The sequence below is a fragment of the Porites lutea genome, chromosome 9 (genome assembly GCF_958299795.1).
Source record: "Porites lutea chromosome 9, jaPorLute2.1, whole genome shotgun sequence".
Lineage (NCBI taxonomy): Eukaryota > Metazoa > Cnidaria > Anthozoa > Scleractinia > Poritidae > Porites > Porites lutea.
Window position 1 is genome coordinate 32368666 of NC_133209.1, and position 50614 is coordinate 32419279.

Consider the following 50614-nt stretch of genomic DNA (forward strand, 5'->3'; position numbering starts at 1 on the left):
ACGACGATTTCTGTTAGTTACGAGAACCAGCCATTAGAGCGGTTTTTGATAAGAAACAAGTTATGTATCCAAACCGAAAATTGTCCGTAGGAATAAACATTAAAACATGTGTCTATATTTATGTTGACTACTTGTATTTAAGTGATATTAAGGGGAAATAATAGCTGACATGTGTAAAACTAAAATCCAATTCTTCTTTAATTTACAGAATGCAACAGTGATACCAGTCCGCCGTTATCGCCTTACCCAGACTGCGCAAGTCCGCGTCCCAGCCACAAGGCAACCAGTCCACCGTTAACTCCTTACTCCGACATCTCAAGTTCCAGCAGCGACTGTGACAGTGAGCCCGATCCAGCTTCGACTCCAACTGAATATTCAACGAAGGAGAAGCGACAGCGCACGACCTTCTCACCTATCGAACTTGGAGAGCTGGAATTAGCATTCAGACGGTGGCCATATTTGCTAAAGGAAGACGAGGAGGAACTGGTAGAAAGACTCGGAATCACGGCTAAAAGTCTGAAGGTGAGTTTCTATTTTTCATGTTTCCTATCGTGTACGTAAATTTCAGGAGACAATGAGCATTTGTAACCTAAAAGGAATGAAATTTCAGTTTGGTTTGGTTCTGATCATTTTCGGTGTTACCGGGAAATACTAAGATGTAAATGTTGATCAATTCAAAGCTCGGCAATTGCGATGTGATTTTTCACTCCAGTCAGAAAACGTTTTGAATACCAGTAGGCATTTTTCGGACAGAAAGTTTTACTTCATCTTAATCATCGTTATTTTCCACGTTATTTATTTTTTATCAATCTTGTATAATTCTTAAGTAGTTGAACTTACAACTCATATTGCGATTTAAACGTTATTTTGATGTCAGAAAATGTTTTGGAATTCATACAAATTATTAAGGGTTCTGTGTGTTGTGTGAAATATTTTTGTTGTGATTGCCTTAACTGAACTAATAACTCCGCTTTTTTTCTCTTTCTTGTAGTATTGGTTTCAAAACCGACGAGCCAAATCAAGGAAACTGGAGAGAAAGATGTCTTTCGTCTGTCAGACCAGCCCGTCAAACCAGTTTGTTAGCCGACCCTATCCAGATCACTGGAAACAAGGCGAACGAGTGTCCTGTGCAGCGATGGAAAGCTACTTTAGAGATATAAACCAGAGAACAGTTGTCAGTCGTCAATTCTCAGTCAAGTCAGACCGTGTACCCAAGTTCCACCCTGACCAGTTCACAATCAGACCTGCTGAGCCCGCAAGACTACCTTACAGCCGTGGTCTCTACAGATATCAACCCTACTAAGTTCGCATAAGACTTTTGAATAGTGTTAGAATATATTGAATTTGATGAGTGGCGTGAAAGAACTTTAAAGAGTTTATAGGTTTTATAAGTAAGATGAGTACAAAAGATAGCATTCACAATTATGTCATACAGTTGTGTAGTTATAGGAGAAAAAAAATATTTGAGTTCATTGCTGTGTAAATAGTAAGTTCTAGTAGTGTTGTAAATAAAAGTTTGTACTAGTGACAGCATGAAGTTTACTAGTCATTTCATCTAATCGTTTTGGAGAACGGGATAGAAAAGATGGGAAGAAGGGCCGTGAGTGTTTGGGGAGGTGGTGGGGAGAGCAAAAGCCGGTGGGAACTTCCAATGGCTTTCAGAGTAAAGGATGCTTCTTTTTTATTTAACAAAGGAGCCGGCAGAACTGAACGGGAATTAAATTTACGATAAGCAGCCTTTACTGGGATTGATAAATGCATAGCGGTATTTTAGGGTCGACAATAATGAATGACATTTTTGTACTGTATAAATGGTAAAAAAACCGCGAAAAAAATCCTTCATGTTAGTTGACTTGCTTTACAAAAATGGCAGCAGGTTAAGCTGCCTCTGACATCCTTAGAGTCAACGAATGCGCAAGTAAGACAAGAAACGTAAAGTTCGGCATAGTATTTTCAACCAATGCTACTTTATTGCAGGTCAAAAAGAGCACCTTTAGTCGGTGAGAGACGAGTGTTGTTAATAAGTTAAAGGTTAGGGAAAAATTGGGAGGGATGTATCATTGTTGTTGCGGGACTATCACAGCTATCAGATGTGTTTTGATCTTTTGTTTTGCCTGTTTATTAGATCGGGTAATTACTAGGTTACAAAATTGTCAAAGAGAAAAGACAGTATATAGCAAGAAATCTTTTGTCCAATTCTCACTTGGGCTTGGACCTTATTGACGTTTATTGAGCGATTCATCTCATTTAAAGTAATTAATAATCGTTTGATCAATGAGGTTTGTTTAAAAAACTTCGCGCGCCATATTTAAAAAATCCTTCATTCGGATATTATTACCGCGGCCGACGTCTCATTATTTCACGCAAAGATTGAAAGATTTGACGGCGAGCGTAGTAACAGTAGTAATATTAAGTGTTCATGTAAGTTAACAAACGATTTGTTTCTCAGCGTTGATTGACAGATGTAAGGGTACCGACAACGTATGGTTTCGGTTCAACTAGACTCTTCACTCAGTTTGTTAGTATTAGATCCTGATGATCAAATCTGTTGAAATGGATTGTCATCAAATGAAATCTGTTATTTCACTTGTGGATTCTCTTGTGCGTTCTGCGCATGCGCCTGTGCAAAGTAGCGGCCCGCTTCTCGTCTTGAGGTGTGAGAAAGTGTTTATACGGTTCGCTCACTGTTATCGCTTTTTCGGGCACCGGCGAAAGGCGGCTGTATTCCGCTGCAGGGAATTAATTTTTCTCAGCCTACGAAACATATAGCGGCCTGTTACAGGTTTTCGTTGTGGGGATGGTTCAAAAAACAGCAAAATCTCCCTCCTTAATTATTTTTCTTTGTCAGTGGAACTTGGATTCCGGATTCCTTGAGCTGTTTTCCCGATTCCAAAGTCCAGAATTTCGGATTCCACATGCAATAGTAAACTACGGACAATCCAAGCGAAAAACACTCAATTTGTTTTTACTTTTGTATTAACTGTGTATCTCCAATATGCTAGTTGATTATCTATAAGAATGTCGTGTTGATAATAGTAGCTGTAAAAAGTGTCAAATTTTTCAAATCTAAGCCTATTCAACCGGACCTATGAATAAATCGGAATAAACAAAAGCACCCAGACTTATAACATATCACTTATTTTATTGCAGACAGTACACTAACACCAAGGTGCGTAAAATTAACCGACAAAGTAAACAAGGCACCATCATTGAACCATTACTCCTGCTGTTTTAGTTTCTATCGGCCTTTAGGGCGTCTTTCCTGCAATAAAGGAGAAAATGTCCTATTAATCTGTTCTGTCCAAACTAAGCAGGGTAAAAGTATTAATATTTTGTGATGTTTCGTTCGAAAAGATATTTTGCTCTAGTCAAAGTATCCCAGACGCTTCCTTCCCTCTAACATTGATCAGCATTTAATTTCTCCTAAAACATTCACTGCTCAACCAAACCAGTATAACTGTCTTTTAAAAGAATAAAAGAATTAATCATGCACCAAGAAATTAAAAGGAGGTGGAGGACAAGATCTCCCGTGGTTATCATCAGGAAAAAGTGCGATGTACAGTGTGACGACTTTAATATACCGTATGCTGACTCGGGTTGAAAGAAAATCAGATGGAAGAGGAATGACAGTACCGCGCCCCCCCCCTCCGGGGGGATAAAGTACGGCTCACCAAATTCATGTGGCAGAAGCCGAGTACGGTAGTTAGAGTTTTTCTTCTTAGCTTTGCAGTGTTTGCCTTTTTTATCAGAAACAAGGTAGGCCTGCGGCCTTCTACTTAAATTTCGTGTAGATACTGTCCAATGTAAGGCGATGCACTAAAAATGCCTTTCACAATCTCGGAGAAAAAGCGAAACATCATTTGTATCTATTTCAGTTATTTAAATTCAAAACGGAATCCGATATCAAACGATCAGCAGTAGATCTAATTTCTGCCAAAAACAAAATTGAATCTCAGGGGGTAATATTTAGGGAGTTTGAGAAGTTTGAATTGGCTCCAGTGCCTGTAATGGAACGTTTCAGTAATGTTTTTCTTCCTTTTCTTTCGCATTCTTTTCAAAAGTGAACAGGAACTGTGATCATGATATATAAAAGGACAAAAAAGGTACATTGAACACATGCCTACATTAATGCGTCGTTATTGATGGATTACATCGTACCACAAAAAGGAGCATTCGAGGTTGTTTGCAAGTAGAAGCTTCCTTCCTTTTTAGTAAGATCAGCATCGAAACCCAAGCTTGGACATTCACCATTACAGCTTGTGCAACTCCCTTTCAGAAATCTATTGTAATTAGCACACGGATAGGCTTTCCAGGAGCATGATTCTTCAACAGACGCGAGGAAGTACTTTGGTGCCCTTCGGTGGTCGCAATCTTAAAAAAGATAACCAGTGAATTTATACAAAAAGCAAATGAGGAAATTTTTGTTTGGGTGATGCGAATAATGCATGTCATAGTTAAATGGTGATTTTCTTGCCATCTCTGCTCGTTGGAAGGTTGTTAAGGGAGTAAAAGTTTTCTCCGGACCGAGTCGGTGTTTTCACTTTTCGACGCTGACTCTCTTTCCAGGTCTGTTCACTGTGCCCCTGACGAGAATGACAGACCTTCTGAGCAGACTAAAAATTTTAAATTAACATCAGTCTATGTTCCTGTCTATATTAGTGAGCTCACTAGAACTTAATAACAGTGTAACATAGCGCTATCTATCTATTTAGTTCTCGTACCATAGCTAAATGAGTATTTACCACTTACTTAATGCTATACATTCTTATTAAAAATAACTAACGTATTTGTGGCTATTTTTCCCGCAGCTACATGTAGTTTACGCTCAATGAACTAATGTGTGGTCATTGAACTACTGGTGTGGTTATTGATCTGTTGTGTACTTATTGAACTGCTGTGTGGTTATTGAACTAACAAAAAGAAAAACTGAGCATTATCATTTTCATTTTAATACTTACTTGTTGGTTATATGTCACCTTCATCACATTTATTTATTTATTTATATTTTTATTTTTTAATGTGTGGTCATTGAACTACTGGTGTGGTTATTGATCTGTTGTGTACTTATTGAACTGCTGTGTGGTTATTGAACTAACAAAAAGAAAATACGAAATGACGACCAACCGACGATGGCAACGAAAAAATCACGGAAAGCAATTACGTTTGCCTGTAGGTCAGGTGACCTCCTCAGACTAGTAGATTGGTGAGTGCGTTCGAGTTTTATTCTTAGCGTTACCTCAACTGTCAAGCATTATATTATTTCAATACCAGAGAAAAGTTATAAAAAACATTTATTCTCTTCTCGTAGACTGCTTAAAATGTGTGTATTTACCCAAGAATTTGTTCGATAAAAATCAGAACTACCTCCCAAATTCCGTAAAAAGATAAGAAATATTTCGGGCGAATAATTATGGATGTCTCCATTTTGTGAATGCTTACTTTTTGTCAGACCACTGACAGGACAGCCTGGCTGGATGCCTCCACCATTTGGCCAAAAGTCGGTGTGACCGCTCACACGGATAGTTCCCTGGATCCCAGCGTTGGTATGAATGACATCAACATATTGAGCGTCACTTTTATCAAGCCGAAAGCTGGTCCAGACTGTTATGAAAAACAGACTAGCAGGATCTAAGCCTCAGAGCCAATAAAAATGGTTAGCGTGACCAGTGTGTGTAAGGGACGTATCTTTCTTCATTTATATAACGTATTTGATTATTTACCTGTTATGCGGCCCAAGCTCAATCCATACTTATCCTGCAAATAACTCCCAGTGTAACCTGCGACTTGTGCACCGAGGCTGTGGCCCACAATGTAGAATCGATTTACAGCGGAACTATGCGAGTGAGAAGTTCTGGCCATGAGGAACCTTATGAGCTCTCCTATCTGAGCCCCAACAAGCCGAGCATTCCCAGTGGCTTGGCCATATGGGGATGCAGCTCCTTTGGACCAGTCTACCATTATCACGTTGCAGTCCTCACGATTTAACAGTGCGCCTTTGATTTCATAATAAATATCCTTAAGATTGCCTAGTAAGACGTAAAATACACAAACTTTGGTTTTCGTTTGACACAATGGAGTGAATTTAAGTTACTTTTAGAGAGCACTTCTGTAAGATTTCGAATTCCGAACCCTTAGTATAGTTACACTGGAACCTAGATATAACGCCGGAAGGCCATAAATGCAAGGGAATGGCAAAATCTGTTCGCTGTTAGGAGCTTTCCTTATATCGAGGTTCTTTTTCATATATTTTACTATTACTTGGTTAAAGAAAATAGTTCGTTATGCCGAGGTCGTTATATCACGGTTCGTTATATCGGGTTCCACTAAAAAAAGTACTAAATGTCATGTAGCTGGGTTTTTTTTGGTTATTTATAAGTATTAGTTTGGTAGCGCTCTCTCCAGTGGCAGGTCCTGACCTTCAGATAAGGAGGGGGTGGGGGGGGGGGGCGGTCTTCTAGACCCTGAGATAAGGGGGGGGGGGGGGCGGTCTTAAAAAAAATTGTTTCGGCCCCTTCAGGACTCAGTTTGGTCCAGAAAATAAGGGGGGCCCCGGGGCACCTCCCCTGGATCCGCCACTGCTTACTCCGCCTAGTAATAACTAATAAATGTTTAATTTGATCAACTTCATAATTAATAAAAGCTGGATCTTACCTGTAAATCCATGAATAAGAAAAATCGTTCGTCTGGAAATCTCGAAAAATGAATCTCTGAGCTTGTTTACATCGCTGTCATCAATGATTTTCGCAGTCTGACTGTTTTTCCTGGTAAAAAGGAGAAAAGATGTTCCAAGTTTGGATGGTTCTTGTGGAAACTGCACCAGAGGATTCGGATGACGGTCAAAGCAGCCATATTTGTCATAACAGACCTTGGATTTAAAAAGCCAACCTATAGAGAAAAAGTTACAATGTCTTTGGATTGTAATTGATTTTTTTCCGACTTGGATATCTATGCACAAATAGATATAAGGTGCTATATTCAGGGGCAACGGAAATGATACCAAATTATGCACTGAAGCGCACGTACCAACTACGCGGTATGGCCAATACCTTACGCATGCGCACATTCATATTACTCCGGCCATAGACAGCTGTTTTGTCTTTATTGGGGCTCATCGGCATGGCATAGCCGTTGGGTCAATGAGCGAGGGAAAGTGGCCATACCGCGGAGTTGGTACGTGTGCTTTAGTCCATAATTTAGTATTGGAAAGGAAATGACTTGAATGAATGAAGGAACGAAGGAAGAAAGGAAAAAGGGAAGAAAGGAGAAAAGGGAATGAATGGCCAGTAACTGAATGAATGAACGAAAGACCGAAAAATGAAGGAAGGAAATATGATTTGGTAAAATCACAATCATCTCATAGCTAGTCACTAGTTGAACGCTTAGTAATCAATCTAGCAAACAATACGCAACGTAACGATTTAAGATGATTCTTTTGGGGAAACGTAAAATCGATAATATTCGCCTTCACTTAGCTTATTAAGGACCCTGTTTTGAGTTCTTTTGTCTTTTTAAAGCAATCTAGGCTTTTAGCACAAGTAAGTTAAGAATAATTTTCACGAATTTTACGTTCCCATACGAGCTCTATAGATCGTCACGTTACGCAATATTACTCAATATGTTAAGCACCCTTCCATTGCATTGAACAAGTTACTTTTTTTTAAACAAATGGAAAAGCAGATCCGTAAAGTAAAAAACACCAAACTGAACCGTTTATTTCAAAACAATGGATAAAGGTGCACTAAATGAGATAATGCCTTCACTCCTCGGCCACTTAAAAATTTTAACCTCGCACTAAGCGCTCAGTCATTATTTTCATTATAAAGAAGGCCTCGTAACAAAATTGTCCCAAAGGTCTTCGTATCGCAAGGGGAGTGAAAAGCTTTTAAATTGCAAGTCACCACCAATAATATCATCGGTCATCTAAGCACGAAGTATAGCAAATAAAAAACTATTGCTAATTTTTCCACTGAAAGTAACCGGTTTAAGACTTTTTTTTGTTCCAGTTTGTTGTGATGGTGATCAACATGCATTGTCTTGCACATCCATGTAGTCGCGGACAAAATTTTCCGTCCTTTATTATAAGTCAGCTAAGGTAGCTTTAGGAAGGCGTGCCGTCTTGCAAGCCTGGTGTTATGGTCAAATTTGATACAAACGTGCTAGTTAACAATCCTGTGAAAATTGCCCAACAGTAGATCAAGAGCAGGAAAAATGGTGTGATCAAGAGAACCATGCATGTGGCAACGCTCCTAATTGTAGGTTACCAACGTGGCTTAATACAACTTGATAACTGACAACTCCCCACACCTGAATTTTTGTACTAAAAATGGCACATGCGACTGATGACGAAAGGGGTTTTCCGCCTCATCTGTAGCCGAGACTATTCCACAACCTTAGAAACATAATTCTAAACTCTAAAACTCACCACTTGACAAATGGAACAGAATCAAACAAGCCAGAGAAAACAGCATCGTTATCTGTATTGCACCAAACACTTTGATAAATAAATAAAGAAATCTTCACGTATAAACAGTGCTCTAATAACTTGATCCGTATTCAAAATAAGCAGCCGTTTTAATTTAACAGTGGGATTTACCTTAACCCTATAAAGCTATACAGACCAGGGGAGGAAGGGTTTGAGGCCCCCTTAGTTAAAAAGTTGAATAACTTTAAAACTGTTCAAGCTATGACCGCTCGAAAGGAACGGTATGAAGTTACGCCCATTTAATTAGCAAAAGAATAGATGAAATACAAACATGCGTGATCTGTGAATGGAACCTCCTATTCTGGAGACTAGACTTTGCCTAGTTTAGAGAAAAAAAGATTTAAGTTTTGATGACCTTGCCGGTCCCGTGAAATAGATGGCGATCCCGCAACACGGCCCGCAAAACAAATTAACAAAATTATACAATCACGGTCACAAAACTGATATCAAAACCGGGTTTACACAAGCAGATTATAGCAACACCAAAACTCACACACATTCGATCAAATAAGCGATGTAGAGCGATATTTGCTAGCTTCTTAGCTTTCCCTCGACCTTGCTCGTCCAAATAACTGTCGTATCGCTTGCTAATTTACACATCTTGCCCGTTACCAGGTGACGTCATACTGGCAGGCAGAGTGGCTCAAGAAACTTAGGTGGAAAACAATAGAGTTACCTAGCCCCCCCTGCTGTTAACAAACATAGTATCAAGTTCTGATAAGTTAAGAATTCTAGCTTCCGATACTCGAGGTCGTTTTCGAGGCCATTATTTGGCATTTTTGATTACTGCAATGATCATTAGAAATTGGTTTTTATCTCCTTGCCTCACTACTATAATATTTTAATCAATCTTTTTTTAGCTTGGAAACAGAAAAAGAGAAATACTCAGCTTTAGGCAGGAGATTTCTGTTGTTAAAACTAACCATTAGAGCGGTATTATGAAACAACTTACCTATCCAAAATTGTCCGTAGGAATAAACATTAAAGCATGTGTCTATAGTGATGTTGACTACTTGTATTTAAAGTGAAATTAAGAGGAAATATTACGTGACATTTGAAAAACTAAAATTTAATTCATCTTTAATTTACAGAATGCAACAGTGATATCGCCTTACTCCGCCGGGACTGCGCAAGTCCGTGTCCCAACCACAGGGAAACCAGTCCACCGTTAACTCCTTTACCTTGACATCCCAAGTTCCAGCAGCGATTGTGACGGTAAGCCCGATCAGGCTTAGTCTCCTTGGCAGCCGTTATTAGGGTCGTCACGCAACGCTCCTCCCCACTTAGTGAGGAGGAGCGTTGCGTGACGACCCTAAAAACGGCTGCGAAGGAGACTAGATCAAGCTTCGACTCCAACCAAACATTCAACGAAAAAGAGGCGACAGCGCGCGACCTTCTTACTGATCGAAGTTTGGGAGCTGGAATTAGCATTCAGACGGCGGCCATATTTGCTAAAGAAAGACGAGAAGGAACTTGTACAAAGACTCGGAATCACGGCTAAAAGTTTAAAGGTGAGTTTCTATCATTCATGTTTCCTATCATGAACATAAATTACAAGAAACAATGTGTATTTGTACCCTAAGAGGAACGGAATTACCATTCGTAGCTAGGCAACTGTAACGCGATATTTCAGTCCGAAATATTTTGAACAGCGGTATGATTTGTTCCGACGTATACCTGCCGGTAATTACATGTGATCTTGCAAATAAAAGTAAAACTTATTGTTTGTCATCGTAATTTCCTAAATTTCTTCGAAATAAAGTCATAGTGTTTTCTTTAAGTGATGTGACCTATAATGTTACATTTCAGAAGGCAATTTCAACGCTATTTTTCAGTCAGAAAACGGTTTAGCAAATATATACAAATAAACTCGACAATGCCATCAAAATGGAGATTCGAGTTCGCGACCCTCCAAGCTCTAGATAGTTGTATTCAATTAATCCTAAAGGCTTAAATGCTGTCTTTACAATTGTTTGCCAGCATTATTGCAAATACTGAGTCACTATATACAGTCAGTCTTTTCGGGAGAAGTTGTTACTAAAGGTTTTGATTTCTCATAAGAAATTACTGATAATTTTCGTGGAATCTTTCGTTTCATTACATTGTTTCGCGGCTTATTTCGCAAAAAAAGATCATTAAATTATGCATTTTTACTGAAAATAAGGATTCGTCTCCGTCAATAAACAATAAAAGCCACTTTTGAAAACTTTGTTATCCAAGATTATGCTAGTTAGTCAGATTAAACCGCGATCGCCGGCTCTTTATCGGTTTCAGGTCTTTTAAAAGAACCGCCGCCGGTACGCGCATGCGGGTCGATAAATAATTTTTTTGTCGGGCCGATAGCTTTGTTGCTCGGTAAATGCAGAGTATAAATAAGGTTTCAGCTCCAAACGACTCTTCACTCAGTTTGTTGCTCAACTGTACTGTGAAAAGTTATCAGCTCAGTCAAATGGATTGTGCTCAGTTCACATCTATCGTTTCCCTTGTGGATTCTCTTGTACGTAATACGCATGTCAGAAAGTCACGTGTAATGTCATCAAATCAAGTTCCTGTTGGTGAAGCATCCTTGGCTCCAGTCTCCAGCAAGTCTCTAACGGACTTCTCCATCTGCAGTATCCTGAGTCTAGAACGTGACATCACTCAATCTCCCCCAATTTCCGGTAAGTTTAAAGTTTCATCTTTAGATACTCTAGCTCTTAGTCGAAGGTATTATTTGGCATTCTTGATTATCGCAATGACCATTTCAAAATCAATTTTTATCTACAAGTCGCCCTTCTACCATTTGGATCCATCTTGGAAAAAGAAAAAGAGAAATACTCAGCTTTTCACAGGATATTTCTGTTGTTAAAACTGACCAATAGAGCGGTATTGTGAAACAAAAATTGTCCGTAGGAATAACCATTAAAACATATGTGTCTAATTGTATTTAAGTGAGATGAAGAGGAAATTGTAGGTGACATTTAAAAAACTAAAATTCAATTCATTTTTAATTTACAGAATGCAACAGTGATACCAGTCCGCCGTTATCTCCTTACTCCGACTGCGCAAGTCCGCGTTCCAGCGACAGAGCAACCAGTCCACCGTTAACTCCTTACTTTGACATCACAAGTTCCAGCAGCGATTGTGACAGTGAGCCCGATCCAGCTTCGACTCCAACTGAACATTCAACGAAGAAGAAGCGACAGCGCACGACCTTCTCACCGATCGAACTTTTCGAGATGGAATTAGCATTCATACAGCGGCCATATTTGCTAAAGGAAGACGAGGAGGAACTTGTACAAAGACTGGGAATCACGGCTAAAAGTCTGAAGGTGAGTTTCTATCTTTCATGTTTCCTATCATGAACCGTAAATTTCAGGAAACAATGAGCATTTGTAACCTAAAAGGAATGAAATTTCAGTTTGGTTTTGTTCTAATCATTTTCAGTGTTGCCGGAAAGTATTAAGACGTAAATGTTGATCGGTTCAAAGCTCGAATTGCGATGTGATTTTTTCGGATAGTATAATTGCATGTAATCCTGCAAAGTTTCACTTCATGTTAGTCATCGTTATTTTCCAAGTCATTTATTTTTTAGCAATCTTGTAATTCTTTAGTAATTAAATGTAAAACTCTTAAGGCGATTTAAACGCTATTTTGATGTCAGAAATTAAAATGCTTTGGAATTCTTTCAAATTATTATGGGTTCTGTTTGTTGTGTGAACTTTCGCTGTTATTGCCCTAATTGAACTAATAACTAAGTTTTGTTTTCTCTTTCTTGTAGTGCTGGTTTCAAAACCGACGAGGAAACAAGGAAACTGGCGAGAAAGATGTCATTTGTTTGTCAGACCAGCCCGTCAAACCAGTTTTTTAGCCGACCCTATCCAGATCACTGCAAACAAGGAGAACGAGTGTCCTGTGCAGTGATGGAAAGCTACTTTAGAGATATAAACCAGAGAACAGTTGTCAGTCGTCAACTTTCAGTCAAGTCAAACCGTTTACCTAAGTTCCACCCTGACCAGCTCACAATCAGATCTGTTGAGCCCGCAAGACTGCCGTACAGCCGTGCCCTCTACAGATATCAACCATACTAAGTTCGGATAAGACTTTTGAAAAGTGTTAGAATATATTGAATTCGATGAATGGCCTGAAAGATCTTTGAAGAGTTTATAGGTTTTGTAAGTAAGATGTGTACAAAACATAGCATTCAAAATATGTCATACAGTAGTTTAATTGTAAGAGAAAAAATATTTTAGTTCGTTGCTTTGTAAATAGTAATTTCCAATAGTGTTGTAAATAAAAAGGGTTGTACTTAGTGATAACATGAAGTCATCTTTAAATTGTTTTGGAGAACGGGAAGAAGGGAGGGGAAGGGAGACTTTGTATTGCATGCCTTGTAGTGCGCCGATACTAGCACCCAGCTAGCAGATCAGGCCTCTTTTCCTCTGTCATTTGCTGGTCATCTTAGACTGTTGTTCGCCGAGTTGACAGAATATTATAACTTCATGTCAGATCACCGAGGGAAACAGTTAGTTTTGTTTTCCCGAGAGTCCTGATTTTTCCCGAGATGAAGTCAAGGGAATTATCAGGACTCGAGGGAAAATAAGACTAATTGGTTTCCCGAGGGACCATGCATCCTTGGAGACCCAGGAGCAGTCTGAGTCGTGACAATAAAATGTTCGTGGTGAAAGTTTACTATAAATTTCATCTCGAATATTCTATCGTCCCGGCTAACTGCCCCTAGGTCCCCGAAAATGCCGAGGGACCTGATATTAACTCTTTTGTTATATTTCTTGACTTTCACTTCAACAGCGACAAAACGATAACCGGAGCGAATCAAAACAGTCGACTCGGTTGTTATAAGAACACAAATTTAATTGACTCAAAACCACTGAATGAATGATTTACAAAGTACTTTCCTTATCATTATTATCTGCATCTTTTCCCTCCACTAGCTGCTATTTCTCTTCAGGGATAACTTTGAAAATCGTTGCTTTTTAGCTTGCATGAGGCTTCCTGTTTGTGTTGTGGACTCTTGTTGTGTTCATCCCCGAAAGTGAAAACTTCCAGTGTTTTTCCCGCCTTCTGTTATGCCACTTTCCACCATGCTTTGATCACGTGCTGTAATTTAATTATGCATCCTGAGCAATCCCAAGCGGGGTTAATAGTCAAGGCCATGTGACCAAGAATCAACCAATGACAGTTCCTGTTTAGTTGAGTGAAAGTCTAGGAAGTCTAGGAATATAACAATAACGAACAACCTTTTTTATTTTATTGAACCTGTAGCTTCTAAATTTTTGCCTAAGCAAGTCTTGAGATGCATGGAATACCATGCAAAACACAAGCAACAAACACTGCAGAAACGTGACGCTATTATCTGTAATTACAAGGTTATCTGTTTGGGCGACACGCTTACTTTTTTGTCAAGGGAACTTTTTTATGCTTCTGATCTGTGTATGTTAAAGTCAAAGCATTATGGAGGTCAAAATGTTGCTAAAAACCTTGTAGAAAGTGTCGGCAAGGTTTCTAAATCAAATTTAAACCAACTAATAAGAAAGGGAACAAATGGAAACATTCATATTTCATAACATTTCACTTCATTTACTGCAGACAGTTTAATTGACACTAATCTTAAAAACAGTTTCACAATCACCGTCCTTGGTAATATACATCGCATTATAATAACAATTCCGAATAGGTATAGAAATAAAAAAACGTGCAGCAGCAGCTGACTTTGCCGTCAGTGTCAAATAGAATACGGAGAGTCAAACCCCGGGTGTCATAGAAAGTGTCCGTATTAACCGGGTGCAGGGGCGGATCCAGGATTTTTTTCAGGAGGGGATGCACTCGTCTCTTGCTCTACTTCAACACCAATAAACCACATAGTTTTTTTTTTGCAGAATACCAGTTGTATTAGAAAACCGCAGGTCATCTCAGGTGGGGGGGGGGGGGGGGTGCGCACCCCCTGCACCCTCCCCCTAGATCCGCCCCTGGGGTGTCCGGCGTATTAGGCGGGGTGTATTAAGAGAAAATGCAAGGGCTTTCTTTCCCCAGGGTTAAAGAAGAATGTTCCTAATATTATGAACGAAACCGCTCTACTTGGTTTAGCCATGATTTGAAGACTCTAAATGTGATTAGTGGTACGTTGTGATTCGTCTTGTGTCACAGTCCTAACGGAACGGTAGCTATAGTTAGTTAAATTTTCCTCTGTCAAGTTATTCGTTTGTTGCTTCAGTGGCGTTTGAGTCTAAGTTATATACATAACAATAAGAAGCGAATAAAGTAGAGTTTGTCTCGATATACATTGTAATCGCCCCATGCATTGTGTAAGGAAACCCAAGACCGTCTTGGATTCTGGATTCTTTGTCAGTGGAACTTGGATTCCGGATTCCTTGAGCTGTTTTCCGGATTCCAAAGTCCAGAATTCCGGATTCCACATGCAAGAGTAAACTATGGACAATCCAAGCGAAAAACGCTCAATTTTTTTTTTACTTTTGTATTAACTGTGTATCTAGTTGATTATAAAAGTAACTGTAGAAAGTGTCAAATTTTTCAAATCAAGCCTTTTCGACTGGATCTATAAATAAATCGGAATAAACAAAAGCACCCAGACTTAAAACATATCACTGATTTTATTGCAGAGAGTACAATAACTTTAAGGTGCGTAAAATTAACCGACAAAGTAAACAAGGCACCATTATTGAACCATTACTCCTGCTGTTTCGTCTTTCCTGCAATAAAGGAGAAAATGTCCTATTTATCTGTTTTGTTCAAACTAAGCAGGGTAAAAGTATTAATATTTGTGATGTTTCGTTCGAAAAGATATTTTGCTCTAGCCAAAGTATCCCAGACGCTTCCTTCCCTCTAACATTGATCAGCATCTAATTTCTCCTAAAAAATTCACTGCTCAACCAAACCAGTATAACTGTCTTTCAAAAGAATAAAAGAATTAATCATGCACCAAGAAAAGGAGGTTGAGGACAAGATCTCTCGTGCTTATCATCAGGAAAATTTGCGAGGTACAGTGTGACAACTTTAATGTAACGTATGATGACTCGGGTTGAAATAGAATGGACAAGGAGCCCTCCCCCCCGGGACAAAGTACGGCTCACCAAATTCATGTAGCAGAAACCGAGTACGGTAGTTAAACCCTACACGTGATTAGAGTTTTACTTATTAGCTTTGCAATGTTTGCCTTTTTTTTTTTTTATCAAAGACAAGGTAGGCCTGCGGCCTTCTACTTAAATTCCGTGTAGATACTGTCCAATGTAAGGCTGAGAAAGAACTGTGATCATGATATATAAAAGGACAAAAAAGGTGCATTGAACACATGCCTACATTAATGCGTCGTTATTGATGGATTACATCGTACCACAAAAAGGATCCTTCGAGGTTGTTTGCAAGTAGAAGCTTCCTTCCTTTTTAGTAAGATCAGCATCGAAACCCAAGCTTGGACATTCGCCATTACAGCTTGTGCAACTCCCTTTCAGAAATGTGATGTAATTAGCACACGGATAGGCTTTCCAGGAGCATGATCCTTCAACAGACGCGAGGAAATACTTTGGTGCCCTTCCGTGGTCGCAATCTTTAAAAAAATAACAAATGAATTCATACAAAAGGCAAATGAGGAAATTTTTATCTGGGTTGGAAGGTTATTAAGGGAGTTAACGAAATGACGACCGACGACGATGGCAATGAAAACGTTACAGAAAGCAATTACGTTTGCCTGTAGGTCAGGTGACCTCCTCAGACTATACTAGTAGCAATTATCATAGATTAATGAGTGCGTTCGAGTTTTATTCTTGGAGTTAGCTCAACTGTCAAGCATTATATTATTTCAATACCAGAGAAAAGTTATAAAAAACATTTGAAAAACATTTATTCTCTTCTCGTAGACTGCTTAATTAAAATGTGCGTATTTACCCAAGAATTGGTTCGATAAAAATCAGAAGTACCTCACAAATTCCGTAAAAAGATAAGAAATATTTCGAGCGAATAATTATGATTGTCTCCATTTTGTAAATGCTTACTTTTTGTCAGATCACTGAGAGGACAGCCTGGCTGGATGCTTCCACCATTTGGCCAAAAGTCGGTGTGACCGCTCACACGGATAGTTCCCTGGATCCCAGCGTTGGTATGAATGACATCAACATATTGAGCGTCACTTTTATCAAGCCGAAAGCTGGTCGAGACTGTTATGAAAAACAGACTAGCAGGATCTAAGCCTGATAGCCAATAAAAATGGTAAGCGTGATCAAGTGTGGTGTAAAGGACATAACTTTCTTCATTTATATAACGTATTCGATTATTTACCTGTTATGCGGCCCAAGCTCAATCCATACTTATCCTGCAAATAACTCCCAGCGTAACCAGCGACTTGTGCTCCAAGGCTGTGGCCCACAATGTAGAACCGATTTACAGCGGAACTATGCGAGTGAGAAGTACTGGCGATGAGAAACCTTATGAGCTCTCCTATCTGAGCCCCAACAAGCCTGGCATTCCCAGTGGCTTGACCATATGGGGATGCAGCTCCTTTGGACCAGTCTACCATTATCACGTTGCAGTCCTCACGATTCAACAGTGCGCCTTTGATTTCATAATAAATACCCTCAAGATTGCCTAGTAAGACGTGAAATACACAAACTTTGGTTTTCGTTTGACACAATGGAGTGAATTTAAGTTATTTTTAGAGACCACTTCTGTAAGATTACGAATTCCGAACCATTAGTATAGTTACACTGGAACCTTGATATAACGCCGAAAGGCCAAAAATGCAAGGGACTGGCAAAATCTGTTCGCTATTAGGAGCTTTCGTTACATCGAGGTTCTTTTTCATATATTTTACTATTACTTGGTTAAAGAAAATAGTTCGTTATGCTGCGGTCGTTATATCAAGGTTCGTTATATCGAGGTTTCACTAAAAAACGTACTAAATGTCCTGTAGCTGGTTTTTTTTGTTATTTAAAAGTATTATTTTGGTAGCGCTCTCACCAGTGGCAGATCCAGACCTTCAGATAAGAGGGGGGGGGGGGGGGGGGGGGCAGGGCCCGGTCTTCTAAACCCTGAGATAAGGTGGGTGGGGGGACGGGTGGTCTTAAAAAAATTGTTTCGACCCCTCAGTTTGGTCTAAAAATAAGGGGGGGGGGGGGTGGGTCCCCGAGGCCCCTTCCCTAGATCCGTCACTGCTTACTACGCCTTAGTAATAAATGTTTAATTTGATCAACTTTAGAATTAATAAAAGCTGGATCTTACCTGTAAATCCATGAATAAGAAAAATCGTTCGTCTGGAAATCTCGAAAAATGAATCTCTGAGCTTGTTTACATCGCTGTCATCAATGATTTTCGCAGTCTGACTGTTTTTCCTGGTAAAAAGGAGAAAAGATGTTCCAAGTTTGGATGGTTCTTGTGGAAACCGCACCAGAAGATTCGGATGACGGTCAAAGCAGCCATATTTGTCATAACAGACCTTGGATTTAAAAAGCCAACCTATAGAGAAAAAGTTACAATGTCTTTGGATTGTAATTAATTTTTTTTCCTACTTGGATATCTATGCACAAATAGATATAAAGAGCTATATCTAGGGGCAATGGAAATGATACCAAATTATGTACTGAAGTGTTGCGGAATTCTTTTAACCCCGCTCCGCTGGTTCAAACAAATCAAGAGGACTGTATCTTTCGATGTAACAACACGATTTAATGCAATCCAACAATCTACTGCGATGTACAACTCTCACATATTCAACGTTCGTAACACAACGATCAACGTAACTAAACGATCAACGATCAACGAATCGATCAACTCAACTAAAACACTCTAAGTATACAGTGGTTTTTCTACTATCCTAGCGTAAGGCAGTATTTTTACATTAATCACATGTACAGTAAAAGTTCCCATTGTAATGTATCTAAATTAAGTGACTATAGTACAAAATCGCACGTTCTTTCACCTTATTTAGCCTAAGAAAATGCATGCAGTTACATCATTTTATATCGTAAATATACTCGGACTTTGTCTACATTATTGTGAAATCTTATGTCACGAAATCTAACTTCTTTGCGCTACAAATGTCAATTTCTAATTAATATTTAATCACAAAATAATCAAGTTAAGCATCGCCTATTTCTTTCCTGACATGAAGCACTCTTACCAACTCCTCGGTAGGGCCAATACCTTACGCATGCGTACAACCGTATCACTCCGGCAGTGGCAGCCATAGACAGCTGTTTTGTCCTTATTGGGGCTCATCGGCATGGCGTAGCCGTCGTGTCAATGAGCGGGGGAAAGTGGCCATAGCGCGGAGTTGGTACGTGTTCTTTAGTCCATAATTTAGTATTGCAAAGGAAATGACTTGAATGAATGAAGGAAAGAAGGAAGAAAGGAAAAAGGAAAGAAAGGGGAAAAGGGAATGAATGACCAGTAAATGAATGAATGAACGAAAGACGGAAAAAATGAAGAAAGGAATAAATAAATATGATTTGGTAAAATCACAATCATCTCATAGCTAGTCACTAGTTAAGCGCTTACTAATCAATCTTGCAAACAATACGCAGCGTAACGATTTAAGATGATTCTTTTGGCGAAACGTAAACTCGATAATATTCGCCTCCACTTAGCCTATTGTGGAGAAAAGCAGTAAAATAAACTTTTTCGTGCCCTGTTTTGAATTCCTTTGTCTTTTTAAAGCAATCTAGGCTTTTAACACAAGTAAGTTAAAAATAATTTTTACGAATTTTTACGTTCCCATACGAGCCCTATAGATCGTCACGTTACCCAATATTACTTAATATGTTAAGCACCGGTCCATTGTACTGAACAGGTTATTTTCCTTAAACAAATGGAAAAGCAGATCCGTAAAGTATAAAACACAAAACTGAACTGTTGGTTTCGAAACCGATGGATAAAGGTGCACTAAATCAGATAATACCTTCGCTCCTCGGCCGCCTTAAAAATTTTAACTTCGCACTTAGCGCTCAGTCTTTGTTTTCATTAAAGAAGGCCTCGTAGCAAAATTTCTCCAGAGGTGTTCGTATCGCAAGAGTAGTGAAAAGCTTTCAAGTTGAAAGTCACCACCAATAATATAAAACGGTCATGTAACCACGAAGTATAGCAAATAAAAAGCTATTGCTAATTTTTCCACTGAGACTAACAGAATAAAGACTTTTTTAGTTCCAGTTTGTTGTGATGGTGATCAACATTGTCTTGCATATCCATGTAGTTGCGGACAATTTTCCTTCTTTATTATAAGTCAGCTAGGGTAGCTTTAGGAAGGCGTGCCGTCTTGCATGCCTGGTGTTGTTATCATATTTGATACAAACGTGCTAGGTAACAATCCTGTAAAAATTGCCCAACAGTAGATCAAGAGCAGGAAAAATGGTGTGATTAAGAGAACTATGTGGCAAAGCTGTCAATTGTAGGTTGCCGATGCGGCTAAATACAACTTGATAACTGACATCTCCCCACTCCTGAATTTTTATACTAAAAATGGCATAATTATGTGACTGATGACGAAAAAGGGTTTTTATCTCATCTGTAACCGAGACTATTCCACAACCTTAGAAACATAATTCTAAACTCTAAAACTCACCACTTGACAAATGAAAAAGAATCAAACAAGCCAGAGAAAACAGCATCGTTATCTGTATTGCACCAAACACTTTAGTAAATAAATAAAAAATCTTCACGTATATACAGTGCTTTAATAACTTGATCCGTATTCAAAATAATAAGATTCAGCAGCTGAGCAACCAAAGCTATCCAAATGAATTATCCGTTTTAATTTAACAAGGGGATCTACCTTAACCCTATATAGCTCTTCAGACCAGGGGAGGAAGGGTTTGAGGCCCCCTTGGCTAAAAAGTTGAACAACTTCAAAACTGTTCAAGCTATGACCGCCAAACATTTTTGTTTGAAAAAAAAGTTATCGTGACGTACCGTGTAGTCTCGTTGCCGTGGCAACCTAGATGTTACGATGGCAACCGAGTTTTTACAGCCCTGCTTTTTTAATTTGCTTTTTTTCTATTAAAAAAGGCTTCACTTCTATTTCTTCATTGAATTAAAGCTGTTAATGCAATTCCAGCTATGTAGAGTTTAAATGGAGAGAAAAACGTTGATATAAAATGACCAAATGGCAGATTGAGGGTTTAATTTTCAACAGCGGCTATTTCTCTCCCAATTTCACAACTTGTCGATTGTTTTGCTTCCTAAGTATTCTTATATACGCTGATCAAGTTTTCTTTCGCGATTTCCTGCATTCACACGGGTTTTAAGTAAAAGAGAATGCATTTAATTAATTCAGAATAAAGGATCTAAGATGGCAAATTGTTCCAGTTCCTTCTTTAATGATAATTGATGTCATCATGACATTACTGCTATTGTTTAAGATTATTTATGTGTAAGCCAACCTCTTGATTTTATTAGACGCCTTCCAATTTAAGTGTATTTCACTTATGGCTACTTAAAGGGAAATTTGGATTTTCCTAATAAATGCAAGAATATGACGTCATGATGAGGTCATATTACGTCATTGTGTCAATCAAGTTATGCCTAGATGTTTAAAATGATGAGTACATTATACTGTCAGTGTAATTTTAATGGCCATATCTTGAGCGGTTTTGAAGTTATAGGGAGGATCGAGGCTTCGAGGCCTCGCCCCTGTCGCAGGAGTCAGAAAAATGCCCGGTCTGAATAGGGTTAACAAGAGAGTGCTGGAAGACCAATTACCCAGCTAATTATTCATAACCAACTGGCGCTTACCATATTTGGAAGATGCCGTCGATTAGAAGGTAAATTAGATTGGAAACGAGGTTGGTCGATGGTATATTTTCTTGGAAACGAGGCTGCTTGGGCAATAGTGAGCTAAAAAAATGGCGTTCACGGCTATCCCAAGACGCGTGAATAGCTGAATTTCTGACTAATACTAAAACTGAATGAGATAAATGCAAATATACGCAAAACATATTGCTCAATGGATGTTATCTACCTTTTGAGGAATACCTGCATGGAAATAGATCTGTTTATTACCTGAAACCGTACAGAGAAACAGTTTAAAGTTTTGGATGAAGTCTACGAGGAGGTTAGTCTGCTACACAGCAGACACAAAGCTCCTTCCCACAGTTGCCGACACTAAAAAACGGCTGTGTAGCAGACTACGAGGAAGTAAGCTTGTTAAGAAATTAGAAATGTTTTGAATGAGCAATAAAACGATTATTGTATTCGGCCTTCGTATGAGGTGAAGAATTATGCTGATCTCGGAGGCTGTTATCCACCTCGGCCGATAACACCCTCCTTTATCTGTATAATTCCTCACATCATACTCAGCCTCATAATATTTAACAAGGACGACATAGCTTGTGCCCTAAGACTCACTGTGTTCCAGCAAGCACTTGAAATCTGTCAATTAAGTTTGTTTGTTTAACATTCTTTATTGAGTGGAAGTTAGATCAAAATTTTCTTACAATAAAGGAGACTTAATTTGCCGCTATATTCTATGTTTTGTTCTTTGTTTCACTGAACCTGAAGGCTCTAAATAGGTAATTTTAGTTCGGTCGTGTCAAAGGTTTGTTGTCCGATGCTTACAATCAGGTTTGCCGGCGTGGATTGTTAAACGGATCGTTAAATTCTGTCTTTTTGCCCATCAGGGAAAGCCGTTACACGGAAGTTTTCTAAAACGTTAAGAATTCATTTGCACTTTTTTTTGCTCGGAATCTTTGAGTTTCATTGTTCAACGACGTTTTTGGTTATTTTGAACAAAACTTCATTGCTGTGTAATTATAAATAGTAAGTTTTAGTGGTGTTGTAAATAAAAAAGGTTGTACTAGTGATAACATGAAGTCATTTTTAAATCGTTTTGGAAAACGGAAAGAAGGGAGGGGAAGGGAGACTTTGGAACAAGGATCGCGAGTGTTGCATGCCTTGTAGTGCGCCGATACTAGCACCCTGCTAGCGGCAGAGGCCTCTTTTCCCTTGTCATTCGCTGCGGGTCACCTGGTCTTACTCTGTTGTTCGCAGAGTTGATGGAGAATATTTATGTCTGCAATAAAGCTACAAACCCTTTTTTTAACCTCAGCTTCTAAATTTTTGCGTAATCAAGTCCTGAGATCCAGGGAGTACCATGTGCAACACAAGCAACAGACAATGCAGAAATGTGACGCTATTTTCTGTAATTGTTAAGGTTAATTATCTGCTGGGGCGACATCATTTTTTGCCAAGGGAAGACATCTTGTGGTTTTATGATTCTGTGTATGTTAAAGGCAAAGAATTAGGGAGGTTAAAATGTTGCTAAAAGCGTTGTAGAAAAGGTCGGCAAGTTTTCCTAATCAAATTAAAGCCAATTTATAAAAAAACGAATAAACAGAAACATTCACGTTTCATAACATTTCACTTCATTTATTGCAGACAGTTCTAAAAATTAAAATTAACACTGATCTTAAGTCACCGATTTTGGTAATATACATTGCAAACAAACAAGTTGCGAATTCAAATCCAGCCTGGTTTCTGTCGGCCTTGAGGTGTCTTTCCTTATTCGATCGCTCACATATAGGTCTTTTAGGAGGTGACGTTAGGGTCTATAAAAAAAACAAAAAACCTCTCAAAAAAATCACCCCAAACCGAAAACCCGCAATAGATTTCGATAAAACCGAAACCGAATAAAAAACCATCAAAAGTGAATATATACACTCTTCAGTTTTCAAAAACCTGATCGATCTGAAACGTTGGTAACATGAGGACTAAACAACATCACATCAGTCTTGATACTAAATATTAATATCACCACAGTATCAGCACCATGTGATGTTACACTCAGCACGTAAAAAACAGAAAATCACATCAGACACCAAATCTGAAAAACCCTTGCTATGCCAAAACCCGAAGACCAGATGCTAAACAACGAAAAAAAACTCACTGCAACGGACAGCAAAACCGAAAAACCGAAGTTTATTTCAGAGCAAAACCAGAAAAACTGACCCAAACCAAATAGCCTCAAATCCGAAGAACCGAAAATCCCAACGCCACCCTCTTTTAGCTAGGAGACTCCTTGGCCTTCGCGACTCTGTCAGCGCTGCTGGTCGGGTGACACCGTAAGAAGTTGACGCATTTTTTTTAGGGCGACACGATGATAAACTAAAAAACTATTTTACCTGATCTTGGAGATAAAGCGAAACAAAAGACGACATGCAGCTATTCCGTTAAATGAGAGTTAAACGGAATTCGATGTCATAAGATTGCGGGATGTGATTTCGGACAAAAAATGGTTTAAATTATACTAGGTCGCGAAGAGGTTTGAGCTGTTGCTGCGAGGAGTGTAATCGTATTTTTTCCCATTTTTTCTTTTCAATGCATTCACTTTATTGAAGTTTAAAGTGACCAAGGAGGATAAACATAGGTATAGAAATAAATAAAACGTGCAGCAGCAGCAGATCGAATTTACCATTATCAAAAAGAATACAGTCAAACCCCTCAATTTCAGATACGGACACTGAAGGGGCCATAGAAAGTGTCCGTACGTATTAACAGGGTGTCCGGCCGGCGTATCAAGCGGGTTGAATTATCATTTGAAGAGAAAATGTAAGGGATTTCTTTCACTTTAAGGAACAAGGAAACAAGGGCTAAAACCTTGAAAGAATTTAAACGCTGTCTTGCAAAATTTGATACTGACAAAATGAATTTCGAACCTATTTTAGCTACAACTAAAACAGAGATATCGGTTACGAATACTTTTAACAGTTTTAATTTTCAGTAGTACATTTGCACAACCTATTTCATTCGCACAACCTATTTTAGATACAACTAAAAACTGAAATATCGGTTTCAAAAATTTTTAACGGTTTTTAATTTTTAATTGTGCATTTGCTTTCAATACTCCTTATTCTTCTTGTAATTGTTGTATGTACGACCCCTTCAGCAATGCTGATTTTTTTTTTCGTGCTAAAATAAAGTTCTCATCTTCTCTTATCTTATCCCCAGGGGTAAAGAAGACTGTCCCTAAAAATGAACGAAACTGCCCATATTGACCTAACTGGTTAAGCCGTGATCTTATTGGTCATGATTGAAGACCGCTCTAAATGTGATTAGTGCGTTTTGATTCGTCTTTTGTCACAGTCATAACGGACCTAGTTAGTCAAATTTTCCTCTGTCAAGTTATTTGTTTGTTTATTCAGTGGCGTTTGCGTCTAACAGTTGTACTTATACATTCAATTAAGAAGCGAATAAAGTAGAGTTTGTCTCGATATACATTGTCCAATCGCCCCATGCATTATGTACTACATAATGCATGGGGTAAGGAAATCGAAGACAGTCTTGGATTCTGGATTCCAGGCACTGGATCCCCCTACCGATTCTCTGTCAGTGGAACTTAGATTCCAGATTTCAATCTTTAGTGGGATTCCTGGTTCCTTAAAGCTGAGGGTTTTCCGGATTTCAAAGTCCAGAATTCCGAATTCCACTTGCAAAGGCAAAATATGGACAACTCATGACAAGCGAAAAACGCTCAATTTTTTTTACGTGTACTAACTGTGTATCTCCAGTATGCTAGTTGATTATCTATAAGTTTGTCGTGTTGATAAAAGTATCTGTAAATAGTGTCAGATTTGTCAAATCTAAGCCTTTTCAACCGGAGCTATATGTGAATAAATCGGAATAAACGAAAGCACCCAGACTTCATAACATATCACTGATTTTATTGCAAAGAGTACCCTAACAGTGCGTAAAATTAACGGACAAAATAAACTAGGCACAGTTATTGAACCATTACTCCCGCTGTTTTAGTTTCCATCGGCTTTTAGGGCGTCTTTCCTGCAATAAAGGAGAAAATGACCTATTAAGCTGTTCTGTCCAAACTGAGCAGGGTAGAAGTATTATTATTTTGTTATGTTTTGTTCGAAAAGATATTTTGCTCTAGCCAAAGGATCCCAGACGCACCCTTCCCTCTAACATTGATCAGCATCTAATTTCTCCTAAACAATTAACTGCTCAACCGCCAAACCAGTATAACTGTCTTTTAAAAGAATAAAAGAAATAATCCTACATCAAGTAAAGGAGGACAAGATCTCCTGTGGTTATCATCTTTAAAAAGAGCGAGATACAGTGTGACGACTTTAATATAATGTATGTTGACTCAGGTTGAGAGAGAATCGGAGAGGAGTGACAGTACGCCCCCCTCCCCCCCCCCCCCTCCCACCCCTCTTGGCGGACAACAGTAGGGCTCACCAAATTCATGTAGCAGAAACCGAGTGGGGTAGTTAATATAAACCCTACCCGTGATTAGAGTTCAACTTATTAGCTTTGGCTCTTTCTTTTACCAGAGTCAACGTAGGCCTGTCTTTCACTTATAGTCAGTGTAGACATTCTCTAAAGTAAGGCGATGCACTGAAAATGCCTTTCACCATCTTGGAGATAAAGCGAATCATCATTTGTATCTATTTCAGTTATTTGAAGCCAAAACGGAATCCGATATCAAGCGATTAGCAGAAGATCTATTTTCTGACAAAAACAAAATTGAATCACAGGGGAGGGGTAATATTCAGAGAGTTTGAGAAGTTTGAATAGGCTGCAGTGCATGTAATCGAACGTTTCTGATCAGCAGCGTTTTTCTTCCTTTTCTTGCGCATTCCTTGCAACAGTGGACAGGAACAGTGATCATGATATATAAAAGAACAAAAAAGGTGCATTGAACACGTGCCTACATGAATAAGTTGTTATTAATTGAGTACATCGTACCACAAAAAGGATCATTCGAGGTTGTTTCCAAGTAGAAGCTTCCTCCCTTTTTAGTAAGATCAGCATCGAAACCCAAGCTTGGACATTCACCATTGCAGCTTGTGCAACTGCCTTTCAGAAATGTGTCGTAATCAGCACACGGATAGGCTTTCCAGGAGCATGATCCCTCAACAGACGCCAGGAAATACTTTTGTGCCCTGCTGTGGTCGCAAGCTTTAAAAAATAACATCAAGTGAATTTAAACAAAAGGCAAATGAGGAAATGTTTGTCTGGGTGATGCAAATAATGAAGGCAATAGTTAAATGGTGATTTTCTTGCTACCTCTGCTCGTTAATAGGTTATTAGGAAGTTTATCAAATGATTACGACGTTAGCAACGAAAACGTCAAAAAGCAATTACGCTTGCTTGTAGGTCATGTGACCTCCTCAGACTAGTAGCAATCATAGAATAGTGAGTGCGTTCGAGTTTTGTTCTTGGCGCTACCTTAACTGTCAAGCAGTACAAAATCGGAGAAAAGTTTTAAAAACACTTTAAAAAAAGATTTATTCACTTCTCGTAGACGGCTTAAAATGTGTCTGACTATTTACCCTTGCTAGAGTGTGGTCAATTAAAATCAGAAGTAGCTCCCAGAACTTTATTTCGTAAAAAGATAAGAAATATTTCGAGCGAATAGTATGATTGTCTCTACTTTGTAAATGCTTACCATTGAAAATACAGCCTGGCTGACTGCCTCCACCGTTTGGCCAAAAGTCGGTGTGACCGCTCGCAAGAGTGGTACCGAAGAGCCCAGCGTCGGTATGAATGACATCAACATATTGAGCGTCACTTTCATCAAGCCGAAAGCTGGTCTCGTTTGTTATGAAATACAGACTAGCAGGATCTAAGCCTGATAGACAATAAAAATGGTTAGGGTGATCAGGTGCGGTGTAAAGGACATAACTTTCTTCATTTATATAACGTATTTGCTTGTTTTACCTGTTATGCGGCCCAAGCTCAATCCATACTGATCCTGAAAATAACTCCCAGCGTAACCTGCGATCTGTGCTCCAAGGCTGTGGCCCACAATGTAGAATCGATTTACAGCGGAACTAGCCGAGTGAGAAGTACTGGCGATTAGGAACCTTATGAGCTCTCCTATCTGAGCCCCAACGAGCCGAGTATTCCCAGTGGCTTGGCCATATAGGGATGCAGCTCCTTTGGACCAGTCTACCATTATCACATTGCAGTCCTCGCGATTCAACAGCGCGCCTTTGATTTCATAATAAATACCGTCAAGATTGCCTATGTAAAATACATAAACTTTGATTATAAAAATGCCAAGTCAAATCCCACGTTGACACTAGACAACCTTGATTAAACTTTGATTATAGTCATTTTCGTTTGACACAATGGAGTGAATTTAAGTTATTTTTAGATACCACTTCTGTAAGATTTCGAATTCCGAACCATTAGTATAGTTAATAATAATAATAATAATAATAATAATAATAATAATAATAATAATAATAATAATTTATGAACTTACTGTGCGTAGCTTAACATGAGAATGATCAGCTGCGCATTACAACTGCATTACTTTAATAGAAACAAATAGAAGATAATGCTTTAAAAAATAAATAATAAAGGAGTATATATGCATGCAAGTAAGAACTGAATATAAAATTGTTCACCAATATAAAGGTTTAAAAAGATAAGTCTTAATATGCGCCTTATAGTTACACTGGAACCTCGATATAACGCCGAAAGGCCAAGGGACTGACAATATCTTTACTAATATTACGAACGGTTTCGAAATATCGAGGTTCTTTATATTCCGCATTTCCTCTAATAGTAGCCGTCCCTCGATTAAACGCCTTCCTCGAATAATCACCCCCCTTTGATGGAAATACTTAAAATAATCGCCTCCCTCGAATAATCGCCCCTCCCCCCGCCCCTCTCCCTATCTTCTCTTCCTGTTATCCCCTCCCTGTCAAGTTGAAGTGCACGGAGATTCAGGAATACCGATCAGTGACAAGTCAAGCGCTAGCTCTGAAAATAAATCAAGCAACTAAATTTGGAACACTTAAAAAGCCCATGTTCAGTTTATTTGACGTGATTATTTTTTGATTTAATGGGAAAATAAAACAAAATATTAAGGGCACGACTTCCACTGAGCAATATTTGAAATAATCGCTTCCCGCGAAAAATCGTCCCCTTTTTGTGCGAAAAAGAAATAATCGCCCCCGGCTATTATTCGAGGAAATACGGTATTCTACTATTACTAGATTAAAGAACATTGTTCGTTATACCTAGCTACAATGGTTGTTATATAGAGGAGGTTCCACTAAAAAATGTCGTGTAGCTGTTTTTTTGTTTTTGTTAATTTCATCAACTTTATAATTAGTAAAAAAGCTCGATCTTACCTAAATATCCATGAATAAGAAAAATCGTTCGTCTGGAAATCTCAAAGAATGAATCCCTGAGCTTGTTTACATCGCTGTCATCAATGATCCTCGCAGTCTGACTGTTTTTCCTGGTAAAAAGGAGAAAAGATGTTCCAAGTTCGGATGGTTCTTCTGGAAACTGCACCAGAAGAATCGGATGAAGGTCAAAGCAGCCATATTTGTCATAACAGACCTTAGATTTAAAAAGCCAACCTATAGAGAAAAAGTTACAATGTCTTTGGATTGTAATCAATTTTTTTCCGACTTGGATATCAATGCACAATTAAGGTGCTTTATCCAGGGGCAACGGATATGCTACCAAAGTTTACACTGCAGCACGCCTTCCAACTCCGCGGTATGACCAATACCTAACGCATGCGCACAACCATATCACCCCGGCAGTGACAGCCATGGACAGCTTAGCCTGTTCCAGGCGTTCAGATAGTAGAGCGCGGCGGTATGTGTATTTTTCTCTACTATCTGAACGCCTGGAACAGGCTATGGACCGCTCAATGTTTCGCCTTTATCGTATTGCAACTCATCAGCATGACATAGCCGTCGGGTTAATGAGCAGGGGAAACTGGCCATACCGCCGATTTGGCACTTGTGTTTCAGTGCGTAATTTGGTATTGCCGGAAATGACTTGAATGAAGGAAGAAACGAAGGAAGAAAGGAAAAAAGGAAGAAAGGGGAAAAGGGAATGAAAGACCAGTAAATGAATGAATGAACGAAAGACCCAAAAAGTCAAGAAAGGAATAAATAAATATGATTTGGTAAAATCACAATCATCTCTCATAGCTAGTCACTAGTTGAACGCTTAGTAATCATCTAGCAAACAATACGTAAAGTAACAATTTAAGATGATTCTTTTGGGGATAAGTAAACTCGATAATATTCGCCTTCACTTACCTTATTGTGGAGAAAACAAATAAAATAAACTTTTTCTTGCTGTATTTTGAGTTCTTTTGTCTTTTTTAAGTTATCTAGGCTTTTAGCCCAAGTAAGTTAAGAATAATTTTTACGAATTTTTTACGTTCCCATACGAGCCCTATAGATCGTCACGTTACGCAATATTACTTAATATGTTAATGCACCTTTCTCATTGTATTGAACAGGTTATTTTCTTTAAACAAATGGAAAAGCAGATTTTACAATACTTGATGTATAATGTTACATAGGCTAGAGTCTTTAAATAACGAAATTTAATCATAATGATTTTTAATAGGCTTTCATAATATAAAGCGCATTGGGGACAGAAATGCGCTTAATAAGAATCTATATTATTATTATTATTATTATTATTATTATTTTTAAAAGCAGATCCGTAAAGTATTAATCACAAAACTGAACCGTTGGTTTCGAAACAATGGGTAAAGGTGCACTAAATCAGATACCTTCGCTCCTCGCGCGGCCATCTTAAAAATTTTAACCTCGCACTAAGCGCTCAGTCATTATTTTCATTATAAAGAAGGCCTCGAAGGAAAATTGCCCCAAAGGTCTTCGTTTCACAAGAGGAATGAAAAGCTTTCAAATTGAAAGTCACCACCAATAATATAAAACGGTCATGTAACCACGAAGTATAGCAAATAAAAAGCTATTGCTAATTTTTCCACTGAGAGTAACAGAGTAAAGACTTTTTTTGTTCCAGTTTGTTGTGATGGTGATCAACATTGTCTTGCATATCCATGTAGTCGCGGACAATTTCCCTTCTTTCATTAAAAGCCAGCTAGGGTACTAGCTTTAGGAAGGCGTGCCGTCTCGCATGCCTAGTGTTATTGTCATATTTAATTCATACAAACGCGTTAGTTAACAATCCTGTCAAAATTACCCAACAGTAGATCAAGAACAGGAAAAATGGTGTGATTCACAGGACCATGTAGCAACGCTCTCAATTGTAGCTTACCACGGTGGCTAAATACAACTCATGATAACTGACAACTCCCCACACCTGAATCTTTTATACGAAAAATGGCATATGACAAAAGGGGTTTTCATCCCATCTGTAACTGAGACAGTTCCACAACCTTAAAAACATAATTCTAAACTCTAAAACTCACCATCCCCTTATATATATATGAAACAGAAGACCTCGTAGCAAAATTGCCTCCAAAGCTCCTCGTATCGTAAGAGGAGTGAAAAGCTTTCAAATTACAAGTCACCACCCATAATATAAAACGGTCATGTAACCACGAAGTATGGCAAATACAAAACTATTGTTAATTTTTCCACAGAGCGACAGAATGAACACTTGCTTTTTTTTTTCCAGTTTGTTCTGATGGTGATCAACATTGTATTGAATCTAGTTACGGAAAATTTTCCTCCTTTATTATAAAAGTAGCTTTAGGAAGGCGTGCCGTCTCGCATGCCTGGTGTTATTGTCAAATTTGATACAAACGTGTTAGTTAACAATCCTGTGAAAATTGCCCAACAGTAGATCAAGAGCAGGAAAAATGGTATGATTAAAAGAATCATGTGGCGACGCTCTCAATTGTAGCTTACCACGGTGGCTAAATACAACTTGATAACCACCACACACCTGAATTTTTATACTAAAAATGGCACATGCGACTGATGACGAAAGGGCTGGGTTTTCATCTCATCTGTAACCGAGACTGTTTCACAACCTTAAAAACATAATTCTAAACTAAAAAACTCACCACTTGACAAATGAAAGAGAATCAAACAAGCCAGAGAAAACAGCATCGTTATCTGTATTGCACCAAATACTTTGATAAATGAATAAAAAAATCCTCACGTATAAATAGTGCTTTAATAACTTGATCCGTGTTCAAAATAATAAGATTCAGCAGCTGAGCAACCAAAGCTATACAAATGAATTATCCGTTTTAATTTAACAATGGGATTTACCTTCGCCTTAAAAAGCTATTCAGGCAAGATTTTCCCAGTAAATGCAACAATATGACGTCATGATGAGACGTTTGAAACTGGCTTTAAAATCACTTAATGCCTTTTCTTTTGTTCTTATTTTTGTTCTTCTTATTTTTTTATTATAATTATTCTTGTTATTACACCTAGAATTTTCTATACATTCTACGTCGCCCTAGAAAATTCGAAGACATTCTCACAATAGATAAAGTTTTCGGAGAAAATTTGAAAGGACCCCTAAAAATTTCGGCTAAGGGAAAAGCTCGTCAGGTAATCTGACGTTTTCGTAAAGCTTTTACTGTGGGCTGTTATTTTCGGGAAAGGCGAAAAACAGCCCTAAAAAATTCGAGAGGTTCAAACCACTCCTAGGACGACCGAACAGATCAAATTTTTTTAGCGATGCGAATTATATATTCATTTATATTGCTTTTAAAGCACTCCAGGATGCATAACGATCCATTTCAGATCATTTCCCAGAAAACGGTCGTTGGGTGCCCCTGTCATTTAACAAGGACGACATAGCTCATGTCTTAAGACTCACTGTTCAAGCAAGAACTTGAAATCTGTCAATTAAGTTCGTTTAACATTCTTCATTGAGAGGAAGGTTGCTCAGAATGTCTTTACAATACAGGAGACTGAATTTGCAGCTATATTCTATGTTATGTTCTTTGATTCACTAAACCTAAAGGCTCTAATCAGGCCGTTTTAGTCAGGTCGTGTCGAAGGTTTGTTGCCCGATGCTTACAATCAGGTTTGCCAGCATTGATTGTAAAACGGATCGTTAAATTCTGTCTTTTCGCCTATCAGGGAAAGCCGTTACACGAAAGTTTTCTAAAACGTTAAGAATTCCGTTTATACTTTTTATGTTCGGAATCTTTAAGTTTTATTGTTCAACGATTTTTTGGCTTATTTCGAACAATATCAAAGATTTTTCATTTTGCTTTAAGATATATAGCTTTGTCTCCTTCTTAAAAACTAAAAGTTACGTTTGCTTTTAAAATATCTTACTTTTGAAAACTTTATTATCGAAGATTTGTGTGTCTGAGTCGTTCTGAGTATACCATGGTCGGCTCTCGGACGGCTCTGTAACGGTTTTAATCCTTTTCAGTCGGTGAACCGCCAGCGGCACGCGCTGTTTAATTACTGTTAATAAACAAAGTATTAAATGAACAGCTATGTGGTTCGATAAACAATTTGTTTGTCGGGCCGCTAGATTTGTTGTTCGGTATATGCGGAGCCATAAATAAGGTTTCAGTTCCAAATTCCTCGTCACTCAGTTTGTTGCTCAACTGTGAAAAGTTATCAACTCAGTCAAATGGATTGTGCTCAGTTGAAATCTATCGTTTCCCTTGTGGATTCTCTTGTACGTAACAGGCATGTCAGAAAGTCACGTGTGCTGTCATCAAATCAAGTTCCTATTGGTGAACCATCCTTGGCTCCAGTCTCAAGCAAGTCTCTAACGGACTTCTCCATCTGCAGTATCCTGGGTCTAGAACATGAAATCAGTCAACCTCCCCCAAGTTCCGGTAACTAGTAAGAATATTCTAGCTTCAGATACTCCGCGAGGCCTTAGTCGAGGGCATCATTTGACATTTTTGATTATTAGAAATCAATTTTCATCCTATTGCCTTTCTCCTATTTCAATCCATCTCTGAGTTAACAGAAAAAGAGCAATACTCCGCTTCAGACAGGAGATTTCTGTTGTTAAAACGTCTAGCCATTAGAGCGTTATTATGAAACGACTTATATCTATCCAACCCCAAAATTGTCCGTAGGAATAAACATTTAAGCATGTGTTTATATTTATGTTGACTACTTGTATTTAAGTGATATCAAGAGGAAATAATAGGTGACATGTGAAAAACTAAAATTCAATTCTTCTTTAATTTACAGAATGCAACAGTGATACCAGTCTGCCGTTATCGCCTTACTCCGACTGCGCAAGTCCGCGTCCCAGCCACCGGGCAACCAGTCCACCGTTAACTCCTTACTCTGACATCACAAGTTCCAGCTGCGATTGTGACAGTGAGCCCGATCAAACTTCGACTCCAACCGAACATTCAGCAACGAAGAAGCGACAGCGTACGATCTTCTCACCGATCGAAGTTTGGGAGCTGGAACGAGCATTCACACGGCGTCCATATTTGCTAAAAGAAGACGAGGAGGAACTGGTACAAAGACTCGGAATCACGGCTAAAAGTGTGAAGGTGAGTTTCTTTCTTTCATGTTTCATATCATGAACGTAAATAACGAGAAACAATGTGTATTTTCACCCTAGGAGGGACGGAATTTCAATTCGTAGCTCGGCAACTGTAAAGCGATTTTTCAGTCCGAAATATTTTGAAAAGAAGTATGCATTTGTTCCGACGTATACCAGTAATTACATGTGATCTTGCAAATAAAAGTAAACTTATGGTTTGTCATTGTAATTTCCTAAATTTCTTTGAAACAAAGTCATAGTGTTTTCTTTAAGTGATGTGACACAATGTTGCAGTTGATCTATTTTTCAGCCAGAAAAACGGTTCGGAAATGTATAAAAATCGTTGGTACTGTGTGGTGCCGTGCCGGTGTAGATTATTGCCATGTTACTGCCCTAATTTAGTTAATTTATATTTTTTGTTCTCTTTAATTTCTTGCAGTATTGGTTTCAAAACCGACGAGCCAAGTCTAGGAAACTGGAGAGAGAGATTTCATCCGTCTGTCATACGAGCCTGTCAAACCAGTTTGTTCGGCGACCCTATCCAGCCTGGAAACAAGGTGAACGAGTGTCCTGTCCAGCGATGGATAGCTACTTTAGAGATAACCGGAGAATAGTTGCCAGTCGTCAACTCTCAGTCAAGTCAAACCGTGTACTGAAGTTCCACCCTGACCAGTTCACAATCAGACCAGTTGAGCCGGCAAGACTACCGTACAACCGTGCCTCGTACAGATATCAACCATACTAAGTTGCAGAAAATAGAGACTGTGATGCATTGACTGTAAATACGATAAAAGAGCTGAAAAAGCTTAAAATAATTTACAAGTATGAAACAGCTTAAATAACACCATACAAAAACTGAATGTTATCTAAGTAGTTTATTAGGAGAAAAAAAATTTTTGTTCATTGCTTTGTAAATAGTTCTAGTAATGAAGCTGGTAGTGTTGTAATAAAAGAGTTTCTACATTTAATAACATGAAGGTTGATCGTCATTTAGTAATCTTTTAGCTTCATTTATTAGATGAACGGGGAAGTGGGGGTAATTGTAGTAGTGATAATATGAAGTTTAATCGTTATTTGGTGAGTTGACAAGGGATCAACAGTTGGAAACTTTTGATTTTAGAATTTAAAATGCCTTTTTTTTCGACTCAGCAACAACATTGAACGGGAAAGTTTGGCAATTAGGATCCCGTAGTGGGATTGATGAAAGCAGAGGGGCCCGAATCCTAGGGCCGACATTAATTAACAAAACTTGTGTACTCTATGAGTGGTGGAAAGGACACAAAAATATCTTTGAGCAAAGTATTAGTTCACTAGATTTTAACAATTAGCGCACTTTTCTCTAAGCGAATTCAACTCAAAAGGCAACAAATGCACGAAACGGCTTGGATGGATCAAAATTGGGCTATTCCTTAACAATTGCTTAGTGCTGGCGGTGAGACTGAGATGTTCACGCTATGAACGGGTTTGTGAGAGGTTTTAATGAGTTTGTTTATATAACACAAAAGAATGAATAAATGCCGAACAATATCCAGACAGAAACACATAAACTGACTGCACACTTGTTGCCTCAACACCCGGAAATAACTACTTCAAAGTACGGAGCCCATTTGCTCTTGCAAGGTGGCGGCCCGCTGCTTACTCGCTTTTTTGTAAATTTCTTTGCCGTCCCTGTACAACTACGATGTAGAATAACCTAGTAATTGTTATTAGAATAAGTCGATTTGAGAGCGGGAACGGCAAGGCGAGAAAATTAACCATCTCTCTTTGATCTCGTACGAATGGCCCCCCCTTTTTTCCAACCTAATTTCTCTAATTTTCAGTAACTGGCTGACCTGTTGATATGAGCAAAAAAAGTTTTAAAGGTCGATGCAAAGTCTATTTTTCATCATTTTTTGTTCATCGTTGGCGTCGCAGTCGTGGGATGTTAAGGTCCCTGGCTTCTGGTTTATACGGTTCGCAAACTGTAATTTATTTTCAGTTTTTGTGAATGAAGCTGCCCGTTTACTTGCTCCTCGTCGCCGAGGATGTTTCACAAAACGTCAAACGCTACGAGGATACGAGGCGACTGTATATACCCAAGCTAATTTAGCTGACCGGTCACCAATCAAATTCAAGCGTCAGCATTGCCTATATCGGATTTTATCGGATCATCCCCTGTAACTCACTAAACAATGACAGGCTAACGGAAGTTTATACGATCCGGTCCACTCCTGACCGATCCACTGGGTCGGCAAATTATCTTAATAATTCTACGAAGCTAAAACTGAATATTAAGATAAAGTGATGGTCATAGACATCCACAAGAGCGTCTTTATCAGAGCCTTTAATTTTTATAATCTAATTTCTGATTAAGTTACGATGGCCCATGGAGTAGTTTTATTTTAATGATTCATAATGCTGCATGCTATTCACGGTTGATACATAAACGCTGTTGAACGTTGTTGAACATAAACGATGTAAAACGAGAACCTAGTTGAGTTTTTGCCGTGGCCAAGAGGCTACAAGTTACGAGCTAGGACATGAATGAGGAGAAAGAGAGCAAACCTTTGACGATCTGAGCCGATTGTTCAAAATAAGAACTTTGCCTCGATCGGACTTTCACTGAGTACTCCACACCAAATTCTTGACTACGAAGTAGACAACATTTCTAAAATTTATGGATCCAGGCATAATAATCATAGAGAATTCAAAATCTGAATTTCCTGTTATATTACATTTTGGAAGAAAGAAAAATCTAACATAACAACAACAACAACAACAATTTTATTCTTTACATTCACATTCCAAGGAGTAAAATAGCTCGCCCCGAGAAAAGCTGGAAAGCTATACCAGTCATGGCGGGGCAATTAAATTAACTCGACAAAGCCATCGAAATTGAGATTCGAACTCACGATCGACCCTCCGAGTTCTAGATGGTTATGTTCAGTTATGTTCTATTAATCCTAAAGACTTAAATGCTGTCTTTACAATCGTTTGCCAGCATTATTGTAAAGACTGAGTCTTTATATACTGACAATCGGTCTTTTCGGGAAAAGTGGTTACTAAAGATTTTGATTTCTCATAAGAAATTACTGTTACGTTTTCGTGGAATCTTTCGTTTCATTACGTTGTTTAACGGCTTATTTCGCAAAAGATCATCAATTTTATGCATTTTTACGAAAAAAAGGATTGGTCTCCGTCAATAAACAATAAAAGCCACTTTGGAAGCTTTGTTATCCAAGATTATCCTAGTTAGTCAGATCAAACCGCGATCGCCGGCTCTTTATCGGTTTCAGGTCTTTTAAAGGAACCGCCGCCGGCACGCGCGTGCGGGTCGTAAATATTATGATTGTCGGGCCGCTAGCTTTGTTGCTCGGTATATGCAGACTATAAATAAGGTTTCAGTTTCAAACGACTCTTCACTCAGTTTGTTGCTCAACTGTGAAAAGTTATCAGCTCAGTCAAATGGATTGTGCTCAGTTGAAATCTATCGTTTCCCTTGTGGATTCTCTTGTACGTAATACTCATGTCAGAAGGTCACGTGTGCTGTCATCAAATCAAGTTCCTGTTGGTGAACCATCCTTGGCTCCAGTCTCCAGCAAGTCCCTAACGGACTTCTCAATCTGCAGTATCCTGGGTCTAGAACCTGAAATCACCCAATCTCCCTCAAGTTCCGGTAAGTTAAGAGTTCCATTCTTAGATACTCGAGCCCTTAATTAGTCGAGAACATCATTTGGCAATTGTATCAATACATTTCCCTTTCGATATAAAATTTTATCCCGTTGCCTTTCTACTATTTTAATCCATTTCGGAAACAGAAAAAGAGAAATATTCAGCTTTGAAACAGGAGATTTCTGCTGGTTAAAGCTAGCTAGATAATACTATAATGAAACAAATTTAAAATATCTATCCAAACCGAAAATTGTCCTTAGGAAGAGACATAAAAACATGTGTCTATGTTAATGTTGAATATGTGTCTCACACGGCATTTAAGTAGATTAAGAGGAAATAATACGCGACATGCGAAAACTTTAAAGTCTATTCTTCTTTAATTTACAGAAAACAACAGTGCTACCAGTCCGCCATTATCGCCTTACTCCGACTGCGGAAGTCCGCGTCCCAGCCACAGGGCAACCAGTCCACCGTTAACTCCTTACTCTGACATCACAAGTTCCAGCAGCGATTTTGACAGTGAGCCCGATCAAGCTGCGACTCAAACCGAACATTCAACGAGGAAAAAGCGACAGCGCACGACTTTCTCAACGATCGAAGTTTGGGAGCTGGAACGAGCATTCAGACGGCGGCCATATTTGCTAAAAGAAGACGAGGAGGAACTGGTACAAAGACTCGGAATCACGGCTAAAAGTCTGAAGGTGAATTTCTATCTTTCACGTTTCCTATCTTGTACCGTAAATTTCAAGACACAAAGAACATTTGTAATCTAAAATGAAATGCAAACTCAGCTCGATTTTGTTCTTGACTAAGACCCTGTTTACATGGAGTGGGGGACCCGGTCTAGTGGGGTAAGTTTCTTTTGTTTTGTGTCCCCCAGAGCGTGAAAACAAAAGAAACCAACCCCACTAGACCGGGGTCCCCCACTCCATGTAAACAGGCCCTAAATCACTTTCAGTTTTGCCGGGAAGTAAGATATGTTTATCGATTCAAAGCTTGGCAATTGCAATGTGATTTTTCACTCCAGTCAGAAAATGTTTTGAATACAAGTACGTATGTTTTTGTCGGACAGTAGTTGCATGTAATCTTGCAAAGTTTTGTTTCATGTCAGTCATCGTTCTTTTCTAAACCATTCATGTTTTTTAGCAATTTTGATTGAAATTCTTAATTAATTGAACACTTCATAAGGCAATTTGAACGCTATTTTGCTGTCAGAAAATGTTTTGGAATTACATACAAGTCATCATCGGTTTTGTGTGTTGTGTAGATTTTCCCTGTTATTGCCCTAATTGAGTTAATAAGTCAGATTTTTGTTTTCTTTCTTGCAGTATTGGTTTCAAAACCGACGAGCCAAATCAAGGAAACTGGAGAGAAAGATTTCATCTGTCTGTCAGACAGGCCCGTCAAACCAGTTTGTAAGCCGACCCTATTCAGTTCATTGGAAACAAGGCGAGCGAGTGTCCTGTCCAGCGATGGAAAGCTACTTTAGAGATATAAACCAGAGAACAGTTGTCAGTCGTCAACTCTCAGTCAAGTCAAACCTTGTACCGAAGTTCCACCCTGACCGGTTCACCATCAGACCTGTTGAGCCCGCAAGACTACCGTACAGCCGTGCCCTCTGCAGATATCAACCATACTAAGTTAAGACTTTTGTTTTTCTGTAAGATTGTGCTGAATTTGATAAGTAGGCTAAAGAATATATGTTAAGAACATTTTACAAATATTATAAGTTAGACGTAACAGCTCGAACTAGATAGCATTGGATATATCTCATCTAGTAGTGTAGGGGGAAAAGTATTTTTAATAATTGCTGTGTATATAGTTCTAGAAAGGAACCTGGTAGTGTTGTAAATAAAACAGTTTTCAGAAGTGATACCATGAAGTTATTTGTTAATCGTTCATTTTCTTTTATAATTTGTTGAACGGATGAAGAGGGGAAGGAAGACTTTGGAAACAAGGTAATGCTGCCTTGAGTGCAAAAATCGTAGCTTGCTATTATTGAAAAACACTTTACTCGGTAATTATGTTTGTCATCTAGTTTACCACAGCCAGCGTCTTATTTCAGTGCATTTTGTTACGATAATCTACAATTTTAGGTTTTAGAAACAAATCCTTATATTACTGAAGTTATTTAACAGAAGCAAAGCCCATATTTAAAGATTGGGTCATTTGTGGTTTAAGCGATGTAAGTGTAACACCAGGCATTAAGAAGTCGCGTCTTTTTTATGTCGCGATCTCCTCCTATAATCCCTATCCTGTTTCCACAATCTTCATCTACTTTTTGCATTGGATACGCCATCCTGCCTTCCATCAGCCAACCATTTCTACAAATAAAAAAAGAAAAAGTGCAACAAAATGTACCATAATGAGAACATTAAATTAAATATCATGATTATTATTATGAAAGTGGAAAAGACCTAAACAACCTTCGCGGTTGAAAAGAACCTGAAAAATCAAGGCTTGACTGGGAATCGAACCTTTACCTTTGCGATGACCGGGTGCAACGCTCTTTCCGATCCATAAAACTAACTTAAAACCAACTTGAGAGAAGGTCATTGTGAGTTGGTAGCTAGTATACCCGATGGTGGAAATGACATGAAAGGAAATGTATGAAATGACTCATATTACGACCAGTGGATAAAGATACTGATGGAAGTGGAAATGGTCCTTGCAGTTGATATTTTCTTCAGGTTCTTTTTCAACCGCTTAGGTTGTTTATTGAACTGCGAGGATCATTATCCGCAGTTGAAAATATGAGCCATTTCACAAAAACACAAAAATGGAACAGTGGAAGAAAAGTTGCACTCTCTGAGGCTCACTCTCTCTACTAGTCAGTACTAAAAAAGTGTCTAATTCCCGCCGCTCAATCATGAGGCTTTACCAGGGGAAATGCAAGTGTTCTCATAAGCTACTACTCTTTAGTTGCTTTACCTACAAATCTGAAGTCCAGCTTGCCAGGCAGCGGTTAGTTGATCCAAAGTGGCGAGAGACCCGTTGAGTATTTCACACAGTCGCATAGCCTCAAAATAGTTGAGTTGAAGCTTGCCCACTTGTGCTTGCATAACGCCTTGTACATGTAGCTGTTTTACAACCTCGATGTGAGATTCGTCTGGAATAAACCAGAAAACGCATAAACTTCGGGAAACTTTTCTCGGGGAGAATTCGTGTTCCATGGTCTTAGAGGCCTGAGGAGTCTTAACCCCATTTCCGAATGTTCACGGCAGCTTTAGTCTTCGAAAGATAATCTCGACATTTCTTTTTAAAGCTTAATTTTTGTCGTTAGGTTAAGTAGTGGTCGGTACTTTAAAAGCCTTACCAGGAATTTGCTTATCAGAATGCTCCATTCAGTTATCTTTGAGAATTATTACTAGTTAATTGATTCAAAGACATTTAAATGATGAGGGTTGAAAAATTCTTGGATCTTGGTGGCATTTTTACTCAGAAAATAATGAACTCTTGAATAGAGTTTGAGACAATGTTCGTCCACACAGACGGCAAATAGGCCCCAAAATTAATTCAGAGTGGCAACTTTAAGTCCAGAGAAAAAGTGAATCAAGATAAGGAAGGGAGTTCTCATTGCTCCTGGTTTCCAACGTTTTGGTCGGTGAATCAAGAATTCTTACGGGCATTTGCTGGGAAAATATGGTCATTTTCGACAAAATTTAACCAAAATTGGTCGAGATCATTACAAGGAAACGCTATCTTACAAGTAATCCTCTTTCTGAATTTCAAACCGGAATCTGTTCCGTTGCTAGCCTGGGGTAAGTGCGTTTTCTGTGTGTGGGTGCAGGCATTAGAATTCCGTGACGGTCTGACTGAGACCTTAAAACTGATGCTTAACATTTATTTAGAAGTTTTCCTTTCTTCGTGGTTTATACTAGAGAAACCTTTTTGTGTCACCTATACGAAATTAAACGTAGCAACTTACTGACGTTGCATTTGTGGTCAATGTAAGGTAGCACTCTAATTTCCAGAGAACAGTTGCACGTGAACATCTCCAAGGTTGGGCCGTTAACACACGATCCACCGTTCCGACATGGGGATGACAGACAGGGCAAAAATCTGATAAGATCCTGTAAGTACAAGGTAATAATGCTTGTAACTGAGCGTTAAGAATTAATAGTGTTACTCCGCCAAGATAATTAAGACATGACAAAATACACTTTTGAAAGATCTACAATAGTTTTTGGAACTCGCCTTTCTGTCTCTACTTAAAAATTAGAAAACGGCCCGAAATATATATTACTTCTCATGTTCATAGTAAAAAAGCGACAGCGTTTGCTTTCGTTCAAGAGAAAGGTACCTCACTGAATGAGAAGGGGAAAAGAGTCATCAAACTCTTCTGAGAGGCAACGTAACCGAGTGCGGGTGAGTTCGTCGGACTTTCAATCCGGCGGTCCGGGGTTCCATTCCCGTTCCGACCACTTAAGCTGGATTTTTTTTTCAGTCTTCCGGAATAAAATTGGCTATGTCACGTTTTTATATAGCTAACTGGCCTCCTGATAGTTGGCGGGAGTATTTTATCCTGTTAAGTTCTATCTGGATTATTTGTTTCTAATTATTTCAGTAGAATGCTTATAATTATATAAAGTAGTTGTAATTAATTAAGTGCACATTAACTACAACTAGAATCCATAATCGGGATAGGAGACCGCAGCTGGATATCTTTTCGAGTAGTGGGGTTGTTTTCATCAAAATAGCCAAATGTGCTATTTTTTTTTTAAAAAAAGTGTCATCTCGTATGACACGCGCACGCATTTTTTGCGAGGGCGACGAGAAAAGGTTAAACAAACAAAATGGCGTCGGATGTTTCCTCCGTAGGAGATGAATAAATTCCATTTCTGTCATCCTCTGAATTTGAGGCAAGACCTAAAGGCGAAACCCTTTGACAATAACTCTAAATGTGATGGCTGTGAGTGTGATTCTACTTATGTTATATTAAACACCGTAGTGACAGTGTTTTTGACAAATCCAGTGACAAAGAGATATCGTAGATCAGTCGTGCGAAGAATATCCCGTTCGGACTAAACAAACAAAAGTACCTGCGGGGAAAAGGAGGGCGGAAAGTTAACAACAACAACAACAAATAATTATAAATCATTTTCCCCAAATAAATCTTTGAATTCATAATAAATACAGCTCCACCAGCTTCAAGCAGCGTCTACCGGCAGAATTTCACGGAAATAATACTTTAAATAATTATAATAATTTTCCTACTCAACGTTATCCTTGGCAGCGTTGCGGAGTGATCCAGTAGCCGACCTTCCGTGCAGATGGTGCAGGGTCGACTCTCAGCTCTGAGCTGTTTCATTTTTCTTTGTATAATTATCTTTTTTTTTCGTTTTGTTTTGTTGTTGTTTTGTTTTTAATCATGTTTTTTTCCCCTTGGCTTGTTTCCCTTTATTCTTACCGCTGGCCCTTTACAGCCTCGCAAGGTTTTTGCGATAAACGTATTTCTAATTATGTTAATATAACCTTGATTCATTCTTCCACTGTGCATGCATTGTATATCGAGATATGAAGCACTTGGAAAGTTCAGTGAACACCTAAATAAAGTCCCAAAACGATCACCCATCTCTTAAAATTCCACACGAGATCCGCGCGAATTCGCGGCAGGCTTCCGCTCGAGTTTGTGACGTTGAGGATGGCGCAGTTTGTTCTAAAAATAGCACATTTGGCTATTTCGATGGAAACCAGCACTTGCGGTCTTTTATTATTCTACCCCCGATTATGGCTCCTGACTATAACAAAGCTTAAACTACACTTTAACTTCGGAACTTGGCCAAGTTCGAAAATTTTTATCAGTATGTTTTTGTGGATACTGTTTTTAAACCGAAATGAAAATATTTCGCAGATACTACTGAAGGAAAAAAAATGATCTCTTACCCTTGAAAATAATACTTACAGACATTCTCATGCCGTAATAGACAAACTTGGTTCTATTTAGCAGCTTGTGTGGTTCAAGAGCTCTTTCAGAATTGCTAAGCTCACAAATGTGTAATCCGTTGATGGCTATCCGACCAAAGTTAAATGACAGGCAACTTCCTTGAGGCATTTGCAAACACAAGAAGGCACAATCCAGTCCACTTTTTGTCTTCTCTACCTTGGTTATGTTACCCACATGTGATGCTGACTCTATGCTGTAAAATAATGCTTCTTTTCGTTTATTTCTAGCGGCTGATACTTCAGGGTCAAAATCCAACAGTTGAAGTAATAGAAGCATTGACTTCAATAGGTTTGAGAGGAAGGGACGACAAAGGCAATTACAAGCCATTTGTTTGCCGGCCAGATTCAGTCTGCAATAAATTAAAACGCAGGAAAGTTTGAAATCGTAGTGGCAATATATTTATTTATATTTAAAGGTTATAGTACGAAACTAATTTAGTAAAAAACCCCATGACTTTGCTAGCAGAGAATGTTTACACTCTGAAATGGGCTGATTCCACTTGCAAGCCTTCCGAGAATCTGTTTTATGTCAACTACGTAGTTACCTCGAAATTAGCAAAAGTAAATAAATGAATGATAAAATAAAGAAAGAAAATAACTGGATAACTTTTTACTTAAACCAATCACTTAAAATCAGCATTGGGAAATCTTTTTAAAGCAGCTGCATTACCTGTTAAGTCCCGCTCTCGTAAGATGATGTCCTCCCGAGCCAGACATTCTGCCAAAAGGTAAAAATGTTTACCATCAGTGATGGCTGGCAAAGAGTAATAATTAATAATTTATACAATAATACAAGGTGCTAATTGGCTCGAAATCTTTCTAAATAGTACCGGTAATTACTGTATTTAGAATATAACTTTTCTCTAGTTATTATATTTACGCTAATTAGCCCTCTTTGACTCAATTGTATATTCAAAATTAGAAACTGTTACCTTGAATGCGTTGAGGACCACAAATTTATTTATAAGAGAAAAGAAAAACTTAACCTAGTTTACCACCATTCTTGAATAAGGTGTAATCTTGATTTTGGTTTTTATTATTATTATTGTTCATAGCATTGTTTACTAGCAGGAGTTAGCCGTCCGGCCATCTAACATGTCTGTGCGTAAGTAAATTCACACTAGAGAGTGCTCTTTATTTATATGTAAACAAAATATGCCAGGGAATTTACTTCGAACGACAGTTCAAACGGACACTTCGATCCAGCAATAAAAGATAGAATATAGAAGTGAATGGCTTTGAGAGAAGTTTCCGGCGCTCAAAATCGAGACGTTCATTGTTACAATAGAAAATGCTGCTACAAGTTTTCTAATAAGAGCTGATGATTAAGAGATTGGTAGGGTTAAGCTGAGGTTCATCTGCACGATCTGATCCAGCTTTTTCCAAGGGCTAGCAAATTCTGCTATACTCCCACTGGTAAAACAAATCATTTAAACACGTTCTACAGGGGTAAAAGAAAATTTATTGTACAAAAAGAGCGTTTTCAAGGAACAAAAGCCTTTAGTAATTTACGGTATTACTGGAGAATTTTATTTTAGTTACCCGGCCCACAATGCTGCGTGTTCAATTGCGAACAAGAACGCTCTTAGTAGATGTGAGTCTCGCTTGCTTGGAGATAAGATAAGACATGAGGAGGCGATTAGACCCACGAGCGGTCATCCTTCCTTCCTCAGAGCGACGCGCTGCGAACGAAAAAGGCTACTGTGACTCAAAAGAGAAATAAATAAGAGACTGCTCGGTGTCTAGGGGTCGATTAATTCTACTTGAAACAAGATTTCCTCGTTAAAAGTTCAAGACGCAAAATAGTGAAATTGTAAAATTGTAATTGTAAAATTTTGCAATTTGTTTACCCACGGAGCACTAAGGAGTTCATAAGAAGTCGTTGAAACGTGTCCGTGCGTTCCAGATCGAATTGGAATTTGAAAGTATTGGTTTTTAAGGAGAGGGGAAAACCGGCGTACCCGGAAAAAAAACCTCTCGGAGCAAGGGAGAAAACCAACAACAAACTCAAAACTTGTATCCCTGAAAACCATACCCCGTTCAGCGGCACATAACAGTCTAGGCCATTTAAGGGACTCGGTGCCTTCGACCCTCCGCGTGGCTGCCCCTAGTTTGTAGTGCAATAAAGGTGATGTTGTAGTTTTTCCGGAGAGCCTTGCCGAAAGTGTTTGGGCAATTTAGAAGGGAGCAACAAGTGACAACTTGGTTTTCAGAATTTTGAATGATATTTTCTTTCGATTTAATGACCGAATTAAAAGGGAAATCGAATTTACAATGAGCAGCCTGTACTGGCATTGATGAAAGCGGAACGGCATCCTAGGGCCGACAAAAATGAATAACTCCTCTGTAGTGCATGTGTGGTTTATGAAGAAAACGCATAAAAAAATCCATAGTACATTAAATTTGATCAAATGGGGCACAGATTAGGCTGGCTTTTAAGCCGCTTAAGGGTCCGGGCGCGGATGGGTAGGAAAGCATAGAAATTTAGCGATCGAAAAGTGCGGCTTAATAGTTCAAACCATTGCGAGTTGATTGGAACCAAAACGGCCAATCAACATGACAGCGCACATAGTTGGCAACAGATGAGCGCAATTATTAAGGAGAGGTTTAGGGCGTAACTTGCAAATAAAATTGCAGGGCTGCCTATCAGACTTGCTTACTGCGGGACTATCACAGCTATCAGACGTGGGTTTAAATCTATTATTTTGTGTTTTCAACAGATCGGATAATCATCAACTTACAATATTGCAAAGGAGAAAAGAAGCGAGAATAGCAAGTATACATCTTTTGTCCAATTCTCCATTGAGCTTGGGCATCCTCGGAGGTCTAAGTGAGGAATTACTGAGTGAATCGCGCTAAAAAAACTGCAACGTGGATCTTTAAGCCGGTTAAATTAGTGGTAATTTGGGCTTTTACTAAAAGTTGAGCTGAACCGGCCTAACTGTCATTGTAGGCTATTAACATACTTTGTTTTACTTGCTCATAATAGACGACAACATTCAAGAAGGTGTAACGAAGAACGAAGGATTTTGCGAGTAGCAGAGCAAGTGAGTGGTTTCACAGCTCGCGAATTGAGCGTCTCTCGTGTTCTCAAGAACATTCTCTCTAGACATTACAAAGCCCAACAACTTGCTTATATCTGAAAATATAATATTTTTTTTGTGAAAGGCCAAGACAACCTCCAAAACATAACAGTTACTATTAATATAATTTATTCATAGAAAAGTTAAGGACATTACTTTACTTAACCTCTTGGACTAAACTTCCACTAAATAACCGTTAAGCTTCAAAAGCTCTAAAATTTAACCGTCAACCATCCAAACAGGGACAAATATAACCGTCGACCTTCAATGCAACCACAACATTAAGACCCTCCTAATACCAATAAGTTATGGCTTATTGAGCGATTCATCCGTCTTATTTGAGGTAATTAATCGTTTGACGTTTCAGTGTTTAAAAAAACCGTCGCGTGCCATTTCTGACAGGTCCTTTATTCGGATATTATGATTGTCATCCTGTATACCGCGGCCGACGTCTTATTATTTCATGCCATTTAAAAAAACCGACTGTCCGCGCCGTTTAATTAAGTTAACTGTTCTAGAAATCGGCAACCATGCAGGTCAATAAACAAATTGTTTGTCGGGCCGATAGCTTTGTTGTTTGTTGATTGACAGATGGCAGAGTGCCGACGACGCGAGAACGTATAAATATGGTTTCGGTTCAACTTAACTCTTCACTCAGTTTGTTAGTATCAGATCCAGCTAATTAAATCTGTTGAAATGGAGTGTCATCAAATGAAATCCGTTATTTCACTTGTAGATTCTCTTGTACGTTCTACGCATGTCAGTAGGTCCCGTATTCGCACCAAGTCACCCACGGACTTCTCCATCTGCAGTATCCTGGGTGTAGAAAGTGACGTCACTCAATCTTCTTCGAGTTCTGGTAAGTATAACGTACGTAACTACGACGTCATTTGTATATGCAGTTATTCCATCAGGCTTTTTCTACACAGTTTAATATAAATTTCACTTTGTTAATCGAAAGTCTTTTTTGTTGTTTTAACATGCCTGTTTGAAAGTTTTATCGACTTTCGTTACTTAAAAAAGTCTCCAAGTCCATATAAACTATACGAACCATAAATTTCCCAACCGCTTCGAAGACATAAACAACGAAAACACAGTGTGTTTTACTGAGAAAGATCTTACAGTACTTCAACAATAAAAAGGTATTTAGGACGAGTTTTCAAGCAAGTGTTAATTTTTCTTCAACAGAATGCAACAGTGATACCAGTCCGCCGTTATCGCCCTACTCCGACTGCGCGGCAAGCCCCCGTCCAAGCTACAGTGCAACCAGTTTACCGTTAACTCCTTACTCTGACGTCAAAAGCTCCAGCAGCGATTCTGACAGTGAGCCCGATCAAACGAAGAAGAAACGACAACGTTTCTCGCCGATCGAAGTTTGGGAGCTGGAACGAGCATTCAGACGGCGGCCATATTTGCTAAAAAAAGACGAGGAGGAACTGGTACAAAGACTGGAAATTACGACTAAAAGTCTGAAGGTGAGTTTCTATCATTCATGTTTCCTTTCACGAGCGTAAATTACAGGAAATAGTGCACATTTGTACTATAAGACGAACGGAATTTCAGTTGGATTTTGTTTCTGATCATTTTCAGTTTTGCGGGAACGGTAAGTTGAAAACGCTCGGTACGGGACTTTAAGCTATGATTATCGATTCAAGGCTCGGCAATTGCAGCGTGATTTTTCAAATGCATTGAAGCAAATATGCATTTGTCGGACCGTGATTACAGGTAGTCTTGCAAAGTTACGCTTCAAATCAGGCATGTTAGTCATCGCTATAATTTCCTCAATCGGCTCTTGTGCTTGTAGTGAATCTTTGAAACGTGTGAAGCCATGGTATTTTCTTTATATGATGTGAAATTTCAATTATATTAATTTTACAATTCATAAGGCAATTAATAAATAAACGCGCTATTTTGCTGTCAGAAAGTTTTTTGGAATCCATACAAATTATTATCGGACTGTGCTGTGTGTTGTGTAGATTTTGTCTAATGTTGCCCTTATTCAGTTCATAACTCAGACTTTTGTTATCTTTCTTGTAGTATTGGTTTCAAAATCGACGAGCCAAATCGAGGAAACTGGAGAGAAAGATTTCATCCCTCTGTCAGACCAGCCCGTCAAACCAGTTTGTTAGCCAACCCTATCCAGATCACTGGAAACAAGGAGAACGAGTGTCCTGTCCAGCGATGGAAAGCTACTTTAGAGATATAAACCAGAGAACAGTTGTCAGTCGTCAACTCTCAGTCAAGTCAAACCGTGTACCGAAGCTCCACCCTGACCAGTTCACAATCAGACCTGTTGAGCCCGCAAGACTACCGTACAGCCGTGCCCCATACAGATACCAACCATACTAATTTGTATTGACTAGTGTACTGAATTTGATATAAGTGTCAAAAGAGCGAAAAAGAGTTTACAGATATAGTAATTATGATGTCTAGTGTAATAGGAGAAAAAATAAGTTGAGTTCATTGCTTTGTAAATAGTTCTAGCACTGAAACTGGTGGTGTTGTAAATAAATCAGTTTGTACTAGTGTCTGTGATAACATGTATGTAGTTTAATCGCCGTTGTTTTATCGGAGAAGGGAGGGTGAGACTATGAAAACAAGGTTGGCTGCTCAGAGGGTGTGGGAGGAGGGGGCCGGGGGGCATTCAAGGGAAGTTTAGGTATAGTTGTGCCCCCGAGGCCTTTGATCCTGTCCTCAAAAGACAAGTTTCTGATTTCGCTACTCTGTTTTAGACAAGAGACCTTATTTCTAGTCTCCCTCGCAGCCGTTTTATGGATGGGAGAGCGGATGGATGGGGGAGCGGATGGATGGGGGAGCGGATGGATGGGGGAGCGTTGCGTGACATCCAAAAAACGGCTGCTAGGGAGACTACCTTATTTCCCGACCCTGATTTATTTTGTTTCGCACAAGAAATTAAGCGTTTCTAAAAGTAACATCATGAGATTAGAATTTTTAAAAAATACATTGTTGGTTCTTCTCATGTGGACTGAGCATCGTCAATCTTTACTCTCTTTTTAAAGATTCCGGTCCGAAAAGACACCTTGTTCGAGACGCAAAATAGTGATAGTGAAAACCATACCCTGTTCAGTGGCACATAACAGTCTAAGCCAATTAAGGGAAGTGCCGCCTTCGATCCAACGGGGTTGACTCCCTTTGTGGTGCGATAAAGTTACTGTTGTAGTTTTCCGGAGAGTCTTGCGAGAGGTACTTTGTGCTGCTGCGGTTATTTAGAAGGGAGCAATAAATGACTTGGCTTTTCAGAGATTTTGATTGATATCTGCTTTAGATTTAACGACCAAATTGAAAGAGAAATCGAATCATTTACGATAAGCAGCCTGTACTGGGATTGATGAGAGCTGAACGGCATCCCAGGGCCGACGAGAATGAATGACATTTCTGTCACCGTGTGAAATCATCATGAGACAGAGCATAAAGGAGGGAAATGCATAGCACATTTATAAAATTTATATACAGTTATATATATTCATTTATTTAATTGGAAAAAACGTAATTATTAAAAAGTGCCGCATAATAGTTCCAACCAAACAATGCGGGTTGAAACCTAAACGGCCAATTCAACATTAGAGCGCATTAAAGGGCGCCACTTGCAAAATTTGGAGGGATGCTTATCAGTCTTATTGGGGGACTATCACAGCCAAGAGATTTGTTTTAAATCTGTTTTTTTGTTTGTTTTACAGATCCAATAATTACCAACCTACAATGTTGCAAAAGGGAAAAGAGAGTATAACCTGTTCCAGGCTCTCAGATAGTGAAAAAGACGCGAGAGTGAAAGACACGCGTAAATATGAGCGCGTGAGAAGGGAAGATGAGATTTCCTCCCGTTTTATTTTCGTGTTCGCGCTTTCTCAATTTCGCGGACCAGACTATATCTGGGAGCGAGTGAGTCTTTTGCCCAATTCAGTGTGCGGGTGTGAGGGTCTTCGTGCGAGATTAGCAATTGCGCTAAAGAAACAGCTTCTGAATTTGTGTAGATCTTAAACTTCAAGAAGGTAATAATTTGGGCTTTTTTCCCCTGGAAAAATTAGAAGTTGAGTAACCGGCCGAACTTTCATTTTACGCAACATGTTTGGTCTCTCTTGTTTACAATAGATGACAACGTTCTAAAAGGTGTAACGAAGAACGAAGGTTTTCGCGGGTTGCAACTCAATTGAATCGTTCGCGAATTGAGCGTTTTAATGTGAGAACTTGTTATGTCCTAATACAAACAAGTTATCGTTTATTGAGCGAT

At 38.8% G+C, this 50614-nt stretch overlaps 4 protein-coding genes across 4 annotated transcripts; all 4 read right to left on the bottom strand.

Moving 5' to 3' along the window:
- Positions 1 to 3129: 3129 nt before the first annotated feature.
- On the bottom strand, positions 3130 to 18712 carry LOC140949203 (inactive pancreatic lipase-related protein 1-like). The gene is made up of 6 exons (XM_073398431.1): positions 18637 to 18712; positions 17711 to 17944; positions 16772 to 17077; positions 16489 to 16683; positions 15831 to 16043; positions 3130 to 3262 (listed from the first exon to the last, which is right to left on the bottom strand). Exons 1-6 carry the CDS (start codon positions 18710 to 18712, stop codon positions 3249 to 3251), a joined length of 1038 nt encoding a protein of 345 aa, XP_073254532.1. The 3' UTR covers positions 3130 to 3248.
- LOC140948069 (inactive pancreatic lipase-related protein 1-like) lies at positions 4148 to 7118 on the bottom strand. The gene is made up of 5 exons (XM_073397290.1): positions 7052 to 7118; positions 6652 to 6885; positions 5721 to 6026; positions 5440 to 5634; positions 4148 to 4371 (listed from the first exon to the last, which is right to left on the bottom strand). The coding sequence occupies exons 1-5, from the start codon at positions 7116 to 7118 to the stop codon at positions 4148 to 4150; spliced, it is 1026 nt and encodes a 341-aa protein (XP_073253391.1).
- Positions 18713 to 25122: 6410 nt separating the features above from the next.
- Positions 25123 to 31313, bottom strand: LOC140948430 (inactive pancreatic lipase-related protein 1-like). Its single transcript, XM_073397665.1, has 6 exons — positions 31257 to 31313; positions 28579 to 28812; positions 27152 to 27457; positions 26880 to 27062; positions 26177 to 26389; positions 25123 to 25252 (listed from the first exon to the last, which is right to left on the bottom strand). Exons 1-6 carry the CDS (start codon positions 31300 to 31302, stop codon positions 25239 to 25241), a joined length of 996 nt encoding a protein of 331 aa, XP_073253766.1. The 5' UTR covers positions 31303 to 31313; the 3' UTR covers positions 25123 to 25238.
- Positions 31314 to 39512: 8199 nt separating this feature from the next.
- LOC140949204 (uncharacterized) lies at positions 39513 to 43999 on the bottom strand. Its single transcript, XM_073398432.1, has 5 exons — positions 43953 to 43999; positions 43242 to 43632; positions 41265 to 41409; positions 40268 to 40445; positions 39513 to 39660 (listed from the first exon to the last, which is right to left on the bottom strand). Exons 1-5 carry the CDS (start codon positions 43997 to 43999, stop codon positions 39513 to 39515), a joined length of 909 nt encoding a protein of 302 aa, XP_073254533.1.
- Between the last annotated feature and the right edge of the window lie 6615 nt (positions 44000 to 50614).

What these genes read in the sequence shown, in the direction of transcription:
- LOC140948069 (XM_073397290.1), bottom strand. Translation starts at nt 7,118, where the DNA reads ATGCCGATGAGCCCCAATAAAGACAAAACAGCTGTCTATGGCCGGAGT. An exon ending in TAATATGAATGTGCGCATGC is followed by an intron (nt 6,886 to 7,051) that starts GTAAGGTATTGG and finishes TTTTCTCTATAG; the next exon opens with GTTGGCTTTTTAAATCCAAG. An exon ending in GAGCTTGGGCCGCATAACAG is followed by an intron (nt 5,635 to 5,720) that starts GTAAATAATCAA and finishes ATTGGCTCTGAG; the next exon opens with GCTTAGATCCTGCTAGTCTG.
- LOC140949204 (XM_073398432.1), bottom strand. Translation starts at nt 43,999, where the DNA reads ATGTCTGGCTCGGGAGGACATCATCTTACGAGAGCGGGACTTAACAG. An exon ending in ACGAGAGCGGGACTTAACAG is followed by an intron (nt 43,633 to 43,952) that starts GTAATGCAGCTG and finishes AATTTATTGCAG; the next exon opens with ACTGAATCTGGCCGGCAAAC. An exon ending in GCTGGACTTCAGATTTGTAG is followed by an intron (nt 39,661 to 40,267) that starts GTAAAGCAACTA and finishes TTTTATTTGTAG; the next exon opens with AAATGGTTGGCTGATGGAAG.
- LOC140949203 (XM_073398431.1), bottom strand. Translation starts at nt 18,712, where the DNA reads ATGCCGATGAGCCCCAATAAGGACAAAACAGCTGTCTATGGCTGCCAC. An exon ending in GAGCTTGGGCCGCATAACAG is followed by an intron (nt 16,684 to 16,771) that starts GTAAATAATCGA and finishes ATTGGCTATCAG; the next exon opens with GCTTAGATCCTGCTAGTCTG. An exon ending in TCTCAGTGATCTGACAAAAA is followed by an intron (nt 16,044 to 16,488) that starts GTAAGCATTTAC and finishes ATTTTTTTAAAG; the next exon opens with ATTGCGACCACGGAAGGGCA.
- LOC140948430 (XM_073397665.1), bottom strand. Translation starts at nt 31,302, where the DNA reads ATGCTGTTTTCTCTGGCTTGTTTGATTCTCTTTCATTTGTCAAGTG. An exon ending in TCTCTTTCATTTGTCAAGTG is followed by an intron (nt 28,813 to 31,256) that starts GTGAGTTTTTTA and finishes TTTTCTCTATAG; the next exon opens with GTTGGCTTTTTAAATCTAAG. An exon ending in GAGCTTGGGCCGCATAACAG is followed by an intron (nt 27,063 to 27,151) that starts GTAAAACAAGCA and finishes ATTGTCTATCAG; the next exon opens with GCTTAGATCCTGCTAGTCTG.